At 28.2% G+C, this 60,948-nt stretch overlaps 5 protein-coding genes across 5 annotated transcripts; all 5 read right to left on the bottom strand.

Moving 5' to 3' along the window:
- Positions 1-5,748: 5,748 nt before the first annotated feature.
- Positions 5,749-8,599, bottom strand: LOC145844760 (puromycin-sensitive aminopeptidase-like). The gene is made up of 2 exons (XM_082952181.1): positions 8,489-8,599; positions 5,749-8,205 (listed from the first exon to the last, which is right to left on the bottom strand). Exons 1-2 carry the CDS (start codon positions 8,597-8,599, stop codon positions 5,749-5,751), a joined length of 2,568 nt encoding a protein of 855 aa, XP_082808307.1.
- Positions 8,600-18,759: 10,160 nt separating this feature from the next.
- On the bottom strand, positions 18,760-21,611 carry LOC145844761 (puromycin-sensitive aminopeptidase-like). The gene is made up of 2 exons (XM_082952182.1): positions 21,501-21,611; positions 18,760-21,216 (listed from the first exon to the last, which is right to left on the bottom strand). Exons 1-2 carry the CDS (start codon positions 21,609-21,611, stop codon positions 18,760-18,762), a joined length of 2,568 nt encoding a protein of 855 aa, XP_082808308.1.
- Positions 21,612-32,168: 10,557 nt separating this feature from the next.
- LOC145844763 (puromycin-sensitive aminopeptidase-like) lies at positions 32,169-35,019 on the bottom strand. The gene is made up of 2 exons (XM_082952183.1): positions 34,909-35,019; positions 32,169-34,625 (listed from the first exon to the last, which is right to left on the bottom strand). The coding sequence occupies exons 1-2, from the start codon at positions 35,017-35,019 to the stop codon at positions 32,169-32,171; spliced, it is 2,568 nt and encodes an 855-aa protein (XP_082808309.1).
- Positions 35,020-44,433: 9,414 nt separating this feature from the next.
- On the bottom strand, positions 44,434-47,284 carry LOC145844765 (puromycin-sensitive aminopeptidase-like). Its single transcript, XM_082952187.1, has 2 exons — positions 47,174-47,284; positions 44,434-46,890 (listed from the first exon to the last, which is right to left on the bottom strand). Exons 1-2 carry the CDS (start codon positions 47,282-47,284, stop codon positions 44,434-44,436), a joined length of 2,568 nt encoding a protein of 855 aa, XP_082808313.1.
- A 9,132-nt stretch (positions 47,285-56,416) lies between these two features.
- Positions 56,417-59,268, bottom strand: LOC145844766 (puromycin-sensitive aminopeptidase-like). The gene is made up of 2 exons (XM_082952188.1): positions 59,158-59,268; positions 56,417-58,873 (listed from the first exon to the last, which is right to left on the bottom strand). The coding sequence occupies exons 1-2, from the start codon at positions 59,266-59,268 to the stop codon at positions 56,417-56,419; spliced, it is 2,568 nt and encodes an 855-aa protein (XP_082808314.1).
- Positions 59,269-60,948: the final 1,680 nt, after the last annotated feature.

The raw sequence follows: 60,948 nt of genomic DNA on the forward strand, positions 1-60,948 counted from the left end.
TGCCATAAATTATTAAATATAATAATACTAAATGTTTGGCAAGTGGATACAGATTAGCACATTACTGACTGTGTCGAGGCAGGCAGTACGGAGATAATAAACTTTCTTCATTTTAAGTATAAAACAAGGTTGTTGGAGTAAAAAAAATAAATTTTTCAACTTTTTAAAACCATTTTATTAAAGGATATAATCAAACTTCCGCACTTAACAAATATTTAGAGGCTCAAAAAAAAGTTGCCTTTTGAACTTTTAGACCAGGGGCTTACAATTTTATTTTGAATATAAAACAATTTATATCACAACACAATTTATTTAATGCGAGAAAGTTATATAAAATTTGAGATGGTACTGAATTTCTTCTTTCCTTTTCACAACATCAGACCGCAGTTGTATACCACCAGAATTGAAAACCTATAAGAATAATATATAATTAATGTTCCATAAAAAAAGTACAGTTGTAGCTGTTACATACAGCTGTTGCAGTCAAAACAAACAACTTATAAAAAATAACAAATAAAAAAGTACAAGCTTAGGTAAAACAAACTAATTTGAATTATTTGAATATTTTACAATTATACGTATTAAAGTTTTAACTAAATTCAAATAACTTTGCTTACCACAAAGGTACAAGTGGTAATTTTTTTGTTAAAAAATAGCTAATACAGCTTCAAACTTTTTGATAGCCTAAATTTTAAAGTTACTGAATTTTAATCTCTTTAAAATAACTTTATGATAGATTTGTAACAGAAATTATAATACAAACAAAGCAAAAAACATAGACGTTTATAATTTTAGATAAAAACTCAAAATTCATTAAACAAATGACAACAAATGATTTACTAGTCACTTTATAAATAAACTGAATGCAAATAAAGACGTTTGTATGAGTTATAATACTATTTTATTGCAATAACAACACTTTTTACATTTAACAAATTTGTTTGAGCAGTTTTTTTTTCGAAATTCAACTAATTTATTTCTCAAAGCTAAATAAATATGAAAAAAACTATTTACAAGGTTGCCACTCTTTGTGCCAAAAAATCTTCCCTGAGTGACCAAAAATTTCCCTGAGTAACCTTAAACTTCCCTGAGTATTTTTCAAATCTTAAAAAAAAAATTTCTCTTCTAACACAAATTATTAATACCTCATTTTTCTTCTTTAATAATAAAAGGAAGGTTGTATGTGTATGCTTCTGCATTAAATTTATGAAAAAAACTGTTTTCAAAAACTCAATCTTAAAAGGCTTAAACCAATTAAAAATTAAAACTAAATTTTTGCACAACTTTTTGTAAACTTGTTAGTTAACTTTCTACATAAAAGAATAAAGTTTAATTTGTTTGACATTTTAATTGACAAAATTTAATTATACTATAATAATAATTTCACATGAAGAACTCACTTAAATGCATACATAATAACTTCATTATGACTTGTATTTCTTTCCTAGCAACTGTTCTGAATGCAGTAAATAAAACTTAAAAGCTTAACATTATTGTAAAAAAACCTGCAAAAAGAAAGTTTAAAGAAATAGCTAAAAAAATATAAGTAACTAAAAATAAAAAGTTTATTAGAACTTTTCAATGAATAGTTAACAACAACTTTCATTTCTCTAAACTGTTTGATTTTACTTAAGTAAATATAAATTTAAAACTTTAAAAAACTACAATGTTAATACTAAGAATATTGAAGAGCTAGCCGCAAGGCTAAAAAAATTCTAAATAACCACTTAAATAATAAAAATTACTACTTTTGAACAAAATATTGAAACTGGATTAACTAAACCTCATTCTAGATCTAGAAAAAAATTTCCCTGAGATTTTCAAAAACTTCCCTGAAATTTAGAGAAAAAATCAAAACTTCCCTGAGTTCCCTGAGTTAAAAGAAAAATGCCAAAATTCCCTGAGTTTCCCTGAGATTTTCTACAGTTTGAAAATTCCCTGAGTGTGTGGCAGCCCTATATTTATTAAAAACTTAAAAAACAGTCAATAAACTACTAATCAAAAATTAATAGTTTAATTAAATAAAACTTAACTAAAAATTATAATTACAATAAAAATAGACTGATAAAAACATAATTTAATCATAATTGCTTCTATTACTAACAAGCTACCTCTTTTTTACCAAGTTTAATTACACTATAACACTAAAACAATTTTTACAAAATTTACTTTGCTCAACATGAGAAATTAAAATGCACTAATGTTGGCCTAATGTGTTATTCATATGTAGTTTTAATAAATTTAAAATGTTCTGTAAAATACCACAAATGTATAAATTTTACTTTACTTTAAATAAACTTATAAATACTATTTTTATATTTTGCTAGCTGAGGTTTAAAATAAACAGTTGATTTAAAAAGCAATACACTTTTTAACCTTAAAAATACCAAGCACTAAATGAACACTTTGGATTTACTAATTAAATTTTAGTGTTTTTAAGTTTTTTTCAATAGATTTAACAAAATAGTTATTAACAATTTCAAATCTGTAAAGTAACAGTATGTTTCTGTTTATTTGAAATAGTATGTATAACTAGTAAAGATTAGTTAAAAAATAGTACATCTCTATTTATAAAAAGCAACAAGATGCATTTTGGATTTAAAATGGAAGTTTTAATATAATTAGGTTTAATTTCTTAACAATTTTAAAATCTGTAAGGGAACAGTATGTTTTTCTTCATTTTAAATAAAATTATAAGTGCTAGCTGCAAACTTATATAGTTATAAGCTTGAAACAATACTCATAAACAATTTTGTGTCTATCATCTTGTGTTCACTATAAAACCTAAGCAAGAGTTTTTATTTCAAAAATAAAAACTATTCATTCTTAAAACATTTTTTAAAGCCAAGTCAGAGTTGCCACAGATCAAGCTGAAAAATGTATTCTGTATTTTCTAAATCAAATTCTTATTTAAAACCTATTCAAAAACCAAATACTTGAAATTGTGTTAGGCTTCAAACTTTTTTTATAAAAGTTAGAACAATAGTTCTTTTGCAGTTCTTTAGATTTTTAGAAAATAACAAAAACATTGAAAAAATTATTTTTATGTGATGATAAACTTTCTTATTAAGAACATGTTTATATCAAACTTTCTTACTTTTTTTTCGAAAACCACCATCTACTCCTAGCTTTTTTGTTTTTACTGACTTTCTTGACTTTGTTGCAACCCTGCGAAGTATAATACTCTATTTTATAATACTTTACATTACAAAAAAACACTCTAAAATAACAAAAAAGTGTTAATTATACCTATAAAAAATTGCTTGATTCTTATAAAAGTGATAACAGTACACTAAAAACATAGTTTACACTATTATATTTTGAGCTTTTATCATAAACATGTGTGTGCATATCTGGAAATTTAAGTAAAGTGTACACAACTGTTTTGAATTTCTTAAAAAACATAAAAATGTTCCAGTTAAATAATATATTTTACTCATTTCAAATACAAAAAAAGATACACTGAAATTAATTTTCACAGTATAAAATAGGGTTTCCACTCTTTTAAACAAAATGCTACCCTGAGTGACGTTAAACAGTCCTAGGTCATCCTGAGCTTTTTAAAATCTTTTGAAAAATATTTAAATAATTAGAATACACTTTTCAAAGTCAATAAAAGTAAAATCTTAAAACAAAACAGGTAATAAAATATCAAAGTACTTGGCTACAATAGAACACAGGGTTGCCACTTAATTTTTTAAACATTTTTCCAGGTTTTTAAAAGTACACATTATTGGGTCTATTTTTAGTTTAAAGTTAACTTTAACGTAACAAACTGTGTTAAATAGTATAAAAACATTGAAAAGATACTGGAAAGCTACTTTAAACATGTTTTTTGATAAAATAATTTTGATGATGTCCAAAAGTTTTTATTTATATGATAGATTTTTTGATTCACTACTGAACATGTGAAAATTGTTAAAATTCCAGGTTTTTATAGTGATTTTTGTTCAAAATTCCAGGTTTTTCCAGGTGAAGTGGCAACCCTGAGAACATCCTAGACAATAGATTAGAGACGCAATCTCTCTAAAAATGTGTTGTACTTTGATAAATATTGTGGTTGTAACCAAAAAGATATGTTGAAATTCCAGCATTGGTGCCATACTTTCTGACAAAACAAGTAACTTGAGTTTGTATATCAGTTTAAACTTTGTATAAAAACTTGTAAATAATTAAAGAAAAAAGCTAATCACTGCTACAACTAAATTATATGTTGATTATGAACTGAAAGTCTTAACTTTTGTTTAAAGAAGGTAGATTTAATTTTGCTGATATCTCAAACTTAAAAATACACACATGGTTTGTCTTATAGTATGGCACTGTTTAATAGTATTCTATAGTGTTGAACTCTAAACTGTAGTTAATAATACTATCATCAGAACATACTCACCACTGTAATTATACCAAAACTTGCAAGTATACATGTTGGGTTGGTTTTAGAGGAAATTATTTTACACAAAACTTTCAAAACATAAGGTGGTTATTTAGTTTTAAGTATTCATTGTTCGAAAACTAGTTTTAGTAAGTTACAACAATATTGACATTTAAATTAAAAAATACTTTTTCTTTTTTTAAAACAGAAAAAATTCAATGCACTATAGCCAATTAATAAATTTTTGAAACGTTTACATTTAATAAAAATAAACTATATGATTAAAATAATAAACACTTTTGAAATGTTGAACTATATTTTCTTTTACATTTAATACCAAATCAAAAGTACCTGTAAAAGACGTAAGTTACAATTTCAAAACAGTAAGGACAACCAATTAATCAAAAGCTAAATTAAGTTTTTTACTTTATAAACATTTTTAGTGCAGATTCTTGAAAAAAGTATTCAATTTGGTAAGCATTTTGTAAGGTTTAGTAAGGTTTCATTTCATTTTAAGTATTTGTTGTCAAATGTCAACATATTTAAAACTAGTTTGTTTTTCAGAAATATTCCAAAACAACGGTTTTTACGTGGTTTACACTTTTTTTAAATTTTATTACATAATTTACCCTCAATCTACAAAATAGTGTTAAATTTTAAGATAAAAACTAGATTTTTTGAACTTTCAGCTTCGAAAATATAAGAAATCGTAATATTTAGAGAGTTTGTTCGACTTCAAAACATTTACAGTTAAATGCTAACTTATAAATTGGTATAATCATTAACTTACATAATTGTAATAAAGAAAATTTACCCCCTAACATAAGTGAATTAACCCCAGGAGTAAGTTTACCTCAGGTTAAAAATCGCTGGTCCATGATAGTATTTTTAATAATTATAAGTAGTTTTAATTTTTGTTTTCTTTTCTAATTAAACAAAAAATATTTTTAACAAAATTTCATGTTAAAAAACTTACATCTTACATATCATACTAGTTTAATGTATGTTGGAGCTTTTAGTTTGGTTATTATACGAAGTTTATGTAAGATTTTAATATTTACCCACGAGTCTAGTGTGAAAAACATTGAATAAGATATGGATTTTATCAGTCATTACAATGTTTGTGGCCCTGAACTTATTGAGTTCGTCCCTTTGTTGAGGTTTTTAAAACTTTGTTTACGTAAACAGCTTATCTATAATATATTAAAACTCAAAAACTAACAATTGAAAAGTTAATACTTTAAAAATTTGATACCGAAAAGTTTAAAACACAGCAACAACTAATTTTATTTTTCTATATATTTATTCTAAACGACATACATATGTATGATAAAATAATGCATTGAAAAAGTCCTATAAAAGCTAATAATTAAATTTTAGTTGAAATAATTCTTCAAGGATTGGCCATTTTGCTTCCACAACTGAATTTTGAGCCCGATCTGCTCTACACATTGCTTGAATTTTCTCTCACAAGTCTTTTTAACTTTGTCAGTCAAAAATTCTTTAACTTCTTTTAGCATTTCTTCGGTGGCAAAGTTAGGAGTAGAAGCTTCAACGATCTTGCCTAAGTGAGGACTTCCCTTGAACTTGTTGTAAAATACATCCCAATGTTCCTTGACAAATTTCCAAGATTCATCTCTACCAAGCTTGGATCCTGTTGCCATGCCATACAAGATCTTGTATTTTTCGTTGTCACGAACGTGGCTTGACATCATGTATTTTTGAACAAGTTTGAGACATTCCAAACCCTGTACGCACCCGAGAGCTGCTTCGATTTCACTCTTCTCTTCCATGGAATCAACTTTCTTGTGGAGCTCTACCATCTTGTTGAAAGCCTCAAGACCTCCTTTTGACGTGTAAACTTCGTAGACGGAAGCACGAATTTCGGGACTGATTGGTGTTGAGTTCTTAAAGAAGTTGTTCATGATTTCTGTGCACTTTTGGTTGACTTGGTCGTCGTTTGAAGCTTTGATGAGAAGCGCTCTCAAGCTGGCATCCAAATGAGATTCATCTTGTTTAGCTTCCATTCCAACATGGGCCATGACGCTACTGAAGAGATCTTTTTTGAATTGGGAAAACTTGTTTGAAGCTTCGTCGTCATTCCACATAAGCTTAGTCATTGCGCTAAGGCTTTTGATTATCTCTTTCCACACTGGATATTCCTTTTCGCCCTTGAAAACTTTTAGCAACTCAAGATATGTGGCAAACGAAGTTTGACCAGTTGTAGCCATTGCATGGACGTCACTGACTATGTTGAGACGATCAAAGCAGTCAAGTTGTCCTTTTTCAACTACAGTAATTAGTTTGGACAAAATATCTTGGCTGTAGTTCACTCTGTAGAAGCCAATAAACCTTGGGTTGATTTTAAACCAGTCGTTTGCACCGACACCTGCTACTGTGATCTGATCTGACTTTGATGAAAAGATAAAAGATTGATGTTCATCAGAGGTTGATGTGGATATTGTGATTGGCACTTGCCACAAACTGTCACTTTCATCAGATGAAGAAATAGAAAACTTTTTCTGGGACAAATTAAGTGTTACAGAGTTGTCGTTTTGGCTGGCAATAGACACATCAATAACAGGGTATCCCATTTGTTTCGTCCAAGTTGACATAACCTGCTCAACTGGCTTGCCGCTAGCATCTTCAAAACATTTCCACAAATCTTCTGTTTGTGTGTTGGAGTATGCATGCTTTTTAAAATACGCCTTCATGCCTTCTTTGAACTTATCTGATCCGATCCAAGAGTGAATCATTCCTATGATATTACTTCCTTTTTGGTAAGAAATAGCATCGAAGATTTCCCCAATTTCACCTGGATGATTGACTGGAATTTCAATAGCGTGACTGTTTTCTAGGCTGTCAGCATCTAATGCCTTTATTGTGACATCATTAACGTACTGCTCCCAAACTTTCAAGTCATGGTCACAAATGTGTCCTGCATCGTACATCATAAAAGTTGCAAACCCTTCGTTGAGCCACAAGTGAGTCCACCATTCCATGGTGACCAGGTTGCCAAACCACTGGTGAGACACTTCATGGCAAACAACGATTGTTACCCAACATTTCTGCGCTACGGAAGATTCTTTTTCGTCTACGAGAAGAGCTGACTCTCTGTAAGTGATCAGTCCCCAGTTTTCCATGGCGCTGCAAGCAAAGTCGGTGATAGCAATCAAATCGAGTTTGTTCATTGGGTATGGGCAGGAAAAGAACTCTGTAAAGTACTCCACTGATTTGATAGTGACTTTCAAAGAGTACTTTCCTTGACTTGATTTTCCTGGTGGAGTGTAAACTTTGACTTCGACGCCGTCATTAGTCTTGCCTTGAACGTAGTCGAATGCTCCTACTACAAAAGCCAGCAGGTAAGTTGACATCTTCTTTGACTTTGCGAAGACGACCTTCTTTGTTACTTGATCTTCAAGAACTTCTTCGCTGATGACATTCATGTTTGACAAGGCGACGAGGTCTTTTGGTACAATTAATGTAGCATCAAAAGTTGCTTTTAATGCAGGCTCGTCCCAGCAAGGAAGGCATCGTCTGGCGTCGGTTGCCTCGAACTGAGTGATAAGGTTGTAATATTCAACACCGTCCTTGTTTGTGACTTTGGTGCGGTAGAACCCGGCCATTTCATCGTTGTGAATTCCTTTGAAACTCATGCTGAGGACTGCAGGACCCACAGGAATAACATCTTCGAAAACAAGGGTGCAAGTCTCATCATCTTTGTTGAGATTCACCTGAGTTGGAACGAAAGTAGCTCCTGAATGTTGAAGGCTGCACTCTTTGATTTCTAATTCTTTGCTGTTCATTTTGATTTCATTCGTGGCTTCATTGACCTGTTTAAAAAAAAAATTAGTCTTTAATCCGTTTTTGATTATACTTTTTATCGGTATGGTCTATAATGTTGCGTGGTTTTATTATTAATAGTTATATGTTAATAGCTAAAAGTATGTTTAGGTGTTTATTACTTAATTAAAATTATAAAATTCTTAACCATAATTTTAAATCCTAAAACAACAAATAAAGCAAAATACAAAAACATGTTTTTTCATTTACAAATTAAACTTGGTGGTTAATGAGTATAATTACTGTCAGCATAAAAGTTTTACTAAAACTTACATTTAAGTCAACTGATTGGTGTCCTTCAAAAGTAAAAGTTTCGAATGAAGGTTTCAATGTGACATCGTAGTTTGTAGGTGTAACGTTGGTAGGCAAACGAGAAAACTCCATTGTAGAATTTATTTTAATTAGATAGTTACGTCTGTTAAGATATAGTTTTTTAAGATGTTGGTATTTTTCATTAAATAATTATCTATGTAATATTATATTTGGAGACTAAGGTACACTTTGCAAATTTAAATCCTATATATGCATAGTGTAACATAATAAGTTTATCATTGCTAAATTAGGCTACATTGCATATGCTAAAAAGTTATGCACTATACTTAAATACTTAAACTATTACATTGTTAAATAATCAACAAATAAAATACAAATACTTATAAATTTTTGCATTTTTTTCTGAAATTTTATTTGTAATAGTAAAAAGTATATTTAATGTTCACAATTAAATTAATATTTTCAACAATTTAACATAAATTTGACTATTTAAAGTTCTGCCAAATTTATAGACTAAAGTTGGCCACTATTCTGGATTCCTAAAATTAAATTTAGCTTAAATAAAGTTGAGTTTGAGAAATTTTGAAAGAAAAATCTAGAATTTGAACAAAAATCACTGAAAAACCTGGATTTTAAACAATTTTTACATAGTAACTAGTGAAATTTGGATAATACAAAAAAGTTTATCACATGGATAGAAATTGTTCGTCATCATCAATATTTTTTATTAAAGACATGATTTAAAGTAGCTTTACATTATTTTTCCAATGTTGTTATACTTTTTTAATTAATCTTCTGCTTTAAACATAAACGTTAACTAAAAATAGACCAAAAACTATTTTTTTCATTAAACCTGGAAGAAGTTTTAAAAACCTGGAGATAATTTGCCAAAAGCCAGTGGTCACCCTGATAATTGCAAAATGATGTTTTTACTTTAAACATAACTTTTAACTAAAATAGACCCGAAAATAAATAGTTTCATAAAGCCTCAAAGAAATTTTAAAAACCTGGAGATAATTTGCCAAAAGTCAGTGGTCACCCTGATAATTGCAAAATGATGTTTTTACTTTAAACATAACTTTTAACTAAAAATAGACCCAAAACAAGTTTTTTCATTAAACCTGGAAGAAGTTTTAAAAACCTGGAGATAATTTGCCAAAAGCCAGTGGTCACCCTGATAATTGCAAAATGATATTTTTACTTTAAACATAACTTTTAACTAAAAATAGACCCAAAAATAAATATTTTCATAAAGCCTCAAAGAAGTTTTAAAAACCTGGAGATAATTTGCCAAAAGCCAGTGGTCACCCTGATAATTGCAAAATGATGTTTTTACTTTAAACATAACTTTTAATTAAAAATAGACCCAAAACAAGTTTTTTCATTAAACCTGGAAGAAGTTTTAAAAACCTGGAGATAACTTGCAAAAAACCAGTGGTCACCCTGATAATTGCAAAATGATATTTTTACTTTAAACATAACTTTTAACTAAAAATAGACCCAAAAATAAATATTTTCATAAAGCCTCAAAGAAGTTTTAAAAACCTGGAGATAATTTGCCAAAAGCCAGTGGTCACCCTGATAATTGCAAAATGATATTTTTACTTTAAACATAACTTTTAACTAAAATTAAACTCAAAAATAAGTATTTTCATAAAGCCTCAAACAAGTTTTTAAAACCTGGAAACAAATTTCAAAAAACCAGTGGTCACTTTAAAAATTGCAAAATAATACCCATTTCTAAATTTAAAAATACTAAGAATAAAAACTCAACTAAAGTATTGTTCTAGTTTTTTTCAAATATTTCTCTTTTTAGTTTTTTGAAAAAGGGGAAGGGTATAAAAAATTATTAAAATTAAAAATCAACATTAAAAAAATATATATATAAAATGTGGCAACTAAAAATAGTATTACTATTCAATAAATTTATTTAAATCTATATTTACTTTTTAATTTAAAAAATGTAGGAAGGAAAAAAAGAGAAAATTAAAAAAAAAACTTTTATAATACTAAGTTTGTGCAATATAACAACTTAAACAAAATGACTGTTCACTTGACTTAACATTCATACACTTCTAAAACATAAATCTAACAAAAAATATAACTACATAACCTGGAACTTTATCTATGCTAAGTTTACTCTAAATCTAACTTTATTTAATCATCTACACAAGTGAAAACAGTCTTTTTATATTCGCCTGCGCGTAAGTGAACGTTTGTGGTTTGTGGTGTGGTGACCTCATAACTCGAGACAGAACTATTGGGCATAGTATTATGAGAGAACTTAGGGTTTCATAACCCACGGCGAATTCAGAGGACTTTTTTGCTTTAACTTATTTAAAAAATTTTAGGCTAACCCAGAACAGCGACATCGTGTGGTGAAAAATCCCGTAAATTTTTAAAATAATTTTTGTCTAAAGCCAAAATGGTGCAATCTAATGGATTTGCGACACCTAGCGGTTAATTTTTTTCAAATTAAAATTTAAATTATAAGATTTTAAAAACTATTTAAAAAAATCTAATTTTGCGCTGCGTTAAAAAAGGGGCAGGTTGACTACACCTAAACTTTAAAGATTTTTCTAGAAGTTAGAGCTTTTGAACCTCACACATTTAATTTTTGTGAAGTCAACAAGTGTAACTACATATATTATAAAGCCTTTTTAAGTAATTTCTTAAGATTAGATATTTTTTTTTACCTTGTGTGTAAAAAAACATGGTTCGTATTTACATGAAGATATTTATATTAAGTAACAAAAATGAAAATACTGGAAAATTCATTTAGTTTCCATTTAGACTATAAATCATTTCGGCATATCTATTCAATAATAGGTCAAAAAAAGTTATATTCATTCATTTATTATTCAAAATATTACTCGTTTTCTGTTTTTATAGTTCAACTTAATTTTATTCTAAAAAATTCTCTTAAAATTAATTTTAAACCCTATTTTATATGCTTTTTGTTGTAATTTTTGAAAATATTTAACATCCAACTAGATTAAAGCCTAATAATGAATAAACCTCTATGCGCTTTTTATAGTTTGAATTTTGTTTTAACACGGTTTAAAGAATATTTTTAAGGTATCAATAACAACTAACTCTAGAATTAAGAAAACCTGTATAGGAATTAGTAATAGCTCGCTGAGGAATAAGTAAAAACTATGAAAAGCTGTTAACTTTTATTGCTTTATTCTTCAAGGAAATGAGATCTTTAAATAGAAATTCTGTCTGAGTATGAATATTTTCTTATGTTTAATTTACTAAAACTTTAACCATAAAAAAAATGTTTAAAAGCTTACACAAGTTTAAAAAATTACAGTTATTTCACGTTCATTAAAAGCTAACCTTCAAAAACAAAGGTTTATATTCAACTAAGCATAAACTTTTTATATATAAGTTATTAAAACCTTTTTGGTTATTTTCTCTCTAGTATTAATAAGCTTCATAAATAAGTACACACTTTCTAAAACAGTAGTCATTACAAGAAGTCTTTTGTTAGTTTTAGATTGACTGCAAACCCAAACGAAGTGAGTTTGAATCTTGGCAAAACTTTTACTTGTATTAAGCTTAACTTCACGTATATGTTTGTTTTTACCTTTAGGCTCTTAAAATACAACTGGTACTTGTCCTGTACAGTTAAAATAATGATAATACAACTATTTTAAACAACTGTAGCCCATGTAAGGCCTTTTCTATATTCCGCGAGCATTTTTTTCTAGCGAATTTGGCCCGTTACTTATGAAAGGCTGCCGTAACCTGTTACTTTACTTGTGTAGAGTCCTATGTACAGTGAATTATTATAAAATGTTCTATCCTTGGGTTTTGTATTTAACATGACAATAATTTGTACAAGTTATAAATAGTTTATAAAAAGATAAAAATTAAAACTCAACACTTTCAAAGTAGAATAGGCTCTACATTAAACTTTATCAATCAAGCTTGTCATAAGCAAGAAACTGTGTACCATTATATCGAACGTTTGAAACGTAAGCTTTGTCTAGTTAACATAAACTTCAATACTGAAAATAGAAGCTGAACTTAGTTCTCACTAAATAGTAGTTTCAACAATCACGTTTGTACTAGAAATAAATTGTATGAGTAACACTAAATGTTCCTTTTTTTCAACTGTATTATTTAGCCTAAAATACTTTTGAAAAATGTTATTCAAGACTTTATCTCAGCAATGTTTAAAAACATCCTTTAATCTTCTTTATTAAAGCTAGTAAGGTACTTTATATAAACATATAAGTAAACGCAACTATTCTCAAAGGTTTAGTAACTGAGTACAAAAAGATTTGATAGAAACTAAAAACGTGTACAATGAAGTTAATTTTCAAAACCTAAATAACATTATACTAGATTTTTTTACTGGTTTTTGTGCAAACAGCTAGAAAGTATATCAATTAAAATTTTAACTTAATTAAAAATCATTGTAAAATTTGAATTGAGTATTAAGTACCTAATTAAATCAATTTTGAATAATTTAAATGATGGATTCCTTTCAAAAACCAATAGCTCTTAACTTCCCACGTTGCCATAAATTATTAAATATAATAATACTAAATGTTTGGCAAGTAGATACAGATTAGCACATTACTGACTGTGTCGAGGCAGGCAGTACGGAGATAATAAACTTTCTTCATTTTAAGTATAAAACAAGGTTGTTGGAGTAAAAAAAATAAATTTTTCAACTTTTTAAAACCATTTTATTAAAGGATATAATCAAACTTCCGCACTTAACAAATATTTAGAGGCTCAAAAAAAAGTTGCCTTTTGAACTTTTAGACCAGGGGCTTACAATTTTATTTTGAATATAAAACAATTTATATCACAACACAATTTATTTAATGCGAGAAAGTTATATAAAATTTGAGATGGTACTGAATTTCTTCTTTCCTTTTCACAACATCAGACCGCAGTTGTCTACCACCAGAATTGAAAACCTATAAGAATAATATATAATTAATGTTCCATAAAAAAAGTACAGTTGTAGCTGTTACAACAGCTGTTGCAGTCAAAACAAACAACTCATATAAAATAACAAATAAAAAATTACAAGCTTAGGTAAAACAAACTAATTTGAATTATTTGAATATTTTAACAATTATACGTATTAAAGTTTTAACTAAATTCAAATAACTTTGCTTACCACAAAGGTACAAGTGGTAATTTTTTTGTTAAAAAATAGCTAATACAGCTTCAAACTTTTTGATAGCCTAAATTTTAAAGTTACTGAATTTTAATCTCTTTAAAATAACTTTATGATAGATTTGTAACAGAAATTATAATACAAACAAAGCAAAAAACATAGACGTTTATAATTTTAGATAAAAACTCAAAATTCATTAAACAAATGACAACAAATGATTTACTAGTCACTTTATAAATAAACTGAATGCAAATAAAGACGTTTGTATGAGTTATAATACTATTTTATTGCAATAACAACACTTTTTACATTTAACAAATTTGTTTGAGCAGTTTTTTTTTCGAAATTCAACTAATTTATTTCTCAAAGCTAAATAAATATGAAAAAAACTATTTACAGGGTTGCCACTCTTTGTGCCAAAAAATCTTCCCTGAGTGACCAAAAATTTCCCTGAGTAACCTTAAACTTCCCTGAGTATTTTTCAAATCTTAAAAAAAAAATTTCTCTTCTAACACAAATTATTAATACCTCATTCTCATTTTTCTTCTTTAATAATAAAAGGAAGGTTGTATGTGTATGCTTCTGCATTAAATTTATGAAAAAAACTGTTTTCAAAAACTCAATCTTAAAAGGCTTAAACCAATTAAAAATTAAAAACTAAATTTTTGCACAACTTTTTGTAAACTTGTTAGTTAACTTTCTACATAAAAGAATAAAGTTTAATTTGTTTGACATTTTAATTGACAAAATTTAATTATACTATAATAATAATTTCACATGAAGAACTCACTTAAATGCATACATAATAACTTCATTATGACTTGTATTTCTTTCCTAGCAACTGTTCTGAATGCAGTAAATAAAACTTAAAATAACATTATTGTAAAAACACCTGCAAAAAGAAAGTTTAAAGAAATAGCTAAAAAAATATAAGTAACTAAAAATAAAAAGTTTATTAGAACTTTTCAATGAATAGTTAACAACAACTTTCATTTCTCTAAACTGTTTGATTTTACTTAAGTAAATATAAATTTAAAACTTTAAAAAACTACAATGTTAATACTAAGAATATTGAAGAGCTAGCCGCAAGGCTAAAAAAATTCTAAATAACCACTTAAATAATAAAAATTACTACTTTTGAACAAAATATTGAAACTGGATTAACTAAACCTCATTCTAGATCTAGAAAAAAATTTCCCTGAGATTTTCAAAAACTTCCCTGAAATTTAGAGAAAAAATCAAAACTTCCCTGAGTTTCCCTGAGTTAAAAGAAAAATGCCAAAATTCCCTGAGATTTTCTACAGTTTGAAAATTCCCTGAGTGTGTGGCAACCCTGTATTTATTAAAAACTTAAAAAACAGTCAATAAACTACTAATCAAAAATTAATAGTTTAATTAAATAAAACTTAACTAAAAATTGTAATTACAATAAAAATAGACTGATAAAAACATAATTTAATCATAATTGCTTCTATTACTAACAAGCTACCTCTTTTTTACCAAGTTTAATTACACTATAACACTAAAACAATTTTTACAAAATTTACTTTGCTCAACATGAGAAATTAAAATGCACTAATGTTGGCCTAATGTGTTATTCATATGTAGTTTTAATAAATTTAAAATGTTCTGTAAAATACCACAAAGGTATAAATTTTACTTTACTTTAAATAAACTTATAAATACTATTTTTATATTTTGCTAGCTGAGGTTTAAAATAAACAGTTGATTTAAAAATCAATACACTTTTTAACCTTAAAAATACCAAGCACTAAATAAACACTTTGGATTTACTAATTAAATTTTGGGTTTTTTAAGTTTTTTTCAATAGATTTAACAAAATAGTTATTAACAATTTCAAATCTGTAAAGTAACAGTATGTTTCTGTTTATTTGAAATAGTATGTATAACTAGTAAAGATTAGTTTAAAAATAGTACATCTCTATTTATAAAAAGCAACAAGATGCATTTTGGATTTAAAATGGAAGTTTTAATATAATTAGGTTTTATTTCTTAACAATTTTAAAATCTGTAAGGGAACAGTATGTTTTTCTTCATTTTAAATAAAATTATAAGTGCTAGCTGCAAACTTATATAGTTATAAGCTTGAAACAATACTCATAAACAATTTTGTGTCTATCATCTTGTGTTCACTATAAAACCTAAGCAAGAGTTTTTATTTCAAAAATAAAAACTATTCATTCTTAAAACATTTTTTAAAGCCAAGTCAGAGTTGCCACAGATCAAGCTGAAAAATGTATTCTGTATTTTCTAAATCAAATTCTTATTTAAAACCTATTCAAAAACCAAATACTTGAAATTGTGTTAGGCTTCAAACTTTTTTTATAAAAGTTAGAACAATAGTTCTTTTGCAGTTCTTTAGATTTTTAGAAAATAACAAAAACATTGAAAAAATTATTTTTATGTGATGATAAACTTTCTTATTAAGAACATGTTTATATCAAACTTTCTTACTTTTTTTTCGAAAACCACCATCTACTCCTAGCTTTTTTGTTTTTACTGACTTTCTTGACTTTGTTGCAACCCTGCGAAGTATAATACTCTATTTTATAATACTTTACATTACAAAAAAACACTCTAAAATAACAAAAAAGTGTTAATTATACCTATAAAAAATTGCTTGATTCTTATAAAAGTGATAACAGTACACTAAAAACATAGTTTACACTATTATATTTTGAGCTTTTATCATAAACATGTGTGTGCATATCTGGCAATTTAAGTAAAGTGTACACAACTGTTTTGAATTTCTTAAAAAACATAAAAATGTTCCAGTTAAATAATATATTTTACTCATTTCAAATACAAAAAAAGATACACTGAAATTAATTTTCACAGTATAAAATAGGGTTTCCACTCTTTTAAACAAAATGCTACCCTGAGTGACGTTAAACAGTCCTAGGTCATCCTGAGCTTTTTCAAATCTTTTGAAAAATATTTAAATAATTAGAATACACTTTTCAAAGTCAATAAAAGTAAAATCTTAAAACAAAACAGGTAATAAAATATCAAAGTACTTGGCTACAATAGAACACAGGGTTGCCACTTAATTTTTTAAACGTTTTTCCAGGTTTTTAAAAGTACACATTATTGGGTCTATTTTTAGTTTAAAGTTAACTTTAACGTAACAAACTGTGTTAAATAGTATAAAAACATTGAAAAGATACTGGAAAGCTACTTTAAACATGTTTTTTGATAAAATAATTTTGATGATGTCCAAAAGTTTTTATTTATATGATAGATTTTTTGATTCACTACTGAACATGTGAAAATTGTTAAAATTCCAGGTTTTTATAGTGATTTTTGTTCAAAATTCCAGGTTTTTCCAGGTGAAGTGGCAACCCTGAGAACATCCTAGACAATAGATTAGAGACGCAATCTCTCTAAAAATGTGTTGTACTTTGATAAATATTGTGGTTGTAACCAAAAAGATATGTTGAAATTCCAGCATTGGTGCCATACTTTCTGACAAAACAAGTAACTTGAGTTTGTATATCAGTTTAAACTTTGTATAAAAACTTGTAAATAATTAAAGAAAAAAGCTAATCACTGCTACAACTAAATTATATGTTGATTATGAACTGAAAGTCTTAACTTTTGTTTAAAGAAGGTAGATTTAATTTTGCTGATATCTCAAACTTAAAAATACACACATGGTTTGTCTTATAGTATGGCACTGTTTAATAGTATTCTATAGTGTTGAACTCTAAACTGTAGATATTAATACTATTATCAGAACATACTCACCACTGTAATTATACCAAAACTTGCAAGTATACATGTTGGGTTGGTTTTAGAGGCAGTTATTTTACACAAAACTTTCAAAACATAAGGTGGTTATTTAGTTTTAAGTATTCATTGTTCGAAAACTAGTTTTAGTAAGTTACAACAATATTGACATTTAAATTAAAAAATACTTTTTCTTTTTTTAAAACAGAAAAAATTCAATGCACTATAGCCAATTAATAAATTTTTGAAACGTTTACATTTAATAAAAATAAACTATATGATTAAAATAATAAACACTTTTGAAATGTTGAACTATATTTTCTTTTACATTTAATACCAAATCAAAAGTACCTGTAAAAGACGTAAGTTACAATTTCAAAACAGTAAGGACAACCAATTAATCAAAAGCTAAATTAAGTTTTTTACTTTATAAACATTTTTAGTGCAGATTCTTGAAAAAAGTATTCAATTTGGTAAGCATTTTGTAAGGTTTAGTAAGGTTTCATTTCATTTTAAATATTTGTTGTCAAATGTCAACATATTTAAAACTAGTTTGTTTTTCAGAAATATTCCAAAACAACGGTTTTTACGTGGTTTACACTTTTTTTAAATTTTATTACATAATTTACCCTCAATCTACAAAATAGTGTTAAATTTTAAGATAAAAACTAGATTTTTTGAACTTTCAGCTTCGAAAATATAAGAAATCGTAATATTTAGAGAGTTTGTTCGACTTCAAAACATTTACAGTTAAATGCTAACTTATAAATTGGTATAATCATTAACTTACATAATTGTAATAAAGAAAATTTACCCCCTAACATAAGTGAATTAACCCCAGGAGTAAGTTTACCTCAGGTTAAAAATCGCTGGTCCATGATAGTATTTTTAATAATTATAAGTAGTTTTAATTTTTGTTTTCTTTTCTAATTAAACAAAAATATTTTAAATAAAACTTCATGTTAAAAAACTTACATCTTACATATCAAACTAGTTTAATGTATGTTGGAGCTTTTAGTTTGGTTATTATACGAAGTTTATGTAAGATTTTAATATTTACCCACGAGTCTAGTGTGAAAAACATTGAATAAGATATGGATTTTGTCAGTCATTACAATGTTTGTGGCCCTGAACTTATTGAGTTCGTCCCTTTGTTGAGGTTTTTAAAACTTTGTTTACGTAAACAGCTTATCTATAATATATTAAAACTCAAAAACTAACAATTGAAAAATTAATACTTTAAAAATTTGATACCGAAAAGTTTAAAACACAGCAACAACTAATTTTATTTTTCTATATATTTATTCTAAACGACATACATATGTATGATAAAATAATGCATTGAAAAAGTCCTATAAAAGCTAATAATTAAATTTTAGTTGAAATAATTCTTCAAGGATTGGCCATTTTGCTTCCACAAGTGAATTTTGAGCCCGATCTGCTCTACACATTGCTTGAATTTTCTCTCACAAGTCTTTTTAACTTTGTCAGTCAAAAATTCTTTAACTTCTTTTAGCATTTCTTCGGTGGCAAAGTTAGGAGTAGAAGCTTCAACGATCTTGCCTAAGTGAGGACTTCCCTTGAACTTGTTGTAAAATACATCCCAATGTTCCTTGACAAATTTCCAAGATTCATCTCTACCAAGCTTGGATCCTGTTGCCATGCCATACAAGATCTTGTATTTTTCGTTGTCACGAACGTGGCTTGACATCATGTATTTTTGAACAAGTTTGAGACATTCCAAACCCTGTACGCACCCGAGAGCTGCTTCGATTTCACTCTTCTCTTCCATGGAATCAACTTTCTTGTGGAGCTCTACCATCTTGTTGAAAGCCTCAAGACCTCCTTTTGACGTGTAAACTTCGTAGACGGAAGCACGAATTTCGGGACTGATTGGTGTTGAGTTCTTAAAGAAGTTGTTCATGATTTCTATGCACTTTTGGTTGACTTGGTCGTCGTTTGAAGCTTTGATGAGAAGCGCTCTCAAGCTGGCATCCAAATGAGATTCATCTTGTTTAGCTTCCATTCCAACATGGGCCATGACGCTACTGAAGAGATCTTTTTTGAATTGGGAAAACTTGTTTGAAGCTTCGTCGTCATTCCACATAAGCTTAGTCATTGCGCTAAGGCTTTTGATTATCTCTTTCCACACTGGATATTCCTTTTCGCCCTTGAAAACTTTTAGCAACTCAAGATATGTGGCAAACGAAGTTTGACCAGTTGTAGCCATTGCATGGACGTCACTGACTATGTTGAGACGATCAAAGCAGTCAAGTTGTCCTTTTTCAACTACAGTAATTAGTTTGGACAAAATATCTTGGCTGTAGTTCACTCTGTAGAAGCCAATAAACCTTGGGTTGATTTTAAACCAGTCGTTTGCACCGACACCTGCTACTGTGATCTGATCTGACTTTGATGAAAAGATAAAAGATTGATGTTCATCAGAGGTTGATGTGGATATTGTGATTGGCACTTGCCACAAACTGTCACTTTCATCAGATGAGGAAATAGAAAACTTTTTCTGGGACAAATTAAGTGTTACAGAGTTGTCGTTTTGGCTGGCAATAGACACATCAATAACAGGGTATCCCATTTGTTTCGTCCAAGTTGACATAACCTGCTCAACTGGCTTGCCGCTAGCATCTTCAAAACACTTCCACAAATCTTCTGTTTGTGTGTTGGAGTATGCATGCTTTTTAAAATACGCCTTCATGCCTTCTTTGAACTTATCTGATCCGATCCAAGAGTGAATCATTCCTATGATATTACTTCCTTTTTGGTAAGAAATAGCATCGAAGATTTCCCCAATTTCACCTGGATGATTGACTGGAATTTCAATAGCGTGACTGTTTTCTAGGCTGTCAGCATCTAATGCCTTTATTGTGACATCATTAACGTACTGCTCCCAAACTTTCAAGTCATGGTCACAAATGTGTCCTGCATCGTACATCATAAAAGTTGCAAACCCTTCGTTGAGCCACAAGTGAGTCCACCATTCCATGGTGACCAGGTTGCCAAACCACTGGTGAGACACTTCATGGCAAACAACGATTGTTACCCAACATTTCTGCGCTACGGAAGATTCTTTTTCGTCTACGAGAAGAGCTGACTCTCTGTAAGTGATCAGTCCCCAGTTTTCCATGGCGCTGCAAGCAAAGTCGGTGATAGCAATCAAATCGAGTTTGTTCATTGGGTATGGGCAGGAAAAGAACTCTGTAAAGTACTCCACTGATTTGATAGTGACTTTCAAAGGGTACTTTCCTTGACTTGATTTTCCTGGTGGAGTGTAAACTTTGACTTCGACGCCGTCATTAGTCTTGCCTTGAACGTAGTCGAATGCTCCTACTACAAAAGCCAGCAGGTAAGTTGACATCTTCTTTGACTTTGCGAAGACGACCTTCTTTGTTACTTGATCTTCAAGAACTTCTTCGCTGATGACATTCATGTTTGACAAGGCGACGAGGTCTTTTGGTACAATTAATGTAGCATCAAAAGTTGCTTTTAATGCAGGCTCGTCCCAGCAAGGAAGGCATCGTCTGGCGTCGGTTGCCTCGAACTGAGTGATAAGGTTGTAATATTCAACACCGTCCTTGTTTGTGACTTTGGTGCGGTAGAACCCGGCCATTTCATCGTTGTGAATTCCTTTGAAACTCATGCTGAGGACTGCAGGACCCACAGGAATAACATCTTCGAAAACAAGGGTGCAAGTCTCATCATCTTTGTTGAGATTCACCTGAGTTGGAACAAAAGTAGCTCCTGAATGTTGAAGGCTGCACTCTTTGATTTCTAATTCTTTGCTGTTCATTTTGATTTCATTCGTGGCTTCATTGACCTGTTTAAAAAAAAAAATTAGTCTTTAATCCGTTTTTGATTATACTTTTTATCGGTATGGTCTATAATGTTGCGTGGATTTATTATTAATAGTTATATGTTAATAGCTAAAAGTATGTTTAGGTGTTTATTACTTAATTAAAATTATAAAATTCTTAACCATAATTTTAAATCCTAAAACAACAAATAAAGCAAAATACAAAAACATGTTTTTTCATTTACAAATTAAACTTGGTGGTTAATGAGTATAATTACTGTCAGCATAAAAGTTTTACTAAAACTTACATTTAAGTCAACTGATTGGTGTCCTTCAAAAGTAAAAGTTTCGAATGAAGGTTTCAATGTGACATCGTAGTTTGTAGGTGTAACGTTGGTAGGCAAACGAGAAAACTCCATTGTAGAATTTATTTTAATTAGATAGTTACGTCTGTTAAGATATAGTTTTTTAAGATGTTGGTATTTTTCATTAAATAATTATCTATGTAATATTATATTTGGAGACTAAGGTACACTTTGCAAATTTAAATCCTATATATGCATAGTGTAACATAATAAGTTTATCATTGCTAAATTAGGCTACATTGCATATGCTAAAAAGTTATGCACTATACTTAAATACTTAAACTATTACATTGTTAAATAATCAACAAATAAAATACAAATACTTATAAATTTTTGCATTTTTTTCTGAAATTTTATTTGTAATAGTAAAAAGTATATTTAATGTTCACAATTAAATTAATATTTTCAACAATTTAACATAAATTTGACTATTTAAAGTTCTGCCAAATTTATAGATTAAAGTTGGCCACTATTCTGGATTCCTAAAATTAAATTTAGCTTAAATAAAGTTGAGTTTGAGAAATTTTGAAAGAAAAATCTAGAACTTGAACAAAAATCACTGAAAAACCTGGATTTTAAACAATTTTTACATAGTAACTAGTGAAATTTGGATAATACAAAAAAGTTTATCACATGGATAGAAATTGTTCGTCATCATCAATATTTTTTATTAAAGACATGATTTAAAGTAGCTTTACATTATTTTTCCAATGTTGTTATACTTTTTTAATTAATCTTCTGCTTTAAACATAAACGTTAACTAAAAATAGACCAAAAACTATTTTTTTCATTAAACCTGGAAGAAGTTTTAAAAACCTGGAGATAATTTGCCAAAAGCCAGTGGTCACCCTGATAATTGCAAAATGATATTTTTACTTTAAACATAACTTTTAACTAAAAATAGACCCGAAAATAAATATTTTCATAAAGCCTCAAAGAAGTTTTAAAAACCTGGAGATAATTTGCCAGAAGTCAGTGGTCACCCTGATAATTGCAAAATGATGTTTTTACTTTAAACATAACTTTTAACTAAAAATAGACCCAAAACAAGTTTTTTCATTAAACCTGGAAGAAGTTTTAAAAACCTGGATTTAACTTGCAAAAAACCAGTGGTCACCCTGATAATTGCAAAATGATATTTTTAATTTAAACATAACTTTTAACTAAAAATAGACCCAAAAATAAATATTTTCATAAAGCCTCAAAGAAGTTTTAAAAACCTGGAGATAATTTGCCAAAAGCCAGTGGTCACCCTGATAATTGCAAAATGATGTTTTTACTTTAAACATAACTTTTAACTAAAAATAGACCCAAAAATAAATATTTTCATAAAGCCTCAAAGAAGTTTTAAAAACCTGGATATAACTTGCAAAAAACCAGTGGTCACCCTGATAATTGCAAAATGATATTTTTAATTTAAACATAACTTTTAACTAAAAATAGACCCAAAAATAAATATTTTCATAAAGCCTCAAAGAAGTTTTAAAAACCTGGAGATAATTTGCCAAAAGCCAGTGGTCACCCTGATAATTGCAAAATGATATTTTTAATTTAAACATAACTTTTAACTAAAAATAGACCCAAAAATAAATATTTTCATAAAGCCTCAAAGAAGTTTTAAAAACCTGGAGATAATTTGCCAAAAGCCAGTGGTCACCCTGATAATTGCAAAATGATGTTTTTACTTTAAACATAACTTTTAACTAAAAATAGACCCAAAACAAGTTTTTTCATTAAACCTGGAAGAAGTTTTAAAAACCTGGAGATAACTTGCAAAAAACCAGTGGTCACCCTGATAATTGCAAAATGATATTTTTACTTTAAACATAACTTTTAACTAAAAATAGACCCAAAAATAAATATTTTCATAAAGCCTCAAAGAAGTTTTAAAAACCTGGAGATAATTTGCCAAAAGCCAGTGGTCACCCTGATAATTGCAAAATGATATTTTTACTTTAAACATAACTTTTAACTAAAATTAAACTCAAAAATAAGTATTTTCATAAAGCCTCAAACAAGTTTTTAAAACCTGGAAACAAATTTCAAAAAACCAGTGGTCACTTTAAAAATTGCAAAATAATACCCATTTCTAAATTTAAAAATACTAAGAATAAAAACTCAACTAAAGTATTGTTCTAGTTTTTTTCAAATATTTCTCTTTTTAGTTTTTTGAAAAAGGGGAAGGGTATAAAAAATTATTAAAATTTAAAATCAACATAAAAAAATATATATATAAAATGTGGCAACTAAAAATAGTATTACTATTCAATAAATTTATTTAAATCTATATTTACTTTTTAATTTAAAAAATGTAGGAAGGAAAAAAAGAGAAAATTAAAAAAAAAACTTTTATAATACTAAGTTTGTGCAATATTACAACTTAAACAAAATGACTGTTCACTTGACTTAACATTCATACACTTCTAAAACATAAATCTAACAAAAAATATAACTACATAACCTGGAACTTTATCTATGCTAAGTTTACTCTAAATCTAACTTTATTTAATCATCTACACAAGTGAGAACAGTCTTTTTATATTCGCCTGCGCGTAAGTGAACGTTTGTGGTTTGTGGTGTGGTGACCTCATAACTCGAGACAGAACTATTGGGCATAGTATTATGAGAGAACTTAGGGTTTCATAACCCACGGTGAATTCAGAGGACTTTTTTGCTTTAACTTATTTAAAAAAATTTAGGCTAACCCAGAACAGCGACACCGTGTGGTGAAAAATCCCGTAAATTTTTAAAATAATTTTTGTCCAAAGCCAAAATGGTGCAATCTAATGGATTTGCGACACCTAGCGGTTAATTTTTTTCAAATTAAAATTTAAATTATAAGATTTTAAAAACTATTTAAAAAAATCTAATTTTGCGCTGCGTTAAAAAAGGGGCAGGTTGACTACACCTAAACTTTAAAGATTTTTCTAGAAGTTAGAGCTTTTGAACCTCACACATTTAATTTTTGTGAAGTCAACAAGTGTAACTACATATATTATAAAGCCTTTTTAAGTAATTTCTTAAGATTAGATATTTTTTTTTACCTTGTGTGTAAAAAAACATGGTTCGTATTTACATGAAGATATTTATATTAAGTAACAAAAATGAAAATACTGGAAAATTCATTTAGTTTCCATTTAGACTATAAATCATTTCGGCATATCTATGTAATAATAGGTCAAAAAAAGTTATATTCATTCATTTATTATTCAAAATATTACTCGTTTTCTGTTTTTATAGTTCAACTTAATTTTATTCTAAAAAATTCTCTTGAAATTAATTTTAAAACCTATTTTATATACTTTTTGTTGTAATTTTTAAAAATATTTAACATCCAACTAGATTAAAGCCTAATAATGAATAAACCTCTATGCGCTTTTTATAGTTTGAATTTTGTTTTAACACGGTTTAAAGAATATTTTTAAGGTATAAATAACAACTAACTCTAGAATTAAGAAAACCTGTATAGGAATTAGTAATAGCTCGCTGAGGAATAAGTAAAAACTATGAAAAGCTGTTAACTTTTAATGCTTTATTCTTCAAGGAAATGAGATCTTTAAATAGAAATTCTGTCTGAGTATGAATAATTTCTTATGTTAAATTTACTAAAACTTTAACCATAAAAAAAATGTTTAAAAGCTTACACAAGTTTAAAAAATTACAGTTATTTCACGTTCATTAAAAGCTAACCTTCAAAAACAAAGGTTTATATTCAACTAAGCATAAACTTTTTATGAATAAGTTATTAAAACCTTTTTGGTTATTTTCTCTCTAGTATTAATAAGCTTCATAAATAAGTACACACTTTCTAAAACAGTAGTCATTACAAGAAGTCTTTTGTTAGTTTTAGATTGACTGCAAACCCAAACGAAGTGAGTTTGAATCTTGGCAAAACTTTTCCTTATATTAAGTTTAACTTCACGTATATGTTTGTTTTTACCTTTAGGCTCTTAAAATACAACTGGTACTTGTCCTGTACAGTTAAAATAATGATAATACAACTATTTTAAACAACTGTAGCCCTTGTAAGACCTTTTCTATATTCCGCGAGCAACTTTTTCTAGCGAATTTGGCCCGTTACTTATGAAAGGCTGCCGTAACCTGTTACTTTACTTATGTAGAGTCCTATGTACAGTGAATTGTTATAAAATGTTCTATCCTTGGGTTTTGTATTTAACATGACAATAATTTGTACAAGTTATAAATAGTTTATAAAAAGATAAAAATTAAAACTCAACACTTTCAAAGTAGAATAGGCTCTACATTAAACTTTATCAATCAAGCTTGTCATAAGCAAGAAACTGTGTACCATTATATCGAACGTTTGAAACGTAAGCTTTGTCTAGTTAACATAAACTTTAATACTGAAAATAGAAGCTGAACTTAGTTCTCACTAAATAGTAGTTTCAACAATCACGTTTGTACTAGAAATAAATTGTGTGAGTAACACTAAATGTTCCTTTTTTTCAACTGTATTATTTAGCCTAAAATATTTTTGAAAAATGTTATTCAAGACTTTATCTCAGCAATTTTTAAAAACATCCTTTAATCTTCTTTATTAAAGCTAGTAAGGTACTTTATATAAACATATAAGTAAACGCAACTATTCTCAAAGGTTTAGTAACTGAGTACAAAAAGATTTGATAGAAACTAAAAACGTGTACAATGAAGTTAATTTTCAAAACCTAAATAACATTATACTAGATTTTTTTACTGGTTTTTGTGCAAACAGCTAGAAAGTATATCAATTAAAATTTTAACTTAATTAAAAATCATTGTAAAATTTGAATTGAGTATTAAGTACCTAATTAAAATCAATTTTGAATAATTTAAATGATGGATTCCTTTCAAAAACCAATAGCTCTTAACTTCCCACGTTGCCATAAATTATTAAATATAATAATACTAAATGTTTGGCAAGTGGATACAGATTAGCACATTACTGACTGTGTCGAGGCAGGCAGTACGGAGATAATAAACTTTCTTCATTTTAAGTATAAAACAAGGTTGTTGGAGTAAAAAAATAAATTTTTCAACTTTTTAAAACCATTTTATTAAAGGATATAATCAAACTTCCGCACTTATCAAATATTTAGAGGCTCAAAAAAAGTTGCCTTTTGAACTTTTAGACCAGGGGCTTACAATTTTATTTTGAATATAAAACAATTTATATCACAACACAATTTATTTGGTGCGAGAAAGTTATATAAAATTTGAGATGGTACTGAATTTCTTCTTTCCTTTTCACAACATCAGACCGCAGTTGTATACCACCAGAATTGAAAACCTATAAGAATAATATATAATTAATGCTCCATAAAAAAAGTACAGTTGTAGCTGTTACATACAGCTGTTGCAGTCAAAACAAACAACTCATATAAAATAACAAATAAAAAAGTACAAGCTTAGGTAAAACAAACTAATTTGAATTATTTGAATATTTTAACAATTATACGTATTAAAGTTTTAACTAAATTCAAATAACTTTGCTTACCACAAAGGTACAAGTGGTAATTTTTTTGTTAAAAAATAGCTAACACAGCTTCAAACTTTTTGATAGCCTAAATTTTAATGTTACTGAATTTTAATCTCTTTAAAATAACTTTATGATAGATTTGTAACATAAATTATAATACAAACAAAGCAAAAAACATAGACGTTTATAATTTTAGATAAAAACTCAAAATTCATTAAACAAATGACAACAAATGATTTACTAGTCACTTTATAAATAAACTGAATGCAAATAAAGACGTTTGTATGAGTTATAATACTATTTTATTGCAATAACAACACTTTTTACATTTAACAAATTTGTTTGAGCAGTTTTTTTTTCGAAATTCAACTAATTTATTTCTCAAAGCTAAATAAATATGAAAAAAACTATTTACAGGGTTGCCACTCTTTGTGCCAAAAAATCTTCCCTGAGTGACCAAAAATTTCCCTGAGTAACCTTAAACTTCCCTGAGTATTTTTCAAATCTTAAAAAAAAAATTTCTCTTCTAACACAAATTATTAATACCTCATTCTCATTTTACTTCTTTAATAATAAAAGGAAGGTTGTATGTGTATGCTTCTGCATTAAATTTATGAAAAAAACTGTTTTCAAAAACTCAATCTTAAAAGGCTTAAACCAATTAAAAATTAAAAACTAAATTTTTGCACAACTTTTTGTAAACTTGTTAGTTAACTTTCTACATAAAAGAATAAAGTTTAATTTGTTTGACATTTTAATTGACAAAATTTAATTATACTATAATAATAATTTCACATGAAGAACTCACTTAAATGCATACATAATAACTTCATTATGACTTGTATTTCTTTCCTAGCAACTGTTCTGAATGCAGTAAATAAAACTTAAAATAACATTATTGTAAAAAAACCTGCAAAAAGAAAGTTTAAAGAAATAGCTAAAAAAATATAAGTAACTAAAAATAAAAAGTTTATTAGAACTTTTCAATGAATAGTTAACAACAACTTTCATTTCTCTAAACTGTTTGATTTTACTTAAGTAAATATAAATTTAAAACTTTAAAAAACTACAATGTTAATACTAAGAATATTGAAGAGCTAGCCGCAAAGCTAAAAAAAATCTAAATAACCACTTAAATAATAAAAATTACTACTTTTGAACAAAATATTGAAACTGGATTAACTAAACCTCATTCTAGATCTAGAAAAAAATTTCCCTGAGATTTTCAAAAACTTCCCTGAAATTTAGAGAAAAAATCAAAACTTCCCTGAGTTTCCCTGAGTTAAAAGAAAAATGCCAAAATTCCCTGAGTTTCCCTGAGATTTTCTACAGTTTGAAAATTCCCTGAGTGTGTGGCAACCCTGTATTTATTAAAAACTTAAAAAACAGTCAATAAACTACTAATCGAAAATTAATAGTTTAATTAAATAAAACTTAACTAAAAATTGTAATTACAATAAAAATAGACTGATAAAAACATAATTTAATCATAATTGCTTCTATTACTAACAAGCTACCTCTTTTTTACCAAGTTTAATTACACTATAACACTAAAACAATTTTTACAAAATTTACTTTGCTCAACATGAGAAATTAAAATGCACTAATGTTGGCCTAATGTGTTATTCATATGTAGTTTTAATAAAGTTAAAATGTTCTGTAAAATACCACAAAGGTATAAATTTTACTTTACTTTAAATAAACTTATAAATACTATTTTTATATTTTGCTAGCTGAGGTTTAAAATAAACAGTTGATTTAAAAAGCAATACACTTTTTAACCTTAAAAATACTAAGCACTAAATAAACACTTTGGATTTACTAATTAAATATTAGTGTTTTTAAGTTTTTTTCAATAGATTTAACAAAATAGTTATTAACAATTTCAAATCTGTAAAGTAACAGTATGTTTCTGTTTATTTGAAATAGTATGTATAACTAGTAAAGATTAGTTAAAAAATAGTACATCTCTATTTATAAAAAGCAACAAGATGCATTTTGGATTTAAAATGGAAGTTTTAATATAATTAGGTTTTATTTCTTAACAATTTTAAAATCTGTAAGGGAACAGTATGTTTTTCTTCATTTTAAATAAAATTATAAGTGCTAGCTGCAAACTTATATAGTTATAAGCTTGAAACAATACTCATAAACAATTTTGTGTCTATCATCTTGTGTTCACTATAAAACCTAAGCAAGAGTTTTTATTTCAAAAATAAAAACTATTCATTCTTAAAACATTTTTTAAAGCCAAGTCAGAGTTGCCACAGATCAAGCTGAAAAATGTATTCTGTATTTTCTAAATCAAATTCTTATTTAAAACCTATTCAAAAACCAAATACTTGAAATTGTGTTAGTCTTCAAACTTTTTTTATAAAAGTTAGAACAATAGTTCTTTTGCAGTTCTTTAGATTTTTAGAAAATAACAAAAACATTGAATAATTTATTTTTATGTGATGATAAACTTTCTTATTAAGAACATGTTTATATCAAACTTTCTTACTTTTTTTTCGAAAACCACCATCTACTCCTAGCTTTTTCGTTTTTACTGACTTTCTTGACTTTGTTGCAACCCTGCGAAGTATAATACTCTATTTTATAATACTTTACATTACAAAAAAACACTCTAAAATAACAAAAAAGTGTTAATTATACCTATAAAAAATTGCTTGATTCTTATAAAAGTGATAACAGTACACTAAAAACATAGTTTACACTATTATATTTTGAGCTTTTATCATAAACATGTGTGTGCATATCTGGCAATTTAAGTAAAGTGTACACAACTGTTTTGAATTTCTTAAAAAACATAAAAATGTTCCAGTTAAATAATATATTTTACTCATTTCAAATACAAAAAAAGATACACTGAAATTAATTTTCACAGTATAAAATAGGGTTTCCACTCTTTTAAACAAAATGCTACCCTGAGTGACGTTAAACAGTCCTAGGTCATCCTGGGCTTTTTCAAATCTTTTGAAAATATTCAAATAATTAGAATACACTTTTCAAAGTCAATAAAAGTAAAATCTTAAAACAAAACAGGTAATAAAATATCAAAGTACTTGGCTACAATAGAACACAGGGTTGCCACTTAATTTTTTAAACATTTTTCCAGGTTTTTAAAAGTACACATTATTGGGTCTATTTTTAGTTTAAAGTTAACTTTAACGTAACAAACTGTGTTAAATAGTATAAAAACATTGAAAAGATACTGGAAAGCTACTTTAAACATGTTTTTTGATAAAATAATTTTGATGATGTCCAAAAGTTTTTATTTATATGATAGATTTTTTGATTCACTACTGAACATGTGAAAATTGTTAAAATTTCAGGTTTTTATAGTGATTTTTGTTCAAAATTCCAGGTTTTTCCAGGTGAAGTGGCAACCCTGAGAACATCCTAGACAATAGATTAGAGACGCAATCTCTCTAAAAATGTGTTGTACTTTGATAAATATTGTGGTTGTAACCAAAAAGATTTGTTGAAATTCCAGCATTGGTGCCATACTTTCTGACAAAACAAGTAACTTGAGTTTGTATATCAGTTTAAACTTTGTATAAAAACTTGTAAATAATTAAAGAAAAAAGCTAATCACTGCTACAACTAAATTATATGTTGATTATGAACTGAAAGTCTTAACTTTTGTTTAAAGAAGGTAGATTTAATTTTGCTGATATCTCAAACTTAAAAATACACACATGGTTTGTCTTATAGTATGGCACTGTTTAATAGTATTCTATAGTGTTGAACTCTAAACTGTAGTTAATAATACTATCATCAGAACATACTCACCACTGTAATTATACCAAAACTTGCAAGTATACATGTTGGGTTGGTTTTAGAGGAAATTATTTTACACAAAACTTTCAAAACATAAGGTGGTTATTTAGTTTTAAGTATTCATTGTTCGAAAACTAGTTTTAGTAAGTTACAACAATATTGACATTTAAATTAAAAAATACTTTTTCTTTTTTTAAAACAGAAAAATTTCAATGCACTATAGCCAATTAATAAATTTTTGAAACGTTTACATTTAATAAAAATAAACTATATGATTAAAATAATAAACACTTTTGAAATGTTGAACTATATTTTCTTTTACATTTAATACCAAATCAAAAGTACCTGTAAAAGACGTAAGTTACAATTTCAAAACAGTAAGGACAACCAATTAATCAAAAGCTAAATTAAGTTTTTTACTTTATAAACATTTTTAGTGCAGATTCTTGAAAAAAGTATTCAATTTGGTAAGCATTTTGTAAGGTTTAGTAAGGTTTCATTTCATTTTAAGTATTTGTTGTCAAATGTCAACATATTTAAAACTAGTTTGTTTTTCAGAAATATTCCAAAACAACAGTTTTTACGTTGTTTACACTTTTTTTAAATTTTATTACATAATTTACCCTCAATCTACAAAATAGTGTTAAATTTTAAGATAAAAACTAGATTTTTTGAACTTTCAGCTTCGAAAATATAAGAAATCGTAATATTTAGAGAGTTTGTTCGACTTCAAAACATTTACAGTTAAATGCTAACTTATAAATTGGTATAATCACTAAGTTACATAATTGTAATAAAGAAAATTTACCCCCTAACATAAGTGAATTAACCCCAGGAGTAAGTTTACCTCAGGTTAAAAATCGCTGGTCCATGATAGTATTTTTAATAATTATAAGTAGTTTTAGTTTTTGTTTTCTTTTCTAATTAAACAAAAAATATTTTTAACAAAACTTCATGCTGAAAAACTTACATCTTACATATCAAACTATTTTAATGTATGTTGGAGCTTTTAGTTTGGTTATTATACGAAGTTTATGTAAGATTTTAATATTTACCCACGAGTCTAGTGTAAAAACATTGATTAAGATATGGATTTTGTCAGTCATTACAATGTTTGTGGCCCTGAACTTTTTGATTTCGTCCCTTTGTTGAGGGTTTACATAAACAGCTTATTTATAATATGTTAAAACTCATAAACTAACAATTGAAAAATAAATATTTTAAAAATTTGATACCTAAAAGTTTAAAACACAGCAACAAATAATTTCATTTCTCTATATATTTATTGTAAACGACATATGTAGGATAGAATAATGCATTGAAAAAGTCCTATAAAAGCTAATAATTAAATTTTAGTTGAAATAATCCTTCAAGGATTGGCCATTTTGCTTCCACAACTGAATTTTGAGCCCGATCTGCTCTACACATTGCTTGAATTTTCTCTCACAAGTCTTTCTAACTTTGTCAGTCAAAAATTCTTTCACTTCTTTTAGCATTTCTTCGGTGGCAAAGTTAGGAGTAGAAGCTTCAACGATCTTGCCTAAGTGAGGACTTCCCTTGAACTTGTTGTAAAAGACATCCCAATGTTCCTTGACAAACTTCCAAGACTCATCTCTACCAAGCTTGGATCCTGTTGCCATGCCATACAAGATCTTGTATTTTTCGTTGTCACGAACGTGGCTTGACATCATGTATTTTTGAACAAGTTTGAGACATTCCAAACCCTGTACGCACCCGAGAGCTGCTTCGATTTCACTCTTCTCTTCCATGGAATCAACTTTCTTGTGGAGCTCTACCATTTTGTTGAAAGCCTCAAGACCTCCTTTTGACGTGTAAACTTCGTAGACGGAAGCACGAATTTCGGGACTGATTGGTGTTGAGTTCTTAAAGAAATTGTTCATGATTTCTGTGCACTTTTGGTTGACTTGGTCGTCGTTTGAAGCTTTGATGAGAAGCGCTCTCAAGCTGGCATCCAAATGAGATTCATCTTGTTTAGCTTCCATTCCAACATGGGCCATGACGCTACTGAAGAGATCTTTTTTGAATTGGGAAAACTTTTTTGAAGCTTCATCGTCATTCCACATAAGCTTAGTCATTGCGCTAAGGCTTTTGATTATCTCTTTCCACACTGGATATTCCTTTTCGCCCTTGAAAACTTTTAGCAACTCAAGATATGTGGCAAACGAAGTTTGACCAGTTGTAGCCATTGCATGGACGTCACTGACTATGTTGAGACGATCAAAACAGTCAAGTTGTCCGTTTTCTACTACAGTAATTAGTTTGGACAAAATATCTTGGCTGTAGTTCACTCTGTAGAAGCCGATAAACCTTGGGTTGATTTTAAACCAGTCGTTTGCACCGACACCTTCTACTGTGATCTGACCTGACTTTGATGAAAAGATAAAAGATTGATGTTCATCAGAGGTTGATGTGGATATTGTGATTGGCACTTGCCACAAACTATCACTTTCACCAGATGAAGAAATACAAAACTTTTTCTGGGATAAATTAAGTGTTACAGAGTTGTCGTTTTGGCTGGCAATAGACACATCAATAACAGGGTATCCCATTTGTTTGGTCCAAGTTGACATAACCTGCTCAACTGGCTTGCCGCTAGCATCTTCAAAACATTTCCACAAATCTTCTGTTTGTGTGTTGGAGTATGCGTGCTTTTCAAAATACGCCTTCATGCCTTCTTTGAACTTATCTGATCCGATCCAAGAGTGAATCATTCCTATGATATTACTTCCTTTTTGGTAAGAAATGGCATCGAAGATTTCCCCAATTTCACCTGGATGATTGACTGGAATTTCAATAGCGTGACTGTTTTCTAGGCTGTCAGCATCTAATGCCTTTATTGTGACATCATTAACGTACTGCTCCCAAACTTTTAAGTCATGGTCACAAATGTGTCCTGCATCGTACATCATAAAAGTTGCAAACCCTTCGTTGAGCCACAAGTGAGTCCACCATTCCATGGTGACCAGGTTGCCAAACCACTGGTGAGACACTTCATGGCAAACAACGATTGTTACCCAACATTTCTGCGCTACGGAAGATTCTTTTTCGTCTACGAGAAGAGCTGACTCTCTGTAAGTGATCAGTCCCCAGTTTTCCATGGCGCTGCAAGCAAAGTCGGTGATAGCAATCAAATCGAGTTTGTTCATTGGGTATGGGCAGGAAAAGAACTCTGTAAAGTACTCCACTGATTTGATAGTGACTTCCAAAGGGTAATTTCCTTGATTTGATTTTCCTGGTGGAGTGTAAACTTTGACTTCGACGCCGTCATTAGTCTTGCCTTGAACGTAGTCGAATGCTCCTACTACAAAAGCCAGCAGGTAAGTTGACATCTTCTTTGACTTTGCGAAGACGACCTTCTTTGTTACTTGATCTTCAAGAACTTCTTCGCTGATGACATTCATGTTTGACAAGGCGACGAGGTCTTTTGGTACAATTAATGTACAATCAAAAGTTGCTTTTAATGCAGGCTCGTCCCAGCAAGGAAGGCATCGTCTGGCGTCGGTTGCCTCGAACTGAGTGATCAGGTTGTAATATTCAACACCGTCCTTGTTTGTGACTTTGGTGCGGTAGAACCCGGCCATTTCATCGTTGTGAATTCCTTTGAAACTCATGCTGAGGACTGCAGGACCGACAGGAATAACATCTTCGAAAACAAGGGTGCAAGTCTCATCATCTTTGTTGAGATTCACCTGAGTTGGAACGAAAGTAGCTCCTGAATGTTGAAGGCTGCACTCTTTGATTTCTAATTCTTTGCTGTTCATTTTGATTTCATTAGTGGCTTCATCGACCTGTTTAAAAAAAATTTTAGTCTTTAATCCGTTTTTAATTATACTTTTTATCGGTATGGTCTATAATGTTGCGTGGTTTTATTATTAATAGTTATATGTTAATAGCTAAAAGTATGTTTAGGTGTTTATTACTTAATTAAAATTATAAAATTCTTAACCATAATTTTAAATTCTAAAACAACAAATAAAGCAAAATACAAAAACATGTTTTTTCATTTACAAATTAAACTTGGTGGTTAATGAGTATAACTACTGTCAGCATAAAAGTTTTACTAAAACTTACATTTAAGTCAACTGATTGGTGTCCTTCAAAAGTAAAAGTTTCGAATGAAGGTTTCAATGTGACATCGTAGTTTGTAGGTGTAACGGTGGTAGGTAAACGAGAAAACTCCATTGTAAAATTTTCTTTAATTAGATAGTTACGTCTGTTAAGATATAGTTTTTTAAGATGTTGGTATTTTTCATTAAATAATTATCTATGTAATATTATATTTGGAGACTAAGGTACACTTTGCAAATTTAAATCCTATATATGCATAGTGTAACATAATAAGTCTATCATTGCTAAATTAGGCTACATTGCATATGCTAAAAAGTTATGCACTATACTTAAATACTTAAACTATTACATTGTTAAATAATCAACAAATAAAATACAAATACTTATAAATTTTTGCATTTTTTTCTGAAATTTTATTTTTAATAGTAAAAAGTATATTTAATGTTCACAATGAAATTAATATTTTCAACAATTTAACATAAATTTGACTATTTAAAATTCTGCCCAATTTATAGACTAAAGTTGGCCACTATCCTGGATTCCTAAAATTAAATTTAGCTTGAATAAAGTTGAGTTTGAGAAATTTTGAAAGAAAAATCTAGAATTTGAACATAAATCACTGAAAAAAAAAAACCTGGATTATAAACAATTTTTACATAGTAACTAGTGAAATTTGGATAATACAAAAAAGTTTATCACATGGATAGAAATTGTTCGTCATCATCAATATTTTTTATTAAAGACATGATTTAAAGTAGCTTTACAGTATTTTTCCAATGTTGTTATACTTTTTTAATTAATCTTCTACTTTAAACATAAACGTTAACTAAAAATAGACCAAAAACTATTTTTTTCATTAAACCTGGAAGAAGTTTTAAAAACCTGGAGATAATTTGCCAAAAGCCAGTGGTCACCCTGATAATTGCAAAATGATATTTTTACTTTAAACATAACTTTTGAATAAAATTAGACCAAAAAATAAATATTTTCATAAAGCCTCAAAGAAGTTTTAAAAACCTGGAGATAATTTGCCAAAAGCCAGTGGTCACCCTGATAATTGCAAAATGATATTTTTCCTTTAAACATAACTTTTAACTAAAAATAGACCCAAAAATAAATATTTTCATAAAGCCTCAAAGAAGTTTTAAAAACCTGGAGATAATTTGCCAAAAGCCAGTGGTCACCCTGATAATTGCAAAATGATGTTTTTACTTTAAACATAACTTTTAACTAAAAATAGACCCAAAAATAAATATTTTCATAAAACCTCAAAGAAGTTTTAAAAACCTGGAGATAATTTGCCAAAAGCCAGTGGTCACCCTGATAATTGCAAAATGATATTTTTACTTTAAACATAACTTTTGAATAAAATTAGACCAAAAAATAAATATTTTCATAAAGCCTCAAAGAAGTTTTAAAAACCTGGAGATAATTTGCCAAAAGCCAGTGGTCACCCTGATAATTGCAAAATGATATTTTTCTTTAAACATAACTTTTAACTAAAAATAGACCCAAAAATAAATATTTTCATAAAGCCTCAAAGAAGTTTTAAAAACCTGGAGATAATTTGCCAAAAGCCAGTGGTCACCCTGATAATTGCAAAATGATGTTTTTACTTTAAACATAACTTTTAACTAAAAATAGACCCAAAAATAAATATTTTCATAAAACCTCAAAGAAGTTTTAAAAACCTGGAGATAATTTGCCAAAAGCCAGTGGTCACTCTGATAATTGCAAAATGATGTTTTTACTTTAAACATAACTTTTAACTAAAAATAGACCCAAAAATAAATATTTTTATAAAGCCTCAAAGAAGTTTTAAAAACCTGGAGATAATTTGCCAAAAGCCAGTGGTCACCCTGATAATTGCAAAATGATGTTTTTACTTTAAACATAACTTTTAACTAAAAATATACCAAAAACAAGTTTTTTCATTAAACCTGGAAGAAGTTTTTAAAACTTTGAAACAAATTTCAAAAAACCAGTGGTCACTTTAAAAATTGCAAAATAATATCCATTTCTAAATTTAAAAATATTAAGAATAAAAACTCAACTAAAGTATTGTTCTAGTTTTTTTCAAATATTTCTCTTTTTAGTTTATTGAAAAAGGGGAAGGGTATAAAAAATTATTAAATTTTAAAATCAACATTAAAAAAAAATATATATAAAATGTGGCAACTAAAATAGTATTACTATTCAATAAATTTATTTAAATCTATATTTACTTTTTAATTTAAAAAATGTAGGAAGGAAAAAAAGAGAAAATTAAAAAAAAAACTTTATAATACTAAGTTTGTGCAATATAACAACTTAAACAAAATTACTGTTCACTTGACTTAACATTCATACACTTCTAAAACATAAATCTAACAAAAAATATAACTACATAACCTGGAACTTTATCTATACTAAGTTTACTCTAATTCTAACTTCATTTAATCATCTAAACAAGTGAGAACAGTCTTTTTATATTCGCCTGCGCGTAAGTGAACGTTTGTGGTTTGTGGTGTGGTGACCTCATAACTCGAGACAACACTATTGGGCATAGTATTTTGAGAGAATTTAGGGTTTCATAACCCGCGGCAAATTCAGTGGACTTTTTTGCTGCTTAAGCTTATTTAAATTGTTTTAGGCTAACCCAGAACAGCGACACCGTGTGGTGAAAAATCCCGTAAAGTTTTTTAATTGTTTTTGTCTAAAACCAAAATGGTGCAATGTAATGGATTTGCGACACCTAGCGGTTATTTTTTTAAAAGTTAAGTTAACAAAAAATAAGATTTGAAAAACTATTTAAAAAAATCTAATTTTGCGCTGTGTTAGAAAAGCTTACTCAAGGCAGCTTAACTATTGTACCTAAACTTTACAGAATTTTCTAGAAGTTAAGGTTTTTAAACCTCACACATTTAATTTTTGTAAAGTCTAACTTTTAAATAACGCAAACAAGTGAAACAAAATATGTTTTAAAAAACCTTTTTAAATTTTTTATCTTGTTGTGTAAAAAAGCATGGTTCGTATTTATATGAAGCTATTTATTTTAAGTAAAAAAACAAAAATACTGGCAAATTAATTTAGTTTCCATTTGGACTATAAATCATTTCGGCATATCTATTTAATAATAGGTCAAAAAAAAGTTATAATCATTCATTTATTATTCAAAATATTACTCCTTTTCTGTTTTTAAAGTTGAACTTTGTTTTATTCTTAAAAATTCTCTTAAAATTCATTTTACAACTTATTTTATATGCATTTTGTTTTAAATTAAAAAAGTATTTAAAATCCAACTAAATTGAAGCCTATTAAGGAATAAAAATTCTATGCTCTTTTTATAGTATGTATTTTGTTTTAACACTATGTTTTTTAATTTGTAATAACAACTAACTCTAAAACTAAAAAAACCTGTGTAGGAATTAGTAATAGCTCGCTGAACAATAAGTAAAAGCTATGAAAAGCTATTAACTTTTATTGGTTTATTCTTCAAGTAAAGGAGATCTTTAAATAGATTTCTGCCTAAGTATGAATAATTTCCTATGTTAAATTTACTAAAACTTTAACCATAAAAAAATGTTTTAAAGCTTACATAAGTATAAACAATAAGAATTATTTCACGTTCGTCAAAAGCTAACCTTCAAAAAAAAAGGTTTATATTTAACTAAACATAAATTTTTTAGGAACAAATTATTAAAACCTTTTCTGTTATTTTCTCTTTAATTTTAATAAGCTTCATAAATAAATACTTCTTAGTTCACAACTCCTAAACCAGTAGTCATTACAAGAAGTCTTTTGTTAGTTTTAGATTGACTGCAAACCCAGACGAATAGAGTTTGAATCTTGGCGAAACTTTTACTTATATTAAGCTTAACTTCACGTAAAAGTTTGTTTTTACCTTTAGGCTCTTAAAAGACAACTGGTACTTGTCCTTTCCAGTTAGTGATAATACAACTATTTTAAATAACTGTAGCCGATGTAAGACCTTTTCTATACTCCGCGAGCAACTTTTTCTAGTGAATTTGGCTCATTACTTATGAAAGGTTGCAGTAACCTGGACTTTACTAATGTAGAGTCCTATGTACAGTGGAATTTACTTATCTGTCTTATAAGCAGTTTTTATATATTTCAATTATAAATTGTTCTTGTGTATTTTACATGACAATTATTTGTACAATTTACAAGTAGTGTACAAGGGTATCAATTAAAACTTTTAAAGTAGAATTAAACTCTACACTAAACTATGTATTTGGTTTATAATAAATCTTTATACTAATTAAATTTTCAACTTGTCATAAACAAGAAGTTGTGTACCATTATATCAAACGTTTGAAACGTAAGCTTTAACTACTTAACATAAACTTTAATGCTGACAATAGAAGCTGAACTTAGTTCTCACTAAACAGTAGTTCCAACAATCACTTTTGTGTTAGAAATAAATTCTGTGAGTAACACTAAATGTTCCCTTTTTTTAACTGTATTATTTAATCTAAAATATTTTTGAAAAACGTTATTGAGTACTTCGACTTTATCTCAGCAATGTTTAAAAACATCCTATAATACTCTTTATTAAGACTAATAAGGTACTTTATATAAACATAAAAGTAAACGCAACTATTCTCAAAGGTTTAGTAGAAACAGATTTGATAGAAACTACAAACGTACACTATAAAGTTAATTTTCAATACCTGAATAACATTATACTAGAATTTTTTAATAGTTTTTGTGCAAATAGCTAGACTCTAGAAAAAAAATATCAATTAAAATTTAGACTTAGTTGAAAATCGTTGTAAAATTTGCATTGAGTTTTAAGTACTTAATTTTAAATATTTTAAACAAAAGATTATTTTCAAAAATTAGTAGCTCTTAACTTCCCACGTTGCCATAAATTATTAAAAGTAATAATACTAAATGTCTGGTTAGTGGGTACAGATTAGCACATTTCTATTCGTGTCGAGGCAGGTGTCAGCTACGGCAGTCCAAGATTATAAACTTTTTTCATTAAAAGTATAAAAACAAGGTTGTTGGAGTAAAAACTTAAAATGTTTTGAAACCATTTTATTGAATGATCTAATCAAACTTACGCAGTTAACAAATATTTAGGGGCTCAAAAAAAAAGTTAACTTTTGAACTTTTAGACCTTTTAGCTTACAATTTTATTTTGAACATAAAATCATTTATATCAGAACACAATTTATTTAATTCAAGAAAGTTATATAAAATTTGAGATGGTACTGAATTTCTTCTTTCCTTTTCACAGGTCCAACATCACACCGCAGTTGTATACCACCAGAATTGAAAACCTATAAGAATAATATATAATTAATATTCCAAAAAAAAAGTACAGTTGTAGCTGTTGCAGTGAAAACAAACAATTTATTAAAAATAACAAATAAAAAAGTACAAGTAATACAAACTAATTTGAATTATTTTAATATTTCAACAATTATACGTATTCAAGTTTTAACTAAATTCAAATAACTTTACTACCAAATACCACAAAGATAAAAAAGGTAATTTATTTGTTAAAAAATAGCTAACAAACTTTTTGATATCTTCAATTTTAAAATTACTGAACTTTAATCTCTTAAAAATAACTTTATTATAGAATTGTAAAAAAATTATAATACAAACAAGGAAAAAAACATAGACGTTCATTCATTCTCAAATTTCATTAAAAAAATGACACCAGCTTTTTTAAGCTGGCTTAAAAAGACTAGTAACTTTATAAATGAAGACGTTTCTATGAGTTATAATACTATTTTTTGCATTAACAACACTTTTTACATTTAACAAATTTGTTTGAGAAATTTTTTCAAAATTCAACTAATTCATTTCTCAAAGCAAATATAAACAAAATTATTAGTTAAAAACTTAAAAAACTGTTAATAAACTATTAATCAAAATTAATAGTTTAACTAAATAATTATAAAACTAAAAATTGTAATTAGAACTGAAAATAGACTAACAAAAACATCAAAAGTAATTCTAGACTCTTTAACAATATCTAGTTCATAGTTGATAATTAAGTTTTGGTTTAAACTATTTACTTAAACATAATTGCTTCTATTACTAACAAACTACATCTTTTTTACCAAGTTTGATTACACTATAACAATACAACAACTTTTTTAAAATTTACATTGCTCAACATGAAAAATTAATGCATTATTCCTTAGCCTAATGTGTTATACATATGTAGTTTTAATAAAATTTAAAATGTTCTGTAAAATACCGCAGAGGTGTACACTTTACTTTAATTAAACTTATAAATAATCTTTTTATATTTTGCTTGCTTAGGTTTAAAAAGCAATACACTTATTAATCTTAAAAAATACCAAGCACTAAAGAAACATTTTGGATTTACTAATTAATTTTAGTGTAAACAGTTATTTTCTATAGATTTAACAAAACAGTTATTAACAATCTTCAAAACTGTAAAGAAACAGTATGTTTCTGTTTATTTGAAATAGTATGTATAACTAGTAAAGATTGGTTAATAAGTAGTACATCTCTATTTATAAAACATAAAAAGCAACCAGAAGCATTTTGGATTTAATATGGAAGTTTCAATATCATTAGTTTTTCTTAATCATTTTAAATCTGTAAGGGAACAGTATGCCTTTTTTCACTTTAAATAACATTTATAACTGCTAGCTCAAAACTTATAAATTTGAAACATTACTTATAAACAACTTTGTGTCTATCATCTTGTGTTTTCATTCATTATAAAACCTTAGTATGAGTTTTCTATTTCAAACTAAAAAATACAAAATGACAAATTTACTAAAGTTTTAAGAAAACATACTATTTGGATACCAAAAAATCAGCTACAAGTTATATTTGTTAAAAACTCATGACCACTTACTTAATTGTTTCAAGTCAGCAATTTGACATGATCCAGTTTTAGAATAGATCATATTATGAAAAAAAAAACAAAGTTATAAACAATTCTATTCTTAAATCAAATTTAAGCTGCATTTAAAAGTTTTATAAATTTAAATACAGTACATATACAGAATATGTGAAAACCAGTGGCCACAATATTAAATACTTTTAAAGCATATTCCATCACACTTATCAGTGTTTTGATATGGTTTTCTTATTGAATAGTTAGCACAATAAAACTCCTATTCATTCTTAAAACATTTTTTAAAACTAAGTCTTTAAAACTTTAAAACTAAGAGTTGCCACAGATCAAGCTGAAAAATAAGTTTGTACTTTCTAAATCAAGTTATTATTTATAACCTATTCAAAAATACAAAGTACTTGAAATTGTGTTAGGTTTCAATTACAAGTTAAAACAATAGTTCTTTGGCTGTTCTTTAAGTTTTTTAGAAAATAACAAAAAAATTGCAAAGTGCATAATTTCCTTACTTTGTTTTTTCAAAAGCTACCATCTATTCCTTCCTGGCTTTTCGTTTTTACTGACATTCTTGATTTTGGTGCAACCCTGCTAAGTATAATATTCTACTTTATAACTATTTTTACAACTAGTTACAAACAAAACACTTAAAAGTAAGAAAAAAAAGTTAGATATACCTATAAAATAAATGCTTAATTCTATAAAAGTGATAACAGTGCACTAAAAACATAGTTTATACTATTATAGTTTGAGTTATTGTTAATACAAACATGTGTGTGCATGTATAGCAACTGAACTAAAGTATACACAACTGTTTTGCAAACAAAGAAATTAAATTTCTTTAAAAATACATAAAAAAGTTCCACTTAAATAATATATTTTCTCATTTCATTTACAAAAAAGATGATTTACATCAAAATTAATTTTAACAGCATAGATTTCACAACAGAACATCCTAGACAACAGACTACAGAGGCAAACTCTCTATTAGTGTAGTACCAAAATATATATTGTGGTTGTAACTAAACAGATATGTTTAAATTTCACCATGGGTGCCATACTTTCTGACAAAACAAGTAACTTGAGTTTGTATATCAGTTTGAACTTTGTGTAAAAACTTGTAAGTAATTAAATAAAAAAGCTAATTACTGCTATAATTAAATTACATGTTGTTTATAAACTTAAAGCTTTTGTATAAAGAAAGTAGATTAAATTTTGCTGATATCTCAACTTTCAAAATACACACATGGTTTGTCTTATAGTATGGCACTGTTTAATAGTATTCTATAGTGTTGAACTCTAAACTGTAGATATTAATAATATTATCAGAACATACTCACCACTGTAATTATACCAAAACTTGCTAGTATACATGAATAGGCTGGTTATAGATGAAATTCTTTTACACAACACTTTAAAACAAAAGGTGGTTACTTAATTTTAAGTATTCACTATTCGAAAACTAGTTTTAGTAAGTTACAACAGTTTTGACATTTAAAATTAAAAGTACTTTTACTTTTATTTAAAACAGAAAATTTTCAATGTACTATAGCCAATTAATAATTTTTTAAAATGTTTACATATAATAAAATTAAACTATATGATTAAAATAATAAACACTTTTGATATATTGAACTATATTTTCTTTTACATTTAATACCAAATCAAAAGTACTTTTAATAGACGTAAGTTACGAATTTAAAACAGTAAGGACCATTATTAAATCAAAAGCTAAATTAAATTTTTTACTTTATAAACAAATTTGGTGCAGATTCTTGAAGATAGTTGTATTCAGTTTAGTAAGCATTTTGTAAGGTTTAGTAAGGTTTCATTTCATTTTCAGTATTTATTGTCAACATAATTAAAACTAGTTTGTTTTTCAGAAATATTCCAAAACAGCGGCCATTACGTTGTTTACACCTTTTTTCAATTTTATTACAAAATTTACCCTCAATCTACAGAAAAGTAATAAATTTTGAGGATAAAAACTAGATTTTTTGAACTTTCAGCTTATAAAACATAAAAATCGTAATATTTAAAGAGTTTATTTAACTTTAAAAAATTTAAAGTTAAATGCTATTTTATAAATTAGTATAATCATTAATTTACATAACTGTAATAAAGAAAACTTACCCCCTAACATAAGTGAATTAACCCCAGGAGTAAGTTTACCTCAGGTTAAAATTCGCTGGTCCATAATAGTATTTTTAATAATTATAAGTAGTTTTAATTTTTGTTTTCTTTTCTAATTAAACAAAAACTATTTTAAATAAAACTTCATGTTAAAAAACTTACATCTTACATATCATACTAGTTTAATGTATGTTGGAGCTTTTAGTTTGGTTATTATACGAAGTTTATGTAAGATTTTAATATTTACTCTGGAGTCTAGTGTGAAAAACATTGATTAAAATATGGATTTTATCAGTCATTACAATGTTTGTGGCCCTGAACTTTTTGATTTCGTCCCTTTGTTGAGGGTTTACATAAACAGCTTATTTATAATATGTTAAAACTCATAAACTAACAATTGAAAAATAAATATTTTAAAAATTTGATACCTAAAAGTTTAAAACACAGCAACAAATAATTTCATTTCTCTATATATTTATTGTAAACGACATATGTAGGATAGAATAATGCATTGAAAAAGTCCTATAAAAGCTAATAATTAAATTTTAGTTGAAATAATCCTTCAAGGATTGGCCATTTTGCTTCCACAACTGAATTTTGAGCCCGATCTGCTCTACACATTGCTTGAATTTTCTCTCACAAGTCTTTCTAACTTTGTCAGTCAAAAATTCTTTCACTTCTTTTAGCATTTCTTCGGTGGCAAAGTTAGGAGTAGAAGCTTCAACGATCTTGCCTAAGTGAGGACTTCCCTTGAACTTGTTGTAAAAGACATCCCAATGTTCCTTGACAAACTTCCAAGACTCATCTCTACCAAGCTTGGATCCTGTTGCCATGCCATACAAGATCTTGTATTTTTCGTTGTCACGAACGTGGCTTGACATCATGTATTTTTGAACAAGTTTGAGACATTCCAAACCCTGTACGCACCCGAGAGCTGCTTCGATTTCACTCTTCTCTTCCATGGAATCAACTTTCTTGTGGAGCTCTACCATTTTGTTGAAAGCCTCAAGACCTCCTTTTGACGTGTAAACTTCGTAGACGGAAGCACGAATTTCGGGACTGATTGGTGTTGAGTTCTTAAAGAAATTGTTCATGATTTCTGTGCACTTTTGGTTGACTTGGTCGTCGTTTGAAGCTTTGATGAGAAGCGCTCTCAAGCTGGCATCCAAATGAGATTCATCTTGTTTAGCTTCCATTCCAACATGGGCCATGACGCTACTGAAGAGATCTTTTTTGAATTGGGAAAACTTTTTTGAAGCTTCATCGTCATTCCACATAAGCTTAGTCATTGCGCTAAGGCTTTTGATTATCTCTTTCCACACTGGATATTCCTTTTCGCCCTTGAAAACTTTTAGCAACTCAAGATATGTGGCAAACGAAGTTTGACCAGTTGTAGCCATTGCATGGACGTCACTGACTATGTTGAGACGATCGAAGCAGTCAAGTTGTCCGTTTTCTACTACAGTAATTAGTTTGGACAAAATATCTTGGCTGTAGTTCACTCTGTAGAAGCCGATAAACCTTGGGTTGATTTTAAACCAGTCGTTTGCACCGACACCTTCTACTGTGATCTGACCTGACTTTGATGAAAAGATAAAAGATTGATGTTCATCAGAGGTTGATGTGGATATTGTGATTGGCACTTGCCACAAACTATCACTTTCACCAGATGAAGAAATACAAAACTTTTTCTGGGATAAATTAAGTGTTACAGAGTTGTCGTTTTGGCTGGCAATAGACACATCAATAACAGGGTATCCCATTTGTTTGGTCCAAGTTGACATAACCTGCTCAACTGGCTTGCCGCTAGCATCTTCAAAACATTTCCACAAATCTTCTGTTTGTGTGTTGGAGTATGCGTGCTTTTTAAAATACGCCTTCATGCCTTCTTTGAACTTATCTGATCCGATCCAAGAGTGAATCATTCCTATGATAATACTTCCTTTTTGGTAAGAAATGGCATCGAAGATTTCCCAAATTTCACCTGGATGATTGACTGGAATTTCAATAGCGTGACTGTTTTCTAGGCTGTCAGCATCTAATGCCTTTATTGTGACATCATTAACGTACTGCTCCCAAACTTTTAAGTCATGGTCACAAATGTGTCCTGCATCGTACATCATAAAAGTTGCAAACCCTTCGTTGAGCCACAAGTGAGTCCACCATTCCATGGTGACCAGGTTGCCAAACCACTGGTGAGACACTTCATGGCAAACAACGATTGTTACCCAACATTTCTGCGCTACGGAAGATTCTTTTTCGTCTACGAGAAGAGCTGACTCTCTGTAAGTGATCAGTCCCCAGTTTTCCATGGCGCTGCAAGCAAAGTCGGTGATAGCAATCAAATCGAGTTTGTTCATTGGGTATGGGCAGGAAAAGAACTCTGTAAAGTACTCCACTGATTTGATAGTGACTTCCAAAGGGTAATTTCCTTGATTTGATTTTCCTGGTGGAGTGTAAACTTTGACTTCGACGCCGTCATTAGTCTTGCCTTGAACGTAGTCGAATGCTCCTACTACAAAAGCCAGCAGGTAAGTTGACATCTTCTTTGACTTTGCGAAGACGACCTTCTTTGTTACTTGATCTTCAAGAACTTCTTCGCTGATGACATTCATGTTTGACAAGGCGACGAGGTCTTTTGGTACAATTAATGTACAATCAAAAGTTGCTTTTAATGCAGGCTCGTCCCAGCAAGGAAGGCATCGTCTGGCGTCGGTTGCCTCGAACTGAGTGATCAGGTTGTAATATTCAACACCGTCCTTGTTTGTGACTTTGGTGCGGTAGAACCCGGCCATTTCATCGTTGTGAATTCCTTTGAAACTCATGCTGAGGACTGCAGGACCGACAGGAATAACATCTTCGAAAACAAGGGTGCAAGTCTCATCATCTTTGTTGAGATTCACCTGAGTTGGAACGAAAGTAGCTCCTGAATGTTGAAGGCTGCACTCTTTGATTTCTAATTCTTTGCTGTTCATTTTGATTTCATTAGTGGCTTCATTGACCTGTTAAAAAAAAATTTTAGTCTTTAATCCGTTTTTAATTATACTTTTTATCGGTATGGTCTATAATGTTGCGTGGTTTTATTATTAATAGTTATATGTTAATAGCTAAAAGTATGTTTAGGTGTTTATTACTTAATTAAAATTATAAAATTCTTAACCATAATTTTAAATTCTAAAACAACAAATAAAGCAAAATACAAAAACATGTTTTTTCATTTACAAATTAAACTTGGTGGTTATTGAGTATAATTACTGTCAGCATAAAAGTTTTACTAAAACTTACATTTAAGTCAACTGATTGGTGTCCTTCAAAAGTAAAAGTTTCGAATGAAGGTTTCAATGTAACATCGTAGTTTGTAGGTGTAACGGTGGTAGGTAAACGAGAAAACTCCATTGTAAAATTTTCTTTAATTAGATAGTTACGTCTGTTAAGATATAGTTTTTTAAGATGTTGGTATTTTTCATTAAATAATTATCTATGTAATATTGTATTTGGAGACTAAGGTACACTTTGCAAATTTAAATCCTATATATGCATAGTGTAACATAATAAGTCTATCATTGCTAAATTAGGCTACATTGCATATGCTAAAAAGTTATGCACTATACTTAAATACTTAAACTATTACATTGTTAAATAATCAACAAATAAAATACAAATACTTATAAATTCTTGCATTTTTTTCTGAAATTTTATTTGTAATAGTAAAAAGTATATTTAATGTTCACAATGAAATTAATATTTTCAACAATTTAACATAAATTTGACTATTTAAAATTCTGCCCAATTTATAGACTAAAGTTGGCCACTATCCTGGATTCCTAAAATTAAATTTAGCTTAAATAAAGTTGAGTTTGAGAAACTTTGAAAGAAAAATCTAGAATTTGAACATAAATCACTGAAAAAAAAAACCTGGATTTTAAACAATTTTTACATAGTAACTAGTGAAATTTGGATAAAACAAAAAAGTTTATCACATGGATAGAAATTGTTCGTCATCATCAATATTTTTTATTAAAGACATGATTTAAAGTAGCTTTACAGTATTTTTCCAATGTTGTTATACTTTTTTAATTAATCTTCTACTTTAAACATAAACGTTAACTAAAAATAGACCAAAAACTAGTTTTTTCATTAAACCTGGAAGAAGTTTTAAAAACCTGGAGAAAATTTGCCAAAAACCAGTGGTTACCCTGATAATTGCAAAATGATATTTTTCCTTTAAACATAACTTTTAACTAAAAATAGACCGAAAAATAAATATTTTCATAAAGCCTCAAAGAAGTTTTAAAAACCTGGAGATTATTTGCCAAAAGCCAGTGGTCACCCTGATAATTGCAAAATGATGTTTTTACTTTAAACATAACTTTTAACTAAAAATAGACCCAAAAATAAATATTTTCATAAAGCCTCAAAGAAGTTTTAAAAACCTGGAGATAAGTTGCCAAAAGCCAGTGGTCACCCTGATAATTGCAAAATGATATTTTTCCTTTAAACATAACTTTTAACTAAAAATAGACCCAAAAATAAATATTTTCATAAAACCTCAAAGAAGTTTTAAAAACCTGGAGATAATTTGCCAAAAGCCAGTGGTCACTCTGATAATTGCAAAATGATGTTTTTACTTTAAACATAACTTTTAACTAAAAATAGACCCAAAAATAAATATTTTCATAAAACCTCAAAGAAGTTTTAAAAACCTGGAGATAATTTGCCAAAAGCCAGTGGTCACTCTGATAATTGCAAAATGATGTTTTTACTTTAAACATAACTTTTAACTAAAAATAGACCCAAAAATAAATATTTTCATAAAGCCTCAAAGAAGTTTCAAAAACCTGGAGATAATTTGCCAAAAGCCAGTGGTCACCCTGATAATTGCAAAATGATGTTTTTACTTTAAACATAACTTTTAACTAAAAATATACCAAAAACAAGTTTTTTCATTAAACCTGGAAGAAGTTTTTAAAACCTTGAAACAAATTTCAAAAAACCAGTGGTCACTTTAAAAATTGCAAAATAATATCCATTTCTAAATTTAAAAATATTAAGAATAAAAACTCAACTAAAGTATTGTTCTAGTTTTTTTCAAATATTTCTCTTTTTAGTTTATTGAAAAAGGGGAAGGGTATAAAAAATTATTAAATTTTAAAATCAACATTAAAAAAAATATATATAAAATGTGGCAACTAAAAATAGTATTACTATTCAATAAATTTATTTAAATCTATATTTACTTTTTAATTTAAAAAATGTAGGAAAGAAAAAAAGAGAAAATTAAAAAAAAAACTTTATAATACTAAGTTTGTGCAATATAACAACTTAAACAAAATTACTGTTCACTTGACTTAACATTCATACACTTCTAAAACATAAATCTAACAAAAAATATAACTACATAACCTGGAACTTTATCTATACTAAGTTTACTCTAATTCTAACTTCATTTAATCATCTAAACAAGTGAGAACAGTCTTTTTATATTCGCCTGCGCGTAAGTGAACGTTTGTGGTTTGTTATGTGGTGACCTCATAACTCGAGACAACACTATTGGGCATAGTATTTTGAGAGAATTTAGGGTTTCATAACCCGCGGCAAATTCAGAGGACTTTTTTGCTGCTTAAACTTATTTAAATTGTTTTAGGCTAACCCAGAACAGCGACACCGTGTGGTGAAAATCCCGTAAATTTTTTAAATAATTTTTGTCTAAAGCCAAAATGGTGCAATTTAATGGATTTGCCATACCTAGCGGTTAATTTTTTTCAAATTAAAATTTAAATTATAAGATTTTAAAAACTATTTTAAAAAATCTAATTTTGCGCTGCGTTAAAAAAGGGGCAGGTTGACTACACCTAAACTTTAAAGATTTTTCTAGAAGTTAGAGCTTTTGAACCTCACACATTTAATTTTTGTGAAGTCAACAAGTGGAACTACATATATTATAAAGCCTTTTTAAGTAATTTCTTAAGATTAGATATTTTTTTTTACCTTGTGTGTAAAAAAACATGGTTCGTATTTACATGAAGTTATTTATATTAAGTAACAAAAATGAAAATACTGGAAAATTCATTTAGTTTCTATTTAGACTATAAATCATTTCGGCATATTTATTTAATAATAGGTCAAAAAAAGTTATATTCATTCATTTATTATTCAAAATATTACTCGTTTTCTGATTTTATAGTTCAACTTAATTTTATTCTAAAAAATTCTCTTAAAATTAATTTTACAACCTATTTTATATGCTTTTTGTTGTAACTTTTAAAAATATTTAACATCCAACTAGATTAAAGCCTAATAATGAATAAACCTCTATGCGTTTTTTATAGTTTGAATTTTGTTTTAACACGGTTAAAAGAATATTTTTAAGGTATAAATAACAACTAACTCTAGAATTAAGAAAACCTGTATAGGAATTAGTAATAGCTCGCTGAGGAATAAGTAAAAACTATGAAAAGCTATTAACTTTTATTGCTTTATTCTTCAAGGAAATGAGATCTTTAAATAGAAATTCTGTCTGAGTATGAATAATTTCTTATGTTAAATTTACTAAAACTTTAACCATAAAAAAATGTTTAAAAGCTTACATAAGTTTCAAAAATTACAGTTATTTCACGTTCATTAAAAGCTAACCTTCAAAAACAAAGGTTTATATTCAACTAAGCATAAACTTTTTATGAATAAGTTATTAAAACCTTTTTGGTTATTTTCTCTCTAGTATTAATAAGCTTCATAAATAAGTACACACTTTCTAAAACAGTAGTCATTACAAGAAGTCTTTTGTTAGTTTTAGATTGACTGCAAACCAAACGAAGTGAGTTTTAATCTTGGCAAAACTTTTACTTATATTAAGCTTAACTTCACGTATATGTTTGTTTTTACCTTTAGGCTCTTAAAATACAACTGGTACTTGTCCTGTACAGTTAAAATAATGATAATACAACTATTTTAAACAACTGTAGCCCATGTAAGGCCTTTTCTATATTCCGCGAGCAACTTTTTCTAGCGAATTTGGCCCGTTACAAATGAAAGGCTGCCGTAACCTGTTACTTTACTTATGTAGAGTCCTATGTACAGTGAATTATTTTAAAATGTTCTATCCTTGGGTTTTGTATTTAACATGACAATAATTTGTACAAGTTATAAATAGTTTATAAAAAGATAAAAATTAAAACTCAACACTTTCAAAGTAGAATAGGCTCTACATTAAACTTTATCAATCAAGTTTGTCATAAGCAAGAAACTGTGTACCATTATATCGAACGTTTGAAACGTAAGCTTTGTCTAGTTAACATAAACTTTAATACTGAAAATAGAAGCTGAACTTAGTTCTCACTAAATAGTAGTTTCAACAATCACATTTGTACTAGAAATAAATTGTGTGAGTAACACTAAATGTTCCTTTTTTTCAACTGTATTATTTAGCCTAAAATATTTTTGAAAAATGTTATTCAAGACTTTATCTCAGCAATGTTTAAAAACATCCTTTAATCTTCTTTATTAAAGCTAGTAAGGTACTTTATATAAACATATAAGTAAACGCAACTATTCTCAAAGGTTTAGTAACTGAGTACAAAAAGATTTGATAGAAACTAAAAACGTGTACAATGAAGTTAATTTTCAAAACCTAAATAACATTATACTAGATTTTTTTACTGGTTTTTGTGCAAACAGCTAGAAAGTATATCAATTAAAATTTTAACTTAATTAAAAATCATTGTAAAATTTGAATTGAGTATTAAGTACCTAATTAAAATCAATTTTGAATAATTTAAATGATGGATTCCTTTCAAAAACCAATAGCTCTTAACTTCCCACGTTGCCATAAGTTATTAAAAATAATAATACTAAATGTTTGGCAAGTGGATACAGATTAGCACATTACTGACTGTGTCGAGGCAGGCAGTACGGAGATAATAAACTTTCTTCATTTTAAGTTTAAAACAAGGTTGTTGGAGTAAAAAAAATAAATTTTTCAACTTTTTAAAACCATTTTATTAAAGGATATAATCAAACTTCCGCACTTAACAAATATTTAGAGGCTCAAAAAAAAGTTGCCTTTTGAACTTTTAGACCAGGGGCTTACAATTTTATTTTGAATATATATCACAACACAATTTATTTAATGCGAGAAAGTTATAAAAAATTTGAGATGGTACTGAATTTCTTCTTTCCTTTTCACAACATCAGACCGCAGTTGTATACCACCAGAATTGAAAACCTATAAGAATAATATATAATTAATGTTCCATAAAAGAAGTACAGTTGTAGCTGTTACATAAAGCTGTTGCAGTCAAAACAAACAACTTATAAAAAATAACAAATAAAAAAGCACAAGCTTAGGTAAAACAAACTAATTTGAATTATTTGAATATTTTAACAATTATACGTATTAAAGTTTTAACTAAATTCAAATAACTTTGCTAACCACAAAGGTACAAGTGGTAATTTTTTTGTTAAAAAATAGCTAACACAGCTTCAAACTTTTTGATAGCCTAAATTTTAAAGTTACTGAATTTTCAATATCTTTAAAATAACTTTATTATAGATTTGTAACAGAAGTTATAATACAAACAATGCAAAAAACATAGACGTTTATAATTTTAGATAAAAACTCAAAATTCATTAAACAATTGACAACAAATGATTTACTAGTCACTTTATAAATAAGCTGAATGCAAATAAAGACGTTTGTATGAGTTATAATACTATTTTATTGCAATAACAACACTTTTTACATTTAACAAATTTGTTTGAGCAGTTTTTTTTCGAAGTTTAACCAATTTATTTCTCAAAGCTAAATAAATATGAAAAAAAACTATTTATTAAAAACTTAAAAAACAGTCAATAAACTACTAATCAAAAATTAATAGTTTAATTAAATAAAACTTAACTAAAAATTGTAATTACAATAAAAATAGACTGATAATAATTTAATCATAATTGCTTCTATTACTAACAAGCTACCTCTTTTTTACCAAGTTTAATTACACTATAACACTAAAACAATTTTTACAAAATTTACATTGCTCAACATGAGAAATTAATGCACTAATGTTGGCCTAATGTGTTATTCATATGTAGTTTTAATAAATTTAAAATGTTCTGTAAAATACCACAAAGGTATAAATTTTACTTTAAATAAACTTATAAATACTATTTTTATATTTTGCTAGCTTAGATTTAAAATAAACAGTTGATTTAAAAAGCAATTCACTTTTTTACTTTAAAGCACTAAATAAACACTTTGGATTTACTAATTAAATTTTAGTGTTTTAAGTTTTTTTCAATAGATTTAACAAAATAGTTATTAACAATTTTCAAATCTGTAAAGTAACAGTATGTTTCTGTTTATTTGAAATAGTATGTATAACTAGTAAAGATTAGTTAAAAAATAGTACATCTCTATCTATAAAAAGCAACAAGATGGATTTTGGATTTAAAATGGAAGTTTTAATATAATTAGGTTTTATTTCTTAACAACTTTAAAATCTGTAAGGGAACAGTATGTTTTTCTTCATTTTAAATAAAATTATAAGTGCTAGCTGAAAACTTATATAGTTATAAGCTTGAAACAATACTCATAAACAATTTTGTGTCTATCATCTTGTGTTCACTATAAAACCTAAGCAAGAGTTTTTATTTCAAAAATAAAAACTATTCATTCTTAAAACATTTTTTAAAACCAAGTCAGAGTTGCCACAGATCAAGCTGAAAAATGTATTCTGTATTTTCTAAATCAAATTCTTATTTAAAACCTATTCAAAAAACCAAATACTTGAAATTGTGTTAGGCTTCAAACTTTTTTTATAAAAGTTAGAACAATAGTTCTTTTGCAGTTCTTTAAATTTTTAGAAAATAACAAAAACATTGAATAGTTTATTTTTATGTGATGATAAACTTTCTTATTAAGAACATGTTTATATCAAACTTCCTTACTTTTTTTTGAAAACCACCATCTACTCCTAGCTTTTTCGTTTTTACTGACTTTCTTGACTTTGTTGCAACCCTGCGAAGTATAATACTCTATTTTATGATACTTTACATTACAAAAAACACTCTAAAATAACAAAAAAGTGTTAATTATACCTATATAATAAATGCTTGATTCTTATAAAAGTAATAACAGTACACTATTATATTTTGAGCTTTTATCATAAACATTTGTGTGCATGTCTGGCAATTTAAGTAAAGTGTACACAACTGTTTTGAATTTCTTAAAAAACATAAAAATGTTCCAGTTAAATAATATATTTTACTCATTTCAAATACAAAAAAAAGATACACTGAAATTAATTTTCACAGTATAAAATAGGGTTTCCACTCTTTTAAACAAAATGCTACCCTGAGTGACGTTAAACAGTCCTAGGTCATCCTGAGCTTTTTCAAATCTTTTGAAAAATATTTAAATAATTAGAATACACTTTTCAAAGTCATTAAAAGTAAAATCTTAAAAAAAAACAGGTAATAAAATATCAAAGTACTTGGCTACAATAGAACACAGGGTTACCACTTAATTTTTTAAACATTTTTCCAGGTTTTTAAAAGTACACATTTTTGGGTCTATTTTTAGTTTAAAGTTAACTTTAACGTAACAAACTGTGTTAAATAGTATAAAAACATTGAAAAGATACTGGAAAGCTACTTTAAACATGTTTTTTGATAAAATAATTTTGATGATGTCCAAAAGTTTTTATTTATATGATAGATTTTTTGATTCACTACTGAACATGTGAAAATTGTTAAAATTCCAGGTTTTTATAGTGATTTTTGTTCAAAATTCCAGGTTTTTCCAGGTGAAGTGGCAACCCTGAGAACATCCTAGACAATAGATTAGAGACGCAATCTCTTTAAAAATGTGTTGTACTTTGATAAATATTGTGGTTGTAACCAAAAAGATATGTTGAAATTCTGAAATTCTGATATTATGTACTTGAGTTTGTATATCAGTTTAAACTTTGTATAAAAACTTGTAAATAATTAAAGAAAAAAGCTAATCACTGCTACAACTAAATTATATGTTGATTATGAACTGAAAGTCTTAACTTTTGTTTAAAGAAGGTAGATTTAATTTTGCTGATATCTCAAACTTAAAAATACACACATGGTTTGTCTTATAGTATGGTACTGTTTAATAGTATTCTATTGTGTTGAACTCTAAACTGTAGTTAATAATACTATCATCAGAACATACTCACCACTGTAATTATACCAAAACTTGCAAGTATACATGTTGGGTTGGTTTTAGAGGAAATTATTTTACACAAAACTTTCAAAACATAAGGTGGTTATTTAGTTTTAAGTATTCATTGTTCGAAAACTAGTTTTAGTAAGTTACAACAATATTGACATTTAAATTAAAAAATACTTTTTCTTTTTTTAAAAAAGAAAAATTTCAATACACTATAGCCAATTAATAAATTTTTGAAACGTTTACATTTAATAAAAATAAACTATATGATTAAAATAATAAACACTTTTGAAATGTTGAACTATATTTTCTTTTACATTTAATACCAAATCAAAAGTACTTGTAAAAGACGTAAGTTACAATTTCAAAACAGTAAGGACAACCAATTAATCAAAAGCTAAATTAAGGTTTTTACTTTATAAACATTTTAAATGCAGATTCTTGAAGAGAGTTATATTCAATTTGGTAAGCATTTTGTAAGGTTTAGTAAGGTTTCACTTCATTCTAAGTATTTGTTGTCAACATATTTAAAACTAGTTTGTTTTTCAGAAATATACCAAAACAACGGTTTTTACGTGGTTTACACCTTTTTTAAACTTTATTACATAAATTACCCTCAATCTACAAAATAGTGTTAAATTTTAAGATAAAAACTAGATTTTTTGAACTTTCAGCTTATAAAACATAATCGTAATATTTAGAGAGTTTGTTCAACTTCAAAACATTTACAGTTAAATACTAACTTATAAATTGGTATAATCATTAACTTACATAATTGTAATAAAGAAAATTTACCCCCTTGAATAAGTGAATTAACCCCAGGAGTAAGTTTACCTCAGGTTAAGAATCGCTGATCCATGAAATTATAAGTAGTTTTAATTTTTGTTTTCTTTTCTAATTAAACAAAAAATATTTTTAACAAAACGTCATGTTAAAAAACTTACATCTTACATATCATTCTAGTGTAATGTATGTTCGAGCTTTTAGTTTGGTTATTATACGAAGTTTATGTAAGATTTTAATATTTACTCTGGAGTCTAGTGTGAAAAACATTGATTAAGATATGGATTTTGTCAGTCATTACAATGTTTGTGGCCCTGAACTTATTGAGTTCGTCCCTTTGTTGAGGTTTTTAAAACTATGTTTACATAAACAGCTTATCTATAATATATTAAAACTCAAAAACTAAGAATTGAAAAATTTATATTTTAAAAATTTGATACCTAAAAGTTTAAAACACAGCAACAACTAATTTTATTTTTCTATACATTTATTCTAAACGACATACATATGTATGATAAAATAATGCATTGAAAAAGTCCTATAAAAGCTAATAATTAGTTGAAATAATCCTTCAAGGATTGGCCATTTTGCTTCCACAACTGAATTTTTAGCCCGATCTGCTCTATACATTGCTTGAATTTTCTCTCACAAGTCTTTTTAACTTTGTCAGTCAAAAATTCTTTCACTTCTTTTAGCATATCTTCCGTGGCAAAGTTAGGAGTAGAAGCTTCAACGATCTTGCCTAAGTGAGGACTTCCCTTGAACTTGTTGTAAAAGACATCCCAATGTTCCTTGACAAACTTCCAAGACTCATCTCTACCAAGCTTGGATCCTGTTGCCATGCCATACAAGATCTTGTATTTTTCGTTGTCACGAACGTGGCTTGACATCATGTATTTTTGAACAAGTTTGAGACATTCCAAACCCTGTACGCACCCGAGAGCTGCTTCGATTTCACTCTTCTCTTCCATGGAATCAACTTTCTTGTGGAGCTCTACCATTTTGTTGAAAGCCTCAAGACCTCCTTTTGACGTGTAAACTTCGTAGACGGAAGCACGAATTTCGGGACTGATTGGTGTTGAGTTCTTAAAGAAGTTGTTCATGATTTCTGTGCACTTTTGGTTGACTTGGTCGTCGTTTGAAGCTTTGATGAGAAGCGCTCTCAAGCTGACATCCAAATGAGATTCATCTTGTTTAGCTTCCATTCCAACATGGGCCATGACGCTACTGAAGAGATCTTTTTTGAATTGGGAAAACTTGTTTGAAGCTTCGTCGTCATTCCACATAAGCTTAGTCATTGCGCTAAGGCTTTTGATTATCTCTTTCCACACTGGATATTCCTTTTCGCCCTTGAAAACTTTTAGCAACTCAACATATGTGGCAAACGAAGTTTGACCAGTTGTAGCCATTGCATGGACGTCACTGACTATGTTGAGACGATCAAAGCAGTCAAGTTGTCCTTTTTCAACTACAGTAATTAGTTTGGACAAAATATCTTGGCTGTAGTTCACTCTGTAGAAGCCAATAAACCTTGGGTTGATTTTAAACCAGTCGTTTGCACCGACACCTGCTACTGTGATCTGATCTGACTTTGATGAAAAGATAAAAGATTGATGTTCATCAGAGGTTGATGTGGATATTGTGATTGGCACTTGCCACAAACTGTCACTTTCATCAGATGAGGAAATAGAAAACTTCTTCTGGGACAAATTAAGTGTTACAGAGTTGTCGTTTTGGCTGGCAATAGACACATCAATAACAGGGTATCCCATTTGTTTCGTCCAAGTTGACATAACCTGCTCAACTGGCTTGCCGCTAGCATCTTCAAAACATTTCCACAAATCTTCTGTTTGTGTGTTGGAGTATGCATGCTTTTTAAAATACGCCTTCATGCCTTCTTTGAACTTATCTGATCCGATCCAAGAGTGAATCATTCCTATGATATTACTTCCTTTTTGGTAAGAAATAGCATCGAAGATTTCCCCAATTTCACCTGGATGATTGACTGGAATTTCAATAGCGTGACTGTTTTCTAGGCTGTCAGCATCTAATGCCTTTATTGTGACATCATTAACGTACTGCTCCCAAACTTTCAAGTCACGGTCACAAATGTGTCCTGCATCGTACATCATAAAAGTTGCAAACCCTTCGTTGAGCCACAAGTGAGTCCACCATTCCATGGTGACCAGGTTGCCAAACCACTGGTGAGACACTTCATGGCAAACAACGATTGTTACCCAACATTTCTGCGCTACGGAAGATTCTTTTTCGTCTACGAGAAGAGCTGACTCTCTGTAAGTGATCAGTCCCCAGTTTTCCATGGCGCTGCAAGCAAAGTCGGTGATAGCAATCAAATCGAGTTTGTTCATTGGGTATGGGCAGGAAAAGAACTCTGTAAAGTACTCCACTGATTTGATAGTGACTTTCAAAGGGTACTTTCCTTGACTTGATTTTCCTGGTGGAGTGTAAACTTTGACTTCGACGCCGTCATTAGTCTTGCCTTGAACGTAGTCGAATGCTCCTACTACAAAAGCCAGCAGGTAAGTTGACATCTTCTTTGACTTTGCGAAGACGACCTTCTTTGTTACTTGATCTTCAAGAACTTCTTCGCTGATGACATTCATGTTTGACAAGGCGACGAGGTCTTTTGGTACAATTAATGTAGCATCAAAAGTTGCTTTTAATGCAGGCTCGTCCCAGCAAGGAAGGCATCGTCTGGCGTCGGTTGCCTCGAACTGAGTGATAAGGTTGTAATATTCAACACCGTCCTTGTTTGTGACTTTGGTGCGGTAGAACCCGGCCATTTCATCGTTGTGAATTCCTTTGAAACTCATGCTGAGGTCTGCAGGACCCACAGGAATAACATCTTCGAAAACAAGGGTGCAAGTCTCATCATCTTTGTTGAGATTCACCTGAGTTGGAACGAAAGTAGCTCCTGAATGTTGAAGGCTGCACTCTTTGATTTCTAATTCTTTGCTGTTCATTTTGATTTCATTCGTGGCTTCATTGACCTGTTTAAAAAAAAAATTTAGTCTTTAATCCGTTTTTGATTATACTTTTTATCGGTATGGTCTATAATGTTGCGTGGTTTTATTATTAATAGTTATATGTTAATAGCTAAAAGTATGTTTAGGTGTTTATTACTTAATTAAAATTATAAAATTCTTAACCATAATTTTAAATCCTTAAACAACAAATAAAGCAAAATACAAAAACATGTTTTTTCATTTACAAATTAAACTTGGTGGTTAATGAGTATAATTACTGTCAGCATAAAAGTTTTACTAAAACTTACATTTAAGTCAACTGATTGGTGTCCTTCAAAAGTAAAAGTTTCGAATGAAGGTTTCAATGTGACATCGTAGTTTGTAGGTGTAACGTTGGTAGGCAAACGAGAAAACTCCATTGTAGAATTTATTTTAATTAGATAGTTACGTCTGTTAAGATATATTTTTTTAAGATGTTGGTATTTTTCATTAAATAATTATCTATGTAATATTATATTTGGAGACTAAGGTACACTTTGCAAATTTAAGTCCTATATATGCATAGTGTAACATAATAAGTTTATCATTGCTAAATTAGGCTACATTGCATATGCTAAAAAGTTATGCACTATACTTAAATACTTAAACTATTACATTGTTAAATAATCAACAAATAAAATACAAATACTTATAAATTTTTGCATTTTTTTCTGAAATTTTATTTGTAATAGTAAAAAGTATATTTAATGTTCACAATTAAATTAATATTTTCAACAATTTAACATAAATTTGACTATTTAAAGTTCTGCCAAATTTATAGACTAAAGTTGGCCACTATTCTGGATTCCTAAAATTAAATTTAGCTTAAATAAAGTTGAGTTTGAGAAATTTTGAAAGAAAAATCTAGAATTTGAACAAAAATCACTGAAAAACCTGGATTTTAAACAATTTTTACATAGTAACTAGTGAAATTTGGATAATACAAAAAAGTTTATCACATGGATAGAAATTGTTCGTCATCATCAATATTTTTTATTAAAGACATGATTTAAAGTAGCTTTACATTATTTTTCCAATGTTGTTATACTTTTTTAATTAATCTTCTGCTTTAAACATAAACGTTAACTAAAAATAGACCAAAAACTATTTTTTTCATTAAACCTGGAAGAAGTTTTAAAAACCTGGAGATAATTTGCCAAAAGCCAGTGGTCACCCTGATAATTGCAAAATGATGTTTTTACTTTAAACATAACTTTTAACTAAAATAGACCCAAAAATAAATATTTTCATAAAGCCTCAAAGAAGTTTTAAAAACCTGGAGATAATTTGCCAAAAGTCAGTGGTCACCCTGATAATTGCAAAATGATGTTTTTACTTTAAACATAACTTTTAACTAAAAATAGACCCAAAACAAGTTTTTTCATTAAACCTGGAAGAAGTTTTAAAAACCTGGAGATAACTTGCAAAAAACCAGTGGTCACCCTGATAATTGCAAAATGATTTTTTTACTTTAAACATAACTTTTAACTAAAAATAGACCCAAAAATAAATATTTTCATAAAGCCTCAAAGAAGTTTTAAAAACCTGGAGATAATTTGCCAAAAGCCAGTGGTCACCCTGATAATTGCAAAATGATGTTTTTACTTTAAACATAACTTTTAACTAAAAATAGACCCAAAACAAGTTTTTTCATTAAACCTGGAAGAAGTTTTAAAAACCTGGAGATAACTTGCAAAAAACCAGTGGTCACCCTGATAATTGCAAAATGATATTTTTACTTTAAACATAACTTTTAACTAAAAATAGACCCAAAAATAAATATTTTCATAAAGCCTCAAAGAAGTTTTAAAAACCTGGAGATAATTTGCCAAAAGCCAGTGGTCACCCTGATAATTGCAAAATGATATTTTTACTTTAAACATAACTTTTAACTAAAATTAAACTCAAAAATAAGTATTTTCATAAAGCCTCAAACAAGTTTTTAAAACCTGGAAACAAATTTCAAAAAACCAGTGGTCACTTTAAAAATTGCAAAATAATACCCATTTCTAAATTTAAAAATACTAAGAATAAAAACTCAACTAAAGTATTGTTCTAGT

This window comes from Thalia democratica, chromosome 9, assembly GCF_965202585.1.
Source record: "Thalia democratica chromosome 9, ktThaDemo2.hap1.1, whole genome shotgun sequence".
Taxonomy (NCBI): Eukaryota; Metazoa; Chordata; class Thaliacea; order Salpida; family Salpidae; genus Thalia; species Thalia democratica.

Bases quoted from the DNA above. Each gene is read 5' to 3' on its own strand.
- LOC145844765 (XM_082952187.1), bottom strand. From the start codon at position 47,284: ATGGAGTTTTCTCGTTTACCTACCACCGTTACACCTACAAACTACGAT. The intron at 46,891-47,173 runs GTAAGTTTTAGT...TTTTTTTAACAG, and splicing joins ACCAATCAGTTGACTTAAAT to GTCAATGAAGCCACTAATGA.
- LOC145844760 (XM_082952181.1), bottom strand. From the start codon at position 8,599: ATGGAGTTTTCTCGTTTGCCTACCAACGTTACACCTACAAACTACGAT. The intron at 8,206-8,488 runs GTAAGTTTTAGT...TTTTTTAAACAG, and splicing joins ACCAATCAGTTGACTTAAAT to GTCAATGAAGCCACGAATGA.
- LOC145844763 (XM_082952183.1), bottom strand. From the start codon at position 35,019: ATGGAGTTTTCTCGTTTACCTACCACCGTTACACCTACAAACTACGAT. The intron at 34,626-34,908 runs GTAAGTTTTAGT...TTTTTTAAACAG, and splicing joins ACCAATCAGTTGACTTAAAT to GTCGATGAAGCCACTAATGA.
- LOC145844761 (XM_082952182.1), bottom strand. From the start codon at position 21,611: ATGGAGTTTTCTCGTTTGCCTACCAACGTTACACCTACAAACTACGAT. The intron at 21,217-21,500 runs GTAAGTTTTAGT...TTTTTTAAACAG, and splicing joins ACCAATCAGTTGACTTAAAT to GTCAATGAAGCCACGAATGA.
- LOC145844766 (XM_082952188.1), bottom strand. From the start codon at position 59,268: ATGGAGTTTTCTCGTTTGCCTACCAACGTTACACCTACAAACTACGAT. The intron at 58,874-59,157 runs GTAAGTTTTAGT...TTTTTTAAACAG, and splicing joins ACCAATCAGTTGACTTAAAT to GTCAATGAAGCCACGAATGA.